Source organism: Silene latifolia, chromosome 7 (genome assembly GCF_048544455.1).
Source record: "Silene latifolia isolate original U9 population chromosome 7, ASM4854445v1, whole genome shotgun sequence".
NCBI lineage: Eukaryota > Viridiplantae > Streptophyta > Magnoliopsida > Caryophyllales > Caryophyllaceae > Silene > Silene latifolia.
In genome coordinates this window covers 64,059,068-64,131,156 of record NC_133532.1, presented here as the reverse complement: position 1 = coordinate 64,131,156, position 72,089 = coordinate 64,059,068, and the positions used below count along the sequence as shown (strand labels likewise).

General features: G+C 38.4%; 2 long non-coding RNA genes and 1 other non-coding gene across 3 annotated transcripts; 1 reads left to right on the top strand and 2 right to left on the bottom strand.

Moving 5' to 3' along the window:
• Positions 1 to 17,432: 17,432 nt before the first annotated feature.
• On the top strand, positions 17,433 to 19,620 carry LOC141591120 (uncharacterized). The gene is made up of 3 exons (XR_012520670.1): positions 17,433 to 17,562; positions 17,661 to 17,769; positions 19,493 to 19,620. It is a non-coding gene; the product is annotated as an uncharacterized LOC141591120 (long non-coding RNA).
• An 11,885-nt stretch (positions 19,621 to 31,505) lies between these two features.
• On the bottom strand, positions 31,506 to 31,612 carry LOC141593722 (small nucleolar RNA R71). Its single transcript, XR_012521791.1, has one exon. It is a non-coding gene; the product is annotated as a small nucleolar RNA R71 (small nucleolar RNA).
• An 11,159-nt stretch (positions 31,613 to 42,771) lies between these two features.
• Positions 42,772 to 45,105, bottom strand: LOC141591119 (uncharacterized). Its single transcript, XR_012520669.1, has 3 exons — positions 44,943 to 45,105; positions 44,738 to 44,845; positions 42,772 to 42,964 (listed from the first exon to the last, which is right to left on the bottom strand). It is a non-coding gene; the product is annotated as an uncharacterized LOC141591119 (long non-coding RNA).
• Positions 45,106 to 72,089: the final 26,984 nt, after the last annotated feature.

Here is a 72,089-nt window from a genome sequence, read left to right as displayed (position 1 = left end):
TGAGTAATGAATTCAAGATTACCAAGCTCTTCACCGTCCTATAGGACAGGTGACCCTCCACAGCCCAAAGCAAGTGCCTGCTGTCCCAGGTCTCAGCCCACGTGGGTGCTCCCCTCAGCTGACAACCTCCTCGTCCAACGTTGGCTCTCCTCGGGGCCTCTTCCTCCTCAACAGCCTCCTCCTCGTGGACCTCGTCCCCAGCAGCCATCACCGCAGCGGTGAAAGCCTCCTCCAAAGCCTCCTCGATGGTACGAGAAGGGTCCACAACAGCGTCTATCTCCATGGGAGCCCTCCCAGAAGTAGAAGCCTCATCACCTGCAATATTAAAGCAAATTTAGGCCGCGTCTGTGACGACGAGCCTTAGTTAAGGGATTTTCGAGCCTTCGGAAGCCCCGAGATCGCTCTTTTTCTCGCCATCTTTGGCTATATTCTCATGAACCCGCTCACTCATGTGGTAGTTAGGGTCAAGTCAAGCCTAAGTTGAAACCTAGTCATGGGTTCGTGTCGAAATTTCGGCAGCATTTCGTTATAACGGCGATTATGCCCTAGAAAAGTGTCCTGAAAAAGCCATCACAAACCAAAATTCCGAGATGATAGGAAGTTTACCCATCATCCAAGGATCCCAAATATCAAATTTCATCGCAAATGGGCAATCCTAAGGCTATTTTCGAAGCAATTTACGGTTTAGTTGTGAAACCGTCTCAATTTCACTCAAATGCTCAAAACTCAACGAAAATTCGAAACAAATACATGGTTATGATCCTTATACTACCAATTATCCATTTCTAATACCAATTTTGCAAGGCAAATGCATTTGGGGGAAAAGCCCCAAATTTTCGAATTAATTGGGTTGAAAACCTTAATTTTTTCGATCCAAATTCACCCAAATATAGAAGATTAATGCAAGAATAATATACATACCTCGATTAGTCATGATTAATGCAAGATCTTGAATCAAATTTTGGCGGAAATGGTTAAGATTTGAGAGAGAAATTGAGGGATTGTGTTTCGAACAAATGAACTTAAGCCCTCTGTTTATCGCGTTTTTTACGCAGAAGAGACACCCTTGGGAACAGACGCAGCAGGTGCTGCGCCTATTCCAAGAGACGCAGCTCTTGCTGCGCCTCTTCCTGGTGTTCCCTCCATACGAGTTTTCAAAAATTCGTTATTAGTTCGTTGTTTGTGGGCCCATCTTTGGTGCGCCTCTTCCTCGATGCCACTTTATCTTTTTTGGTCCGTTTGACGATTATCTTTCGTTCAGACCCGTATTTCTAAGCAAACTGTAGACTGTTATACAATATTTATCGCTTCCAAGACTTTGCTTGTCAAAACGAGCGGGTATTTCTTCACAGGTGTTTCGAAACGCCGTCATTATATTCCCCAGCGAGAGTAAGCGGATAGACTATCCCTCTCGAGACATGGATATAAGTTCCTGGTTATGTTCCCCAACGAGAGTTCACGACCAACAGTCACTTCCTCTCGAGACATGGAGATCAACATCGACCCCGAATTCTTCCGAAGTTTGTTTGAAGCTGAACACGAACAAATTTCTCCCAGCAGTTCCGGACTGTGTCCTGCTGTCTCTTCCTCAAAATCATTGTTTCCCTTCATATCATTCAGATACCCCTTTTTCAGGATAAGCCTTCATACCTTCAGACACCAATTTATCTTCAGACCAAAGAGTTTCGTCGAAGCGTCTTCAGTCCCGTTTCGTCCAGAAGTATCAGGTATGGTCTCTTCTTATGGCTGGCGAGCTTCCTTACGTAGTCTAATGGACTTTAAATAACCCTCCCCGATAGTCGACAGACTCTAAAATGTTCCCGACGACAGGTCCTTGGCACAGACCCCTTGAGCCGCCTCGCGTCGCCATAGTCGTCAGGTTGTAATCTTCGATTAACCTGATGGCTATACTTTGACTTTCGCCTTGTCCAAGCCTCAGTAAAAGTGGGGGCTCTGTAGATACCTCATTTCTGCACTTCCCGCAAACCACCCAGTGATAATTGGGCCGCATGTTTGGTACGCGGAACGATTTGTGACAGTTCATAAGTTCATCGTCAAGTGATTACTCAAACACTAATTTCTACCTCTTAGTTGTCATTTACGCGCCGATACGGTCGTTTTGACATTAATTAGAGTACATTTGGAGTCCGGGCCTAAAACCGTCTTCATTTTCTGGTAACAGTTAAATCCCGAGTCAGAATGTTCTGGAATGTTCCGGATATTTCTATTCCATATTTTATAAATATTTCATAATCTTTATTCTTTGGTAAACAATTTCCCGTAATATTCATACAAAATATTAAGGAAAACCAATTTATTCCGTCATTCCATAACTTAAACACGGAAATCTTTCTTCCGTAGGAGGAAACCACTTGGGAACAGACGCAGCAGGTGTTGCGCCTCTTCCAAGAGACGCAGTGGCTGCTGCGCCTCTTCCCAGGTCCTTTTCTGCATATTTCTCGTATCTTTTTCATATCTCTCCGAGATTCACTTCCAAAGTTTCTCCGAAAACCCTATTTCTTCACGTGATTAGTATAAATAGGGGCCTTCGCTCCTCATATTTCTCACGCGAGTGTCCGCCCTTCTCTTCTCCCTTTGCATTCTAGACCTTTGTTCTTACTTTTTGGCGTCTACGTGCTTGAACATTCGACCACGTAAGCTCGGATCCTTCTGAGTCCCAGCCTCGTTTGCATGACCGACCAATTTGACCAACTCCACAACTAATCAACTTAATTAATCTAATCGTTTTCCTCTTACGAGGGCACTTTCGTCTACATTCGAGTCGAGCATCACTAATCGATAACTTAGTTCTTCTCGTTTCGTCAAACATGTAAGTCTGAGGGTGTAAATCTCTCTTTTATTTATTGTTCTTAGCTTTTTGTATCATCATTAATGTAAGGTTTATGTCGAAAGCACCTTGTTAAAACTGATTTCTAAAACCGTGCTTTAAAACCTTTTTACGGATTTCCAGAAGACAAACCGTCGAGAAAGGACGCAACAACTACTGCGCCTCTTCGAAGGAGCGCAGTTCCTGCTTCCTTTCTTCTTCCTTCGTTCTTTGTTTGTTTTCGTTTGTTTTTGTTAATTCTTCGACACGATGGCATAATAATTTCATCTGTATAATATTGTTCATTCATTAGTATATAATTCATCATTTAAATCCGACTTAAATCCCATATAATCTCATATTTGCGGGTTTTCGTCATTAAACTCAATCCGGGCTGTAGGAATTCGATTTGTTCATATCGGGTTTCTGGAATTCAATCTTTGATATATTTTCATCAGTCTTTTGTCATATTCGTCATTAATTCGTTATGTTTAACCTATTTTGTTCACCCATGTCACTAATCAATCGTTCATCCATGTAATTAATCCGTCTTTAATCCGTCTCATCCATGTTTTATTGCTTTTATGACCCGTAATCACATGTAAATAACGTATTAATCACTTCCACACGAGTAAATATATTAATCAATCCTTAAAATCATCAATTTACATTAACGATTTGCAGTTCCGGCTTCACAGCCAGAACTCACCCTTGAACAGACGCAGCAGCTGCTGCGCCTCTTCCATAGGGCGCAATCCTGCTGCGCCTGGTCCAGGTTGAGTTCTGTCTCTGAACTCCGTTGTTGCTTGACCTAGTTTAGTTAGTTCACGTATAATTGACTATTAACCGTGTTATCACCCACTGATCTGTTCGTTAATTCTTTCTTTTATTCTTTTTCTCAAATCATCCGTTTTAAAGGTATTTTCGACATAGATCAATGAACCCGATGTAATTATTGTATTTTTCATTATTGTAATTTTGTTTATCATATTTCTTGTATCATTTGTGTGCCTTCACATGTAATTGAACTTAAATCCTACTTCGACATTAATTGTATGCTAAATTACGTGTCAACCGACTTAGTCTAATCTTCACATGCTAGGATTAAAAATTGGATGTTGCATTGCATGCATAAAATCGACGATATATCGAGTATAGATGACGTCCCTAATCATTAGTAGAGGCCGCTATCGAGGCGGGCGGGATTAGGTGTTCGATCAAAAGAGCTTTCTAATACGTACCCTCACCCCTTACTCCAGATCTCTGTGAACATCCGTGTTCATTGGCATCCACGAGAGTCATTCTAGACATAGAATGCTAAGGGTAACGATTGCTTAGTGTTCATGTCTCTACTTTGTGTCTTGACATGACACGAGGTATTCGAACGGTTCCAATTTCCCATAAAAATTGGTGGCGACTCCACAAAATGCAAACGCTTGTTCTCTCTCCCAAGCGCCCCCGTGGGCCCATTGTCCACAGTATGGGCTTTTGTAATTTAGTTATGGATTAGGTTAGAGGAGGATTTTCGTATGCTACTAATACAGTAGACTGCGTAACTCCTCTCATTTACTTTTACTCTATCCTTTCCCACTGTTTCTTGGATTTTTCTCTCCTTCTACTCTTTTGCTACTCGAATTCGGATTTGTGATAGGTACTATTATTTTCTTCTTAATTCCTTAATCTTAATTGTTGTTTTATTTCTTCCCTTCCTTTATTGCTTTCATCTTTACCCTTTCCTATCTTTATTAGCTTTGTTAGTATGTCTAGTTTCAATTATCTATATGTTATTGTTGTTGATTCGATGATGATGCATAGCTAATTCCCTCCTGCTAAGACTAAAGGGGATCCATGATTATGAAGGGATAGTAATCGATTTGTTAGGTTAATGCTGGTGTAGTCCTCATTGTTAAATGCTGCATTATTCTGTATCTGTCTAATTGAGTCGACGCAATTAGGCATTTAAACCATAGTAGACCTTGACCTGGACCGAAAGGTTGGAAAGGGTGAGACTAGTAGCGAACAATAGGGCACTATAGTGAGGGCGGGAGCTAAGCTATTTGTGCTTTAGGACGAATTGAGACCGAAAGGAGATATTCACTGCTCCTTAGACCGTACTTGCATTGACCTGAGACCTAGATTACTTGACCGAATGATTATGGTGAACCGTCTGTCTTAGCTATTTCCTTTATTTGATTAATCCCTACTCTCTTGCTCTTTCTTCTATCCTTATCATTAGTTCAGAATAATACAATTAAAACCCCCCAATTTGGTTACCGTAACGGACTTAGACAAAGCTGACATTTTCCCATCTCCCTGTGGAGATCGACCCGACTTCCCTAGCTATATTAGTTAGAGACAGTTGGTTATTTTTGATAGGTATACGACTACCCTGTCAAATTTTGGCGCCGTTGCCGGGGAGGTGGCGCAATTTTGTTGCTTTATTTAAGTTTGTTTCTCGTCTCAAGGAATTTATTCCTTGAGACTGATCTCATCTCTGCAAAGTTTTTGATTAGTTTTGCAGGTCTTCTGTTTTTCTTTGTAAATTCTATTTGCCAGCATGCCGAATATAGCCAGCCATTCAGAGCCGAATGTGGATTCCCTTCCAAAAGGTTTCTTATTACCCATTACTTGATTCGGAACCTTTGGAATCCACCCATCTTACATACAACTGGTCGAGAGAAATCTCTTTAGAGGGGTACCTGAAGAAGATCCATGCAGGCATACAGAGCTGTTTACGGAGTATTACTCTACTATTCCTCTTGCTGCTGGGGTGACACAGGACAAAGTGAAGGGAGCTCTTTTTCCCTTTTCTTTAGCTGATGATGCCCGGGAATGGTTGAGGGATCTAGATAGGGAGGCAGCCGGTGTAACCGACTGGAGTTCCCTTGCCTTGGCCTTTTACAGGCGATATTTCCCACCGCAAACGCACTAATGCCTTGAGAACTCAGATTACTTCTTTTGAGCAACTACCTACTGAAGATTTGGATGGGGCGTAGGCGAGGTTCAAGAAGCTCGTCCGTTCTGTGCCTCACCATGGTCTCAAACGTTGGTTCCTTTGTACCCAGTTCTACAACGGGTTATATCGAAACCAAAGAGCTATTCTAGATAGTGTAGCTAAGGGGAGATTCATGAAGAATGTTGAAGATGACCAAGGGTGGCACCTTATTGAAGAGATGGCCATTCATGTTTTAGAATATGGAAATCCCCAAGGTAGTGAGCAAGTCAACGAGTTGGGTACAGCTGTGGTAGAAAGTCCTAGCAAAAGTCTAGGTAAAATGGAGATTACGAAAACTGCGAGTGAAATCGCACAGGTTTGTTCAATTACTGAGCATGTGGAGCTATGTGGTAGATGTGGCATAGAAGGGCATGACCCTATTGAGTGTCTGGCGAGTATAGAGCGCGTCCTTGCTTATCAGAAATACAAGCAAGGAGTTCCTTTTCCTCAATTGTATGAAGAAATGAAGAATGTTTCTACTCTTTCTACGCCAGCACCGCAACCGGTCTCTCCTTCTGCAAACGAGGAAATTGCTGAACTGAAATCTTTGATGTTGAACTTAACACAACAGTTTGGGGAGAAATGCAATAGGAATGAAAACGTCATAGTGGAGTTGAGAGAACAAGTCGCGCAGTTAACACTCGCGAAAGACCAAGCCAACCCTCTACCGACATGCGATCCGTTTAATGCAACGAATCTCCAAAGTGGCCTTGTTCATGAGAGGCCAAAAGTACCAGATGACGGGGTTATGACAACTTATAATACCCCGGATGATGATTTGGATGAATTTCTAGACGAAATCTTTGCTGCGTGTTCCTCAGATACTCGATCGAGTAAAAACTTTACTCGATCGAGTGAAATAATTCATCCCATCACTCGATCGAGTGATAATGATGATCGATCGAGTAGTGCCCAAATCCAAGATGGTCGATCGAGTAATATTCTTACTCGATCGAGTAAAATAGCTGAAGAAATCACTCGATCGAGTGATAAAAATGCTCGATCGAGTAAGCCCGAAAAAGAGATCACTCGATCGAGTGAAGAAAGTGGTCGATCGAGTAAAAGCCAAAATGAAACCATTCGATCGAATGGTAAAAGTGCTCGATCGAGCACCAGAAGCAGCGGAGACCCTATTTTACTATCTAATTCCGCTATCGTGTCATCTTCCCCTGCTGTGGAGACGTCACGCACTGATAAAGGTAAAGAGAAAGTCGCGGGTCCACTCATTGCTACCAGAGTATCTTTCCCAGGTCGTCTGAAGGATGCGAAGATCGAGCGACAGTACGGTAGGTTTGTGGACGTTGTGAAGAACCTTCGGGTAAATGTCCCTTTTACCGAACTTGTTACCCAGGTACCTACTTACGCTAAGTTTATGAAAGATATTGTGACGCGTAAGAGAGAGCTAAGTGAATTTGACACGGTTTCATTTATGGAAGAGTCTAGTAATTTACTTTTAAATAAGGCTCCCCCTAAAATGAAAGACCCGGGTAGCTTCTCTATTACCTGTATTATAGGCAATGTGGTTATTGATAAGGCTCTTTGTGATTTAGGAGCCAGCGTCAGTGTCATGCCCCTATCTGTCTGCAAGAAATTGAGTATAAGTCATCTTAAAGTGACTAACATTACCCTACAGATGGCTGATAGATCTGTTAGGAGACCCTTAGGTGTCTTAGAGGACGTGCCTGTGAAAATAGGCAAGCTCTTTATACCACTGGATTTCATTGTTTTAGATATAGCTGAGGACACCCGGACCCCAATTATCTTAGGAAGACCATTCCTTTGTACAGCTGAGGCCGTTATTGATGTCAAACAAGGGCGTTTGACTCTTGCGATGGGGATGGCGCGATCACTTTCGGGCCGCCTAGTACTTTGGCTCGGCCAATGATAGAGGATACTTGTTATTCGGTTGATATTATTGACGAGTCTATTTACGACTTCTGGTCGGGTTCTTTCATGAAGGACCCACTAGAAGCTCTTATGCTTTTGGATGAGTGTGCAGATAGCCCAGATGATGATGACTCTGTGTTGGATTTGCTTATAGATGATTTAGATGAGCGTGAACTCACCGACGCTGAGGAAGAGCAAGTGGAACATATGATCAGTACTCTCTGCTCCATTGCGGTAAAGGTACCGGAGCGTAAGCCTCTCCCTTCTCATCTAAAATATGTTTTCTTAGACGATACTGAGCAATATCCAGTCATTGTTAGCGCTAAGCTTGATAATGATCAGCTGACTTCCTTGTTAGTTGTGCTTAAGAAAAACAGGAAAGCATTGGGTTATCCATTGAACGATATCAAGGGGATTAGTCCCGATATTTGTATGCACAGGATAGAGCTGGAGGAAGATCACAAACCTTGCAGACAGGGTCAGCGCCGACTGAACCAGAAGATGCAAGATGTTGTGATGGCTGAGGTAATGAAGCTGCTCGATGCAGGTATTATCTATTCTGTTGGTCATTCTAAATGGGTGAGTCTAGTGCATGTGGTCCCGAAGAAAGGAGGGACTACTGTGGTTAAGAATGATAAGAATAAGTTAATACCCACTCGAGTAGTGACTGGTTGGCGGATGTGTATAGATTACAGACAGCTTAATGCCGCCACCAAGAAAGATCATTTTCCCCTTCCTTTTATTGATCAAATGGTAGAAAGGTTAGCTTCTCATAAATTTTTTTGCTATTTAGATGGGTATTCAGGGTTCTTTCAGATCCCTATTCACCTAGACGATCAAACTAAGACTACATTTACTTGTGCTCAAGGCGTGTTTGCTTATCGCAGGATGCCTTTTGGTTTATGTAATGCCCCTGCCACCTTCCAAAGGTGCATGATGGGGATATTTTCAGAGTTTATTGAGTCTATTATGGAAGTTTTCATGGACGATTTCAGTGTTTATGGAAGTGATTTTTCTAACTGTCTGTCTAACCTTGATAAAGTGATGCAGCGCTGCATCGAGGTTAATCTCGTGCTTAACTGGGAAAAGTGTCATTTTATGGTCAACGAGGGAGTTGTCTTAGGGCACTTAGTTTCTGATAGGGGAATAGAGGTTGATAAAGCAAAGGTGGAAGTAATTCAGCAATTACCACCCCCTGTTAATGTTAAGGGGGTGAGGAGTTTCCTTGGCCACGCCGGCTTTTATCGCCGTTTTATCAAGGATTTCTCAAAAATTGCTAAACCACTTACACAACTTCTACTTAAGGATGCCCCTTTTGTGTTTACTGATGAGTGTCTTTCTGCTTTTCACAGGTTAAAGCAGGCTTTAGTCTCTACGCTGATCATACAGCCTCCCGACTGGGACTTGCCGTTTGAGATAATGTGTGATGCCAGTGACTATGCACTAGGAGCGGTGCTAGGCCAACGGAAAGACAAAGCTTTAAACGCAATCTACTATGCGAACCGAACTCTGGATGAGGCTCAAGTGAAGTACAATACCACTGAAAAAGAGCTGCTAGCTGTAGTTTATGCCTTAGAAAAGTTTCGTTCTTATTTGATTGGGTCAGAAGTTACTGTTTTTACTGACCATGCAGCTTTGAGGCACCTCCTTGCTAAGAAGAAGGCTAAACCACGGCTATTGAGATGGATACTCCTTCTTCAGGAGTTTGATTTGCAGATTAAGGACAAGAAAGGAGCTGAGAACGTTGTAGCTGATCATCTGTCGCGACTGACGCGACAGGAAGAGGAAGATTCTCTACCTATCGATGACTCTTTCCCTAACGATACTTTATTTGCTGTTTTATCGTCTATTGTTAACCAAGAGCCTTGGTATGCAGATATAGCTAACTTCGTTGTCAGTGGCAAGCTGCCGCCTGACCTTTCTCATCAGCAGAGGAAGCGTTTTCTGTATAACGCTAAGTAGTATTTTTGGGACGATCCTTATTTATTTAAGGAATGTGCAGACGGTCTCTACAGACGGTGTATTCCGCAGTGGGAAGCCAAAGTAGTCCTGGAAGGCTGTCACTCCTCTTCCTATGGTGGTCACCACGGTCCATCGCGCACCGTGGCTAAAGTACTTCAGTCTGGTTTTTACTGACCTTCTTTGTTTGCTGATGCTAAGTCTTTTGTTTCAGCTTGTGATGCTTGCCAACGATCAGGGAATATTTCAAAGAGACATGAGATGCCACAAAATGGTATCTTAGAGGTTGAGGTTTTCGATGTCTGGGGCATTGATTTCCAAGGACCGTTCCAGTCTAGTAAAGGTAACAGGTACATTTTAGTGGCTGTAGATTATGTGTCGAAATGGGTTGAGGCAATTTCTTCACCTCATTGTGATGCCAAGACCGTGATAAAAATGTTTAAAATGCCAAGACTCCACAAAATGCAAACGCTTGTTCTCTCTCCCAAGCGCCCCCGTGGGCCCATTGTCCACAGTATGTGTATTTGTAATTTAGTTATGGATTAGGTTAGAGGAGGATTTTCGTATGCTACTAATACAGTAGACTGCGTAACTCCTCTTTACTCTATTATCCTTTCCCACTGTTTCTTGGATTTTTCTCTCCTTCTACTCTTTTGCTACTCGGATTCGGATTTGTGATCGGTACTATTATTTTCTTCTTAATTCCTTAATCTTAATTGTTGTTTTATTTCTTCCCTTCCTTTATTGCTTTCATCTTTACCCTTTCCTATCTTTATTAGCTTTGTTAGTATGTCTAGTTTCAATTATCTATATGTTATTGTTGTTGATTCGATGATGATGTATAGCTAATTCCCTCCTGCTAAGACTAAAGGGGATCCATGATTATGAAGGGATAGTAATCGATTTGTTAGGTTAATGCTGGTGTAGTCCTCATTGTTAAATGCTGCATTATTCTGTATCTGTCTAATTGAGTCGACGCAATTAGGTATTTAAACCATAGTAGACCTTGACCTGGACCGAAAGTTTGGAAGGGGTGAGACTAGTAGCGAACAATAGGGCACTATAGTGAGGGCGAGAGCTAAGCTATTTGTGCTTTAGGGCGAATTGAGACCGAAAGGAGATATTCACTACTCCTTAGACCGTACTTGCATTGACCTGAGACCTAGATTACTTGACCGAATGATTATGGTGAACCGTCTGTCTTAGCTATTTTCTTTATTTGATTAATCCCTACTCTCTTGCTCTTTCTTCTATCCTTATCATTAGTTTAGAATAATACAATTAAAACCCCCCAATTTGGTTACCGTAACGGACTTAGACAAAGCTGACATTTTCCCATCTCCCTGTGGAGATCGACCCGACTTCCCTAGCTATATTAGTTAGAGCCAGTTGGTTATTTTTGATAGGTATACGACTGCCCTGTCATCAATTATCTTTGTATCATTCAAAGCACTTGGAAATGGAGCTTGTGGCTCATATTCCGGAAGAGGTGCATTGATCCTCACTTGTTCGGGTGTAGATGCTTCCCCATGTTCCACTACCACTTCAATTTCATCTTCAATCACAACCTCTACTTCATGAACAATAGAAGGTGGTCTTGATTTCTTAGGAGCCTTGGGTGCTTCTACCAATTCCCTACCATTTCTCAAGGAGACCGCTTTTGCTTGTTCTTTGGTGGGTGAAGGAATTGTGTGACAAGGGAGGCTCCCTCCTTGAGTGGTTTGTGAAGTGAGTGGGTTGAGAATTTGACCAACTTGGGTCTTGAGGTTACCAATCCTAGAGTCGGTGAGACGGTTTTGTTGAAGAACGGCGGTTTGGAATTCCTTGGTATTGTTTAGCAAGGCTTGGCTCTCTTTTTGCAAGATTTGGTTTTCTTTTTGTATTGCCACTTGATTCATGGCAAGTGCCTTCATCATCTCTTCCAAGGAATTTTGTGATTGATTTTGATTTTGATTTGGCTTTTGAAATAAAGAGTTTGAGGATCCCTTTTTATTTTGATTTTGATTTCCACCCCAGCCCATGTTTGGATGAGATTTCCACCCTTCATTGTAAGTGTTGGAGTAAGGGTCAAACTTTCGAAATCCAAGAGCTTTCACCGCTTCAATTGCTTCTTCCGTTTGCAAAGATGGACACCCATCGGTGGGATGGGTTGGATCATTACAAATACCACAAAATCTCACATGAGATGTACTACCTGTAGATACCCAGTATCTGCTGAGACTCCAACAAACACCCGATGATTATCTGACTATAACATGCTTTGGAATCGCGGCGTTTGATCGACAGTTTGTGTACAACTTTACGTCAGAAAACTTAAAATGATTTCGAAAATAAAACATTTTAAAACATTTCAAAAATACCTGGAGTGTTTAATGCACGACGACGGGGTCGCAATGACACTAACTGGAGTCAAAACCGACACCGGACCAAAAACCGACTCAAAAATTCAAATCCCGACTCCAACAACGAGTCAAACCGAATCAACCACCAAAAACAAAACATTCAAAACCTTCTATGCTAAGATTTCCCGAATTCATGAATGGTCAAGTACCAAACATGTGACTACAAATCTTAGGATAGAACAAATCATGATTGCTCTTGTGTGAAAGTGACAGGACAACTCGAAGAACCGCGACATGGCTCGCGCCTCTTTGAGCAGCCCAGGTGGCCACGTCGCTCAAAACTCACACAACCACTCATTTTCCTATAAATACCCCTCAAATGCCCCCATTTGAGAACTTACGCGAGTGTCCGTCCCCTCTTTTCTCCCTTAAAATTCTCGACTCGACTTCTTAAGTCACAATCCGACGCGTATTTACGACCCACAGATCGTAAATACAAGCCTTACACATTGTTTGGTACCGTCATCGTGCATTGAATCACTTGACCGACCACTTCGACCACTACACCATCACTAATCTTAAAACACACTTTTTTTACTTACCAAAACGGTTTTAAACCGAGTTTTTTCCGACCAAACGAGTTGTTACACTTACGTCGGTCACTCGCCATAACCAAACATGTAAGTATGAGGGTGTAAAAATCCTTCTTTTATCATGTTTTCATTTATTTCATGACTATAACATGCTAAAATGTGCATAGCATGAACCAAAACATGGGATAAACGAGCCAAAACTGATTTTTAGCCTGATACAGAAGCCCTTGGCACGCCGGCTTGCCCGCGCCTAAATGGGGTGTCCAGGTCAGAACTCAATCGCGTTTCTTCTCGTATTTCCCCTTTAATTCATTTTCATATTTGTAATCGGTTTTTACTATTTAAAATATTTTCGAACCTTTTTATTTTATTTTATTTGTTTTAACCATAAAACATTTTTCACCCTTGGTTCCTCATACCATGACGGTTAAATCCGTGGTTCGGTGATAATATTTGGTTAATAACATTTAAAAGTTATTTTAAAGCCTTTTATTTCATTTCTTTACATTTTCAAAATAAATATATTAGTCACCAACATAAAATCATCCTTGGTTCTACATACCATGCCGGATTTTAACCCGGGTACGATGATGAGTCTGAACTAATTATATTCAAATAAACTTAAAACAATTAGTTCATAATTATTTTATTATCAAAATAATGATGATTATTCGAGTCTAGTTTTTCAAATCAACAAATGCGGTCTAAACGACCCTTTCAAACCAAATCGGGTTCAAATACCCATTTTTCAACACGTTTTACAACGTTTTCTAAATGGTCAGAATACGGCATATGACCGTAGGTTGACCCGCGCCTGGAACAGGCCATTCATTTCTCATTTTCAAAACCAGGGAGGGTCCCCTTGTACCGCTGGCTGGCTCGCGCCTCATGCAGCCGCCTAGTACAGGGCCTGTTCCCTTTTCCAGCATTAGTCTAGGACGATCCCGACTCCGACTAGCTCGGATATAGGACGGATCAGATGACTACTTACCTATCCAAAATCATGTTTAAAAAATGCTTTACCACGGCAAATGGATCACGTTATGCACCATAAACACTAATACGGTAAATGGATGTTTAATTTCCGTCTTGCATGCAAATCAACCATAAATCCAACTCGACATCTTATACTTGATACTTGGATTAAATCAATCGACTTAGAAAGCTCTCACATGTTAGGTTTAAATTATTGGATGCGCATTCATGCATTTAAACCGTTTTATCAACTTTTGCATTCAACCAACCAAGATCGATCGAGAGGCCGCTACATGCGGCGGGATTGGGTGTCTGATTAAAGGGTTTCCCAATACGTACCTTCACCTCTTACTCAGAAACTTTGGATAGTGGACGACCTTATCCAGGGCGTACGACAGACATTCTAGAGATAGGATGCTAAAGAGGGACGGTTCCTTATCTTTAGTACCTATGTCAAACCCTGCTTTGTGCTTCGTTGGACCGAGGTATAAAGTGGATTTCGAACGGGTTCCAAGCATCCCACAAATGCTTGGTGGCGACTCTGAACATCTCTAATCGTTTCGAGACCTTTACCGAGACGAAACCGACCGATCTAAAGCGATCCGGTCGAAAGCATTTTTACGCCACCGAGCGTGGCTTTCTAGACCGCTGCATGTCCACAGATTGGCTTGACGTGCAGGTGGCCCGTGACCGCAGATCGGTAGGTATTCCAAATCCACAGACCGAGATGTGGCCCATGTCCACAGATTGGCGACTCCACTGGGGAGAACTAGGACAATTACGTCTTTGTGATCCCTAGATGGTGAGACTCGAATGAGGTCTTGGATGGAATGCATTAATTGATATTACGGTCACGGTCGGGTTCCTTGTCCGGGCCCACAACCTAACCCTTTTCGACCAATTGGCTCGTCTCGTCGGCGTGAGTTTTCTCATCCCCGCGTTTCGAATCCCGATTGAGTCAAGCATACCATTGACGTTACACATTTCTGTTTCGTCAAAGAGCTTTCATCACTTTCGAGCACGAGGCTAGGGCACCCTTCTTATACATTTTGTTTGGATTGGTATCCCTCTCGCAAATCGGGATTTGATTGCTTGGTGTGTAACCCACCCTCTTAAGCCAAAACTCGTGTCAGCATAATGCATAATATAATGAACTATGAGTGCTTATGTGCTACTTGATCATAAGTCCTTCCGTGTCATTTTCAAACTTTCAAAATCACCTTTTTGCGCCGTTATAATGGCCGTTTCAAACCTCGGTCTTTCGCCGACCGTTGCACGCCTTTCTAGGCCGTCGTAATGACGATTTTCAACCCGGATTTTATAACCATTTCAAACTCGGTTTTTATAACCATTTCAAACACGCCTTTCTAGGCCTTCGTAATGACGATTTTCAAACCCGGTTTTTATAACCATTTAAACACGCTTTTCTAGGCCGTCGCAATGACGACTTTCAAACTCGGCTTTTTATAACCATTTCAAATCACCTTTTCACGCCGTTATAATCGCCGCGTCTAGACACGGATTTTAACCCGTTTCAGGTCGACAATGGCTCTTTCAAAACCCGAGAAAAGCACACACCCTTTTCTTGAGACACTTTCGAGATCCCGAGGACCATACACCGTCCCTGAGACCTCTTCAAACATTTCAAACTCGATTTTCAAAACATACAATTTTGAATTTCAAAAACCGTCTTGGGAAACAATACACCGTTTTCCGAGCCAATTCAAACTCAAACCGTCTTTTGCAATTAAACTTAAGACAACCCTTTCAACAGATCGACTTGCGGAGATCTCTATCTTCGGAAGACGTCCAAAAAGCAACGAATGAATCTTTTTGAAAATTTCTATTTTCGAAAACTTCAGTCCACCATTCCAATTCCGCCTCGTGTCTATCGAGTGGAAGCAAACGTACTTATGGGTCTTTACTTATGAGTCGTCTCACCACGAGACTCGTCCAATGGCGTCACGCCGCTTCATTGGACCCACGTGTCAAAAGTTCGGTCAACACCGTCACGTCATAAATTGAGTCAGCACCGAGGAAGCACACACGGTCACCCTCGTCTTGTTGAGTCTGATCTTTGTCTCGTCTTTCGTGTTGTCTGCGTTCAGTCTTTGAACCTTGTCGGATTGAGTTGTAATGTGAGCCGTTTTTCTACCTCGGAGCCATGGCCCCGTCTTCAACTTCGTCTATCAACAACAACAACAATGATAAAAACAGAGATGTCACGACTGATCAGCTAGCCAGCCTGCTCACCGCTCTTAAGGTCATCCTGGATCGCGTCGAGACCCGTATCGACACCCTGGAAAACAAGGAAGCTGGAGAACATAATACTCCACCTCTGACAGAAACTGAGAAGAGGCTAAAGCTCTTGGAAGAACAGCTCCTAGCCCGGGGTAACAATATCCATCTTGAGAATAACCGAAGGTTCGAACCTGTTGGGGATCAATTACCTGACAACTTTACCCTAACTGATGTACCGAAGTTCAAAGGAGTGGAGGACCCGCTCAATCATATCCGTGCCTTCAAAGACTACTTGGCCATTAAAGGGGTCAAACAGGAACTTTTCACCCGAATCTTTCCGTCCTCTTTGGAACTGATCCCTCGCCAGTGGTACTACTCCCTTGATCCGAAAAACCTTACTACTTGGGATGAGGTCGCAGTTGAATTCGCCAAACAATACGCCGACAATGTTGAAATCCAAGCCAATACCCGTACTCTCGAGGTTCTAACCCAGAACGATAAGGAGGGGTTCACCGAGTTTTTAACCCGTTGAAGGAGGGTGTGTACTCAATTGGTCAGTAAGGCGAGTGAATCAACTTTGGTAGAAAAGTTCGTCAACAATCTCCGCCCAGTGTATGCCAACTTACTGAGGTATCAGAATATTAAGACCTTCCAGGATCTGAAAATTCTGGGGATACACATTGAAGATGACTTCCGAAAGGGTGTCTTGGCCAAGACTACTGGCAGAGGCTACCAAGGATCCACTTCAACCGGATCCCGCCCCTGCGGCCAAATGAACAAAATTGATGAAGTCAACCTCGTTGAACCATCTGCTAAGAAAGCTGAGCGCCCCCAGAGAGTGTTCACTAGTATAGGGTCGACTTACGCAAGTGTTTTGAAGAGGCTCATGGACCAGGGAAAGTTACAACCAATCGGACCCACCCCGGATCCGACCGATGCTAAGAAATCCCGCGTCTGGAACCCCAATGCCTACTGTCAGTACCATCAAGGGAAAGGGCATGATACAGAAAGCTACTTCAAACTCAAACACATCATCCAAGACATGATTGAGAAAGGGGATTTGCCTTTACCCCCACCGACTAAGCCAAACACCAAAACAAATCCCCTAGGGATCCACGCCATCTCTGTAACGCCCCGTAAATTTCGGACCGTTAATATATTTCGAAAATAATTAATTAATCAAGTAAAATTTGACAATAATGTATTTAAAGTAAAAATAATTCAAAGAAATATAATTTTATTATATTTTGAAGAAAAGTATTTATTTTGATAGTTTTGAAATGTTTAAAAATAGTTTTAACCGTGTAAAATCTTTTATTTCGAAATAAGGGCGTATCGGGGGGAAAATGACAATTCGTTTGAACGTTGGGTAAACGAATTTGGAAATGGGTCGTATGAATACTCAATTTTATTGTAATCTCGTGTTTAAAGACTTTGGACTTGACGGAATTTGTGTTTGACTTACGGATTTAATTATTATTGAAACGAGTCAAAAACCGACTCGTAAAAATCCCAACTAAAAATCCCGCACTCCCTCCTTTCCTCTTCCCTTTCTCGCGGACCAGCCACCTCCCTTTCTTATTTTTCTGATTTTTCTCTATCACATTCTTCCATCTTCTAAAAAGAGACCAAAAACACCATTAACATAATTTCAAGCTCAAAATCGACGTAATTTCTTCGTTACTAGTCCGTTTTTCGCATAATTTACCTTTCCGGAATCCCCTCGACGCGATCTACAATTTGGTACAATTTAATTTCAGTTTTATTAAAGTTGTTTTAAGACCAATTTTCGGTATATTCGGTATTTTTGCTTAATTATTGTGTTTTATTTGTTTAATTAGGTGAAGGATTGGAAGACGAGTTCGGGGACTCGTATATTGTAGAGGATAGCGGCTAGTGTCGTTAGGGTTTGGGTTTTCAAGGTGTTAATTGCTCTTTTTCTAGCTTAAGGTAACATATTTCGAGTTACTCGACGAATTATCGTCACATGTTTTTGATTTTTGTATGTTTGGTGAATTTTTGTTTGAGAATTAGTTTTCACATGTTTAGAATGGTTGCATGCATGTCAATTGTTAGCTTAAATTGTGCCTTTTGTTAGTTTAAATTATCAAAGTTGAATTGGGGACGATTAATTAATTTTCAGACGGTCTTTTACTAAACAAAAATGGAAAAATAAGGTGGTGTAGGGGGACGGGCAGCAGGCCCGTGGCAGGCCCACGGCTAGCCCACGGCTGCCCGGGTTGGTCCGTGCTTGTTTTGCGATTTTTCGTACAATATTGGTCATTTCGGGTTAATTAAGGTTAGAATAGTATAAGTAACAAATGGGTAGTATTTTGATAGTAACAAAAATTATGTTATTGGTAAAATTGTGCTTATATTAATAGTTATCACATGTTAGGGTAGTTTACAAAAGGAAATTGTAATTAATAGGCTCAAAATGAATTTTATAGCTATAATTGTAATGTTTTGTTGATTGTCTGAAAACCGAGCCTTAGTCCCTTTGATCGATGCGATGTCGATTAATTGAGTGATTGGTCACCGCAATTTGACCCGCACTGCAGCAGGTGGGGTTGCGGGTAAAAATTCGGTTGAATGATTTAGATAATCGGCCTTTTTCTTGTTTTAGGCCATTTATCAAGCTTTTGTTCACAGGTATAGCTTATTGAATTTAATAGTGACTTGTATTGTAGAAATGGCCCTAGTTTCCCCTGAAGCCTTTAATATGGTTACTATTGTTAGAATTAGAAATTAGTATTGAATACTTATTGAGGATTCTTTGGGATTGTATCTTTGTAAATAGACATTATAAGCCTTTCACATGATAGAATGCTAGAATTTATATTGATAAGTAGGACTTTTTGCCCTCTTAAGGTTAAGTGGGTGTCTTACTTGACTTGTGTGGTGAGTCATGTGTGGTGTGGGCTAAAATATTCAAGTCCGGGACTAGTGGGACTAGGTCCTAGGTGAGTATTTCGGCCTCCATCATAGATAGGTCTTTATAGTCTTTGACGAGTATATGTTCACTGCTTGATAGCCTTTGTGTTCCTGACTAGTGGATGTTTATCCAAGTTGGGGCATGACCTCAGGTACTTATTTTGATAGTATGGGGTCAGCTTAAGTACTAGCCAACCCTTCGGTGGTGTCCTTAGGGTACTCACTTCACTTTGTTTTAAAAAAAGTTGTGGGTCTTGGGTGCGGTGGTGTGTATCCGCATGTCTAGGTCTGCGCAGATTTTAGGCTAGGGTTGTGTTGTCTCTTGGCCATGTTTTCTTAATAGTAACCGCTGAGCCAAGATACCGGTTCGATTACCTTCCCTACCTCGTGGTATAGACTCGAGTTACAAAGTGACTATTGACGGTACTAAGAACTTATGCCTGTCTTTGATATATTGCCCTTTCTTGTTTGATGATTCTATGAATCATAGAAGGTGAGATGCAAGCTTCTGCTATGGTTGATAGAGTTTGGTTTACAATTTGTTAAATGTTTCACATGTTAGTTTAGTTGGTCGGTTTAGGGCTCATATGTTAGAATAATTGATAATTGAATTCTTTATCATCTTGTTTACATGTTTTATTACATGTTACATAAATTTTGACGATTCGTGGCTGGGAGGACTCGAAGTTACTCCCCACTGAATTGTGGCTTTCGTGTTTGTATAAAATGCGATTGACAGGTTGTTGATGCTTTGTTGGGGGTCACAGACGAGCTAGTGAGCAAGGAACCTTGGACCTAGTTTTGGCTATTCTATTAGTAACCCTTTTATCCTTTGGTTTGTATATTATTTGAAGGGACATATGTCTCCCTTTTTTATTTTTGGGTTTGTATCATTCTACTTTCTATTTAGCTATGGCATGTAAATTAGTTTATCAGTTGTTGCAGGGTTTTTGACACTCTTCTTGAGTTGGAATTGGTTGTGAATGGTTTAGTTAGAAAAATTTTTGAAATTGCAGGTTTTTGGACTAGTTGAACCATTTACAAACATATCCTACCAGTTTTTCTGTAGAATTTAAGTATATAATTAAGGCTAGATTTAAGGGTGTCACAGTTGGTATCAGAGCCTATTGCTCTCGACGCACGTTTGTGCACCCCACTTAGAAATCACTTGACCTTTAAATAATAAACTTGAGAGAAGGGTAGGATGGGTAGAATTAGGATTTTATGTGGTAGTCTGTTTGTGATTGCTAATTGATAGGTACTAATTAAATTTTTCCCTTTTGAAAGATGGCTCCGCCAAGAAGAGACATTGATGATGCTATTTTATTAGTTCTTACTCAAATTCTCCAAAATCAACAAAATCAAAGAAAATCAACAAGCTCCTCTTCCTCCGCTTTCTTGAGGGTACTCCGCACCTATACCGGGTGGCTAATCACCGACCGAATCAACACTCCCACTTATGGTGGAGAGATTGATCCAAATTGCTCTTCTGAGTGGTTTAGGGAGTTGGAGAAAAGCTTTACTCTATATGATGTCAAGGAGGAACATAAAGTGAAGCTAGCCTCTCATTTCCTTGTACGAGAAGCAGACCGGTGGTGGTTTATGACTGGGCCTACCATTTCAGCTGAACCAGGATTTGATTGGGTACGTTTCAAGGAGTTAGTGGAAGCCCGTTTCTATCCTCAAGAGCTGAAGCAGCAAAAGTTGAAGGGATTCATGGAGTTGAAGCAAGGAAGCCTTCCAGTTCAGACCTTCACTGATAAATTCAATGAGTTGGCTCATTATGCCACTAGATTAGTGAAGGATGACAATGAAAAAGCCTTCTTCTATCTTGAAAAGCTCTCCCCTAAGATCAAAAGCATGGTCCGTCGGGATTCCACTAGCTTTGTTTCAATTTATAATGATGCTTTGTGGGCCGAGAATTCATTGAAAGAAATTGAAAATGAAGCTCGTGCAACTAGTTCTAGTCTTGGCAAGAGGCCTTTATATCCCTCTTCTAGGCCCTTTACTCCTTCACCCAGTTCATTTCATCTCCTCTCGACCCAAATAAGAGGAGATTTGTTTCTAATGTGCAAGTTAACTGGGGTGGTCAATCTTCACCGTTAATGATAATAAAGGTACTAGAGACCGATCGTGCTATAATCGCAAGAAACCAAAGACACCCCCGGTAAATGCTTCATTGATCCTATTGTATGCTTTTCTTGTAACAAACCGGGCCACAAAGCCAATGTTTGCCCTGGAAAGGAAGGTGACACTCCTCTGCTCCTATCACCCCAGTGAGGCCTGTGAGGCCGAAGGGTCGGATCTTTGTTATGAGCCGAGTGAAGCCGAGGCACATCCCGATATCATTACCGGTACATTTTCTATTTTTGATGCTCCTTGTTTGGTACTATTTGATACGGGTGCCTCTTTATCTTTTATTTCAATAAAACTTTCCAATAAATTATCACTTGAATCATCACAAGAAGAAAGCACATCTATATCCTTACCCTCTCGTGATATCTTTTCCTGTTCTAAAATCTATCCTAAGTCCCTATTTCTATTATGGGATCAATATTTCCAAAGAAATCTTTTCCAATTTCCGCTTGAAGAATTTGATGTCATTTTGGGCATGGATTGGTTACATACTTATCATGCTCGATTTGAATGTAGAGACCGAAAATAATTCTTACAAGCCCTTTTCAGTCACCGTGTGTCTTATCAAATGGTTAAAAGACAAACCGGTACTAAACTAATTTCTGCTATGAAGTTTATCAATGCAATGAAAAAGGGTCATCAAGCCTTTTTGTGTATGGTGACTTCTTCGATTCTTCTTCTCTCGCCTCCTAAAGAGAACATTCCAAAGAGTATGTGAATTTCCGATGTTTTTCCCGATGAGCTACCGGAATTCCTCCCGAAAGGGAAGTTGAATTTGCTATTGATCTTATTCCTGGTACCGCCCCTATTGCAAAAGCTCCTTATAGGTCGGCACCGTCTGAATGAAAGAGTCAAGACTCACTGGATGATTTGATTGCCAAAGGTTTTATTCAACCTAGCTTTTCACCTTGGGGTGCTCCTGTTCTCTTTGTAAGAAAGAAGGATGGATCTATGCGATTATGCATAGATTATCGTGAACTTAACCGAGTTACTATCAAGAATAAATATCCTCTTCCTAGAATTGATGATCTTTTCGATCAGCTCCGTGGTGCTTCTACTTTTTCCAAAATTGATCTTCGTTCGGGCTATCATCAAATTCCAGTCCGAGAAGCTGACATTCCTAAAACTGCTTTCGGTACGAGATATGGTCATTTCGAGTTTACGGTGATGCCATTCGGTTTGACCAATGCTCCACCGTATTCATGGATCGATGAACCGTACTTTCGTGAGAACACCTCGACAAGTGTGTTGTAGTGTTCATTGATGACATCTTGATCTATTCTAAATCTGAAGAAGAACATGTCCAACACCTTCGTGCTATTTTGGAGATTTTGCGCCGTGAAAAATGGTATGCTAAATTCTCTAAATGTGAATTTTGGTTACCTAAAGTGACCTTCCTTGGGCATGTCATTTCAAAAGAGGGTGTTATGGTAGATCCTTCCAAAATTGAAGCCGTTGTTGATTGGAAAAGTCCAACCAATGTATCCAAATCCGTAGTTTTCTTGGCTTGGCGGGTTACTATCGACGATTTGTGAAGGATTTTTCAAAGATTGCTAGGCCGATGACTCACCAAGTTGAAGAAAGAGTCTAAGTTTGTGTGGTCTGAAGAGTGTGAAAATGCCTTCCAGGAATTGAAAAAGAGGTTGACTACCGCTCCGGTGTTGACCTTACCTGAAGAAGGAGTGGACTTTGATGTTTACTGTGATGCTTCTAAGCATGGTTTAGGTTGTGTCTTGATGCAAAAAGGGAAAGTCATTGCTTATGCCTCTCGACAGCTTAGAGTTCATGAAGTTAACTACCCGACTCATGATCTTGAATTAGCTGCGGTAGTACATGCTTTGAAGATTTGGAGACACTACCTCATTGGAGTCCATTGCAACATCTACACCGACCACAAGAGCCTGAAATATCTCTTTACCCAAAAAGAGCTGAACATGAGACAAAGGAGATGGTTAGAATTGGTGAATGACTATGATGCCAATCTAATTTATCATGAAGGAAAAGCTAATGTGGTGGCTGATGCTCTTAGCAGAAAATCCTGTCATTCTTTGAATTATTTTCGGGACTTACCTCCTGAACTTGCTTTAGAACTTCAAAAATTGGGAGTAAGCCTTGTAAAAAGGGGCTCTCATCATCTTGATGCCATGTCAGCTGAACCTGACTTCCACCGTGAGATCCGTACTTGCCTCCCTAATGATCCTACCTTCATATCCATTCGAGCTAAAATTCAACTTGGGCAAGCTAAGGATTGTAAGATTGATGATGATGGGTATCTCCGTTATCATGGTAGAATCTATGTTCCGAGTGCAAATTGATTTGAGAAAAGAGTTCTTGATGAAGCACACCTTTCTCCTTACTCCATTCATCCGGGAGGTACCAAAATGTACAAAGATTTGAGATTGCAATTCTGGTGGCCTAGGATGAAGATTGAAGTTTTGGAGTATGTCAGTAAATGCCTCACCTGCCAGAAAGTAAAGATAGAACATCAAAAGCCCGGGGGTTTACTTCAACCCTTGGATGTTCCTCTTTGGAAATGGGAGTCTATTTCCATGGATTTCGTGATGGCTTTACCCAGGACTTCAACTGGGAAGAATGCTATTTGGGTGGTTGTGGACCGATTGACTAAATGTGCTCGGTTTATCCCCATCAAAGAAACCTGGAGTTTAGAAGTTCTAGCTGGTGCCTATGTGAATGAAGTAGTGCGCTATCATGGGGTTCCTAAAGATATAGTTTCAGATCGAGATCCTCGATTTTGTTCTCGTTTCGACCGCATTACAGAGGCCTTGGGTAGTAAACTATTAATGAGCACTGCTTTTCATGCCGCCACTGATGGTCAAACTGAGAGGACAATTCAAACTTTAGAGGATCTTCTTCGTGCCTGTGCTTTAGATTTCCAAACTTCTTGGGAGAAATGTTTGCCTCTGGTTGAATTCTCTTACAATAACAGCTATCAAACTTCCATTAAAATGGCACCATATGAAGCTCTGTATGGTAGAAAATGCCGTACTCCTGTCTGTTGGGATCAAACCCAAAATGTTCCAATGTTAGGACCTGATTTGGTGACCGAGTCCATTGAACAAGTTAAGATCATTCGGGAGCGGATGAAAGCCGCTCAGGACCGTCAAAAATCATATGCTGATGTCCGTCGTCGACCACTTTCCTTTGAGGTTGATGATCAAGTATTCCTTAAAGTGTCACCTATGAAAGGGGTGAAACGGTTTGGCGTTAAAGGGAAGCTGAGCCCTAAATATATTGGACCTTTTCAGGTGATTGAAAAGATTGGTCCTGTTGCTTACCGTTTAGAATTGCCCCCAAATCTGAGCAAGGTTCACAATGTCTTCCATGTTTCTCAATTGAGGAAGTATATTAGTGACCCTAGCCATATAATCCAAGAAGAAATTCTTGAATTGGAGCCTAACTTGGTGGTTGAAGAAAGGCCAATTCGGATTCTTGACAAAGCCAACAAGCAACTTAGGAGCAAAGTTGTACCTCTAGTCCGAGTTCTTTGGCGTTGTGGAAATGTCGAAGAAGAGACTTGGGAGACTGAAGCTTCTATGTTAGCTATATATCCTGAATTATTCTCGTAAGGTATTCTTTTTCTTACTCTTTTTCCGAGTTTCTAAGCCTTGTATAATCATATTGGTAAAGATAGTATTCTTACTATAGAATTTTAAACTAAAAGTTTGAAAATGCTTTTATGGTTTTCAATGGTTTTAACATTAGTGAATGTTGAATCTCGTTGTTGGTGACGTCCCAATAATGGGTTTTCTCATTTATTGGTGTAGAAATATTTTTATATCTTGATATGAATATGGATGTTCTTGTTTGATCAACAAGAGTATCACCGTTTCATTGAAAAGATACCTATATTTTCTTATAACTAAAATTTCTCCTTCTAAGTTTCGAGGGCGAAACTTTTTAAAAGGAGGGGTGATTGTAACGCCCCGTAAATTTCGGACCGTTAATATATTTCGAAAATAATTAATTAATCAAGTAAAATTTGACAATAATGTATTTAAAGTAAAAATAATTCAAAGAAATAAAATTTTATTATATTTTGAAGAAAAGTATTTATTTTGATAGTTTTGAAATGTTTAAAAATAGTTTAAACCGTGTAAAATCTTTTATTTCGAAATAAGGGCGTATCGGGGGGAAAATGACAATTCGTTTGAACGTTGGGTAAACGAATTTGGAAATGGGTCGTATGAATACTCAATTTTATTGTAATCTCATGTTTAAAGACTTTGGACTTGACGGAATTTGTGTTTGACTTACGGATTTAATTATTATTGAAACGAGTCAAAAACCGACTCGTAAAAATCCCGACTAAAAATCCCGCACTCCCTCCTTTCCTCTTCCCTTTCCCGCGGACCAGCCACCTCCCTTTCTTATTTTTCTGATTTTTCTCTATCACCTTCTTCCATCTTCTAAAAAAGACCAAAAACACCATTAACATAATTTCAAGCTCAAAATCGACGTAATTTCTTCGTTACTAGTCCGTTTTTCGCATAATTTACCTTTCCGGAATCCCCTCGACGCGATCTACAATTTGGTACAATTTAATTTCAGTTTTATTGAAGTTGTTTTAAGACCAATTTTCGGTATATTCGGTATTTTTGCTTAATTATTGTGTTTTAATTGTTTAATTAGGTGAAGGATTGGAAGACGAGTTCGGGGACTCGTATATTGTAGAGGATAGCGGCTAGTGTCGTTAGGGTTTGGGTTTTCAAGGTGTTAATTGCTCTTTTTCTTGCTTAAGGTAACATATTTCGAGTTACTCGACGAATTATCGTCACATGTTTTTGATTTTTGTATGTTTGGTGAATTTTTGTTTGAGAATTAGTTTTCACATGTTTAGAATGGTTGCATGCATGTCAATTGTTAGCTTAAATTGTGCCTTTTGTTAGTTTAAATTATCAAAGTTGAATTGGGGACGATTAATTAATTTTCAGACGGTCTTTTACTAAACAAAAATGGAAAAATAAGGTGGTGTAGGGGGACGGGCAGCAGGCCCGTGGCAGGCCCATGGCTGCCCGGGTTGGTCCGTGCTTGTTTTGCGATTTTTCGTACAATATTGGTCATTTCGGGTTAATTAAGGTTAGAATAGTATAAGTAACAAATGGGTAGTATTTTGATAGTAACAGAAATTATGTTATTGGTAAAATTGTGCTTATATTAATAGTTATCACATGTTAGGGTAGTTTACAAAAGGAAATTGTAATTAATAGGCTCAAAATGAATTTTATAGCTATAATTGTAATGTTTTGTTGATTGTGCCGAAAATTGAGCCTTAGTCCCTTTGACTGATGCGATGTCAGTTAATTGAGTGATTGGTCAGCCGCAATTTGACCCGTGCACTGTCGCAGGTGGGGTTGCGGGTAAAAATTCGGTTGAATGATTTAGATAATCGGCCTTTTTCTTGTTTTAGGCCATTTATCAAGCTTTTGTTCACGGTATAGCTTATTGAATTTAATAGTGTCTTGTATTGTAGAAATGGCCCTAGTTTCCCTGAAGCCTTTAATATGGTTACTATTGTTAGAATTAGAAATTAGTATTGAATACTTATTGAGGATTCATTTGGGATTGTATCTTTGTAAATAGACATTATAAGCCTTTCACATGATAGAATGCTAGAATTTATAATGATAAGTAGGACTTTTTGCCCTCTTAAGGTTAAGTGGGTGTCTTACTTGACTTGTGTGGTGAGTCATGTGTGGTGTGGGCTAAAATATTCAAGCTGGGACTAGCTGGGACTAGGTCTTAGGTGAGTATTTCGACCTCCATCATAGATAGGTCTTTATAGTCTTTGACGAGTATATGTTCACTGCTTGATAGCCTTTGTGTTCCTGACTAGTGGATGTTTATCCAAGTTGGGGCATGACCTCAGGTACTTATTTTGATAGTATGGGGTCAGCTTAAGTACTAGCCAACCCTTTGGTGGTGTCCTTAGGGTACTCACTTCACTTTGTTTTAAAAAAAGTTGTGGGTCTTGGGTGCGGTGGTGTGTATCCGCATGTCTAGGTCTCAAGCAGATTTTAGGCTAGGGTTGTGTTGTCTCTTGGCCATGTTTTCTTAATAGTAATGTAACCGAGCCAAGATACCGGTTCGATTACCTTCCCTACCTCGTGGTATAGACTCGAGTTACAAAGTGACTATTGACGGTACTAAGAACTTATGCCTGTCTTTGATATATTGCCCTTTCTTGTTTGATGATTCTATGAATCATAGAAGGTGAGATGCAAGCCGGCTATGGTTGATAGAGTTTGGATTACAATTTGTTAAATGTTTCACATGTTAGTTTAGTTTGGTCAGTTTAGGGCTCATATGTTAGAATAATTGATAATTGAATTCTTTATCATCTTGTTTACATGTTTTATTACATGTTACATAAATTTTGACGATTCGTGGCTGGGAGGACTCGAAGTTACTCCCCACTGAATTGTGGCTTTCGTGTTTGTATAAAATGCGATTGACAGGTTGTTGATGCTTTTTTGGGGGTCACAGACGAGCTAGTGAGCAAGGAACCTTGGACCTAGTTTTGGCTATTCTATTAGTAACCCTTTTATCCTTTGGTTTGTATATTATTTGAAGGGACATATGTCTCCCTTTTCTATTTTTGGGTTTGTATCATTCTACTTTCTATTTAGCTATGGCATGTAAATTAGTTTATCAGTTGTTGCAGGGTTTTTGACACTCTTCTTGAGTTGGAATTGGTTGTGAATGGTTTAGTTAGAAATTTTTTTGAAATTGCAGGTTTTTGGACTAGTTGAACCATTTACAAACATATCCTACCAGTTTTTCTGTAGAATTTACGTATATAATTAAGGCTAGATTTAAGGGTGTCACAATCTCCGAGGATGAGCTAACTCTGGACTGCTCACACCTCATCCTGCCAGTTGATAACGAGGTGAACGCCTTGGAAAAAGATCCATGATATGTTCATTTTATATATACTTTTATATCCCCCGAATTCATGCTAGCTTGGGGGGGGGGGGGGGGGGCTAGCAAGTTGAGTAAGTTTTTAATTGCTTTGCATATTAGTTTAGATCTTGCAACCCATTAAACATAACCTCTAGTCCTTCTTATTTTGTGCTTTGAGCCATTTTTTATGGTTTGATTGGGTGATTTGGATAGTTGGCACATTGAGGACAATGTGATTTTTAGCTTGGGGGGGGAGGGGGGGCTTGCTTGTTGCCTACTTTCCTCTTTGCTTATCCTAATAATAGCTTGTTGCTAATGATTTATTCTTTAATGATGGGATATTAGCTACATGGGGATGTCTTGACATAGTAGGTGGGAGATGGAAAATAAACCGAATAGGCTTGATCTTGACTTTTGGCAAGCTACAAAATTGGTAAGGTAGAACCTCCTTTAAGGCCATTTCATCTTTATTTGGTCTCACTTAGGTGAGTGTAGGTATCTCCTTATAATGTGTGTTACATCAAAACGCACAAGTATGGTCTTCATGTCATTTCTTGGTAAGCATGCACTCATTTGTTTTAACATTTTGGAGTCATTCACATGATATTTTAGCCTTTTTGACCCCTTCACAAGATTTATCCTTAGCTACATCATTAAAATTGCCTACCCTTGTTAAGCTAGTTGCTTTATTGGATAGTGTTTGGGTGCTCATTGGGATATTTTTGGTTGTTTGAAATCATGTGAGCTTGGTCTTAAAAAAAAAAAAAAAAATGGGAAAATTGAAAAAATTGGAAAATGAAAGAAAATGAAAAAATGAAGAAAGAAAAAAATGAATGATTGAGAAAAAGCATGGAAATAAAAAAAAAAAAAGAAAAAAAAAAGTATGCATTGAAAAAGAAAGAGAAGAAGAAGAAAAGATATGAGAAATTCTCAAGCATTATTCATCATATTTTTGAGAAATTTCTTACGGTTTGAATTGAAAAAAATTGGGTTAGAATTGAGATTGAGCATCCTTGCATTTTGGTAGTTGTTAGCTTGACTTAGCTCCACATTACCATAACTCTTTTGTTCCCCCTTCTTACCCATGTTTATTTGCCTTCTTCCTACCCATTTGGCTTCTTTATCATGCTTACATGTGATTATGTTTGCTTGCGAGTTTTGACATGTTTACCATATTAGATTGCGGGCACATTGTTATAAGTTGAGGATAGTTGAGTGTTCATTCACAAAAATTGTCCTTTCACATATAAAAGAGTTTGAGTGTCCCGTGAGAGTCCATAAGTCAAAAGATCATGCAAGAGCTTAAAGGTTCATTCAAAGTTTTCTATGTTACGCCGTTTTGTAAATCTCATCCATGTCTTGCTTTATTCCTTACCCATGTTGTTTCGGGTTTTTAAATCATTATGCTTAGCTTGTTTGGATATAGCAATTGATGGGATTTGGTTTCTTGTTTGAGGACAAGCAAGGGTTTAGCTTGGGGGAGTTTGATATGTTCATTTTATATATACTTTTACCCCTCACTTTAGCTCGGTTTCTATTGATTATCATACTTTAATTAGTATATTTTTGAGCTAATTTTGTGTTCTAGGTGTATTGTTGTGTTTGTTATGGTTTTGTAGGAATCTAAGCATTTAGAGGCTTTTTCCTATGATTTTGTACACCAAAGTTCACTAAGCTAAACAAGGCCAAATATTGGACTAAGTGTGTGGAGATTGCTTGGGTTTTGTATGAAGATTAGTGGATTGAAGTGAGGAATTACAAATGAAGCCAAATGCAAAGTCAAAGCCCAAAATAAAGGTCCATATCAAGGTGCAAGCATTGGATGCCAAGAGAGCTTAGGATGCTAGGAATTTAGAGCATTACCGGGTGATTAAGGAACATTAAAAACGAAGCATAGAGATTCCTCACGTAATTAATCAAGAATTAAGGCAATTGACCGAGGAACACACGACCCCGATCGGGGCCGCCTAACCCCGATCGGGGTTGCATGCTCATTGATGGCTTACGTTTTCTCCTCCTCTCCTATAAATAGGAGAGGTACTCCTAGGTTTTAGGCATCTCATTTTTACGTCCAAGTTTACTTTACAATAGCCTTAAGCACTATATTTCTCTCATTTGTTTTCTCATTAGTTTTCAATATTGTTAAGCTTGTAGTTGTTAAACATTTGGTTATTTATATATTCAAGCATTTGGTTTCCGAGTTAGTTCTATCAAGCTCCTACTTTGGTAATCTTTCTCTTATTTACATTTTGTATTTTGTTTATGAGTTTAGTATTAGTCTTTTACATTTCATCATTAGTATACAATTTCCACTTTAGTTATAATTCCTACAATATGCCTTATAATCTAAATATCATTTGCATTTCTTTTACAAATATGAGTAGCTAAATTCTCTAGTCTAAAGGCTAGGGGAGCCATGCAAAATCAAACATATAATATGATTAAATAAAGTTCATAATAATTTTGATCAATTGCTTCCATCACATGTTTGCTTTGTTACGCTTAATCTTTGATTATCGGCCGTAGTCGTAGATTAAAACTTGTTTATTCATTCTAAAGTCGAGAGGCACGGAATTGAATTAGACTAAGCATGTGTGGTAGGACGACCTAGTCATGGACGAGAGTTTTTCTAGGACCCGGTATATGGTTTATACTAACACCGTAAGGTGGGTATCTTTAAGCCTAAGTAATTGACAAGATTATTAGTATCAAGTTTATCATGTTCATATGTTTATCCTTGCTTGAGTGACCCGAACCCTTTAGACTATCTTTTATCATATTATTTACATTGCAATTTTCATTAATCATCAAACCAAACAAACCAAACCCAAATCGTAATCGACCTTGATAAAAATCCACCCATAGCAATTCACGACGTAATTCCCGTTTCCTTGTGTTCGACCCCTATTACTACATTAACTTGTGTCTAGGGAAATTATTTTTGCATAGGTACGCGATAAACCTATCAAATTTTGGCGCCGTTGCCGGGGAAACGGTTTTATTGCTTTTTGAATTGTCGATTTTTATCTTGTTTTCCTTTGTCTAGGAAACACTTGTTCCTTAAGACCGTTACTCATCACTTCTCTAGAAATTGTTGTCTTATGCCCAGGTCCTCTCGTAGTGGAGAATTGCTTTCACCGGATTCCGATCCCGAGAGAACATTTAGGAGAAGACGACGTTTTTGGAGGGAAGTGAAAGAAGCCACTTCTCCCATACAAGTTGAAAGTGCTAGAAAGTCTTACTTAGACGATCTAGAGGTTCTTGAAGAGGAGGAGGTTTCTTGTTCATCAACTCCACCACCACCACCATCTACTACCAAAAACATGGTGATACTTTCCGATCACTCAAAGCCCACCGCGGCCATGCTTCCGGCCGGAATCACAATCACTCAAATCACCGCGCCGGACTTCGAGATCAAACCGGCTTTCATTAGCCTTGTGGAGAGGAAGCAATTTGGAGGAAGTCCTTTGGAGGATCCCAATTTGCATGTGCAAAACTTTTGTGACTATTGCTCCATGATCCGTCAAACGGGCGTCACCCAAGCCCAAATAAGGGAAATACTTTTCCCTTTTTCTTTGAAGGACAAGGCCAAGCTTTGGATCAATAGCCTTGACCGCACCACCTTGGGAATCACCAATTGGGAGACATTGGCTCTTGCTTTTTACCAAAAGTTTTTTCCACCGGAGAAAACTCAAACTTTGAGGAGCCAAATCACCGGATTCCGTCAACAAGCTCTTGAGAGCTTATATGAAGCTTGGGAGAGGTACAAAGAGCTTCAAAGGCAATGCCCACATCATGGGTTAGATGATTGGTTTCTAGCAATAACATTCTACAATGGATGTTGTGCCGAGTCCTAAAGGAATCTTGATTCCGCCAACAATGGGCGGTTTGATCAAATTGACACCGATCTTGCTCATTCCATGATCGAATCTATGGCGATCCATGATGCCCAATATGTCAATTCCCGAGTTGTGCCATCTAAAGGTAAAGAAGAATCCTTTAACAACTCCGTTTTGCTAGCTCAAATTGCTTTGCTCCAACAACAATTGGCGGAGAGGGATGCTAGAGATTCCATTCAACAATTCAATGCCATGTCTTCAACGAGCCAAATCGTTGTGTGTGAAGGTTGCGGAGGTGCGGGCCACTATGCCGCTCATTGACAAGCTCCCATTGAAGAGGTAAATGCTTTTCTAGCTTTAAGACAAAATGCTTATCCACCGGGTACATTCTCAAACACGTATAATCCAAACTCAAAATTTCACCCGAATATGTCTTATAGAAGCAACAATGTGCTAAATCCTCAACCACAACCCTGTTGGGGCTGGTGTCCTCTACAGTTAGTGCAATAACATTTAAATCTCTAAAAGGATCAAAGGGTATACTTTTGTATTATTATCAGTTGGTCCACGTTTATCAATAACGGTTGGCTTGCTAGATAAGTTTGATGTTATTGTCATACAGATGGCGGTGATAAACTGGTCCCTAAAAGTCACACTTATAGGATACGTTTGAGAGATGTGACAGTATGAAAATACAGTCATGTTGATGCCTAATATGACTAAGCAGTTAGTCAGAGTTATTATTGACTAATAATTAGTCAAACGCGATGTTGAGATATTTATTTAATACGAATTAAATAATAATGGCTAAAGCGAATTAAGCAGTTAATTCGTAAATTGAATATAAACGATTATATTTAATTAATGTATATTGAATTAATTAATTATACAATATTGTCATTGTCGGACAAGTATTAATATATCGACTGAGTCATGTTACTAGTTGATATTTTAATAACCGATAACCGATGACGATTTATAATAAAATCCCGTCATATACATTTTAGCGATACGAGTCGGACCAAGAGTTAAAAAAATAAGGAGGGAGTGAAAGCCCACTCCCTCCCCTTGCTCACGGTTTGGACCGAGTGAACAAAAGGAGAGGCTCTCTCTCCTTTTGACCTAATCTTTGTCATTTGCACAAAATTAGGGTTTCGGAAAAATTTCCTCTGAAATTCTAGATCTGACACAAAACCTCACAACAACTCTCTCAATATTGCAAGTCAATTAGAGAGTAATTTCTAGCACAAGGGGCATAGTCTCAGACGGTCTTGGGTGCAACGATTAGGAGGAAATCTACATTGATTTCTGTTCATTAGGCCGAATTGTACAGGACCCGAGGTTGATTCTTATTCCTTATCGTTTCTCTTGTATTTTTCGTTTATGACATTTTATCACATGTTAAAATTTGCGTTATAGTCCTAAATTTTAAGGGTTTTATACGGATATTACCCCTCAAGTGGTATCAGAGCGAGGCCACGTAAATTTTTCATGTTGATTTTCATAAAACGATTTGAAACGATCTTGTTTTGCATAGAAAACCGTGCGGGCGAACTGTTTTGTATACACGGCTGTTTTTGTTTTTTTTTTTCTCATTGAAAACCGTGACAAAACGCTTCCCGTCGATCGAGGCGATGTTTTGTTTTTCGATTTGTTCTTTGCATATTGTTATTTTAAACGATAATTATAGCAATATGTTAAAGTATTATCAATTGTAGATTTAATTGTATTTGAATTAGATCAAAATTGCAATTGGTCTTGTTTTGTTCAATCGTTTTTACGAGGGTTTTGATGCTTGGAATTTTTTTTCCTTTCTTGCTCTCGGTCCAGCCGAATTAAAAAAAAAAAAAAAAAAATTGTTTATTTTTTTTGCTCTCGGCAGCAGCAACAATAAAAAAAAATGGTTTTATTTTTTTCGGCCATAACATATGCACAATACGGATTTTGTGCATTCGCTTGATAGTGAAATGGTTCACTCACGTACCATTTAGTTATTTTAAAGCAATTTAAAGTAACAGATTATCATGAATTAAAATTAAGTTGATAGAAGCGGTTTTGTCACATAATTTTAATCGTTAAAAGGTGGTTTGGATAAATTTAACATAATTACGGAATTATGTCACGAATAAATTTTATTTTAGTTGATGCATTTTTATTTATCGTTATATTTGAATGCCTTGAATGTTTTATTACGTATTTAATTTTACAAACGGTTGTAACTTAGTGTGGCCTTAGTAGAACGTGTTACCGTAATGATGGAACACGGTCTTGGTTGTATTTTGAGATCTTGTATCTCCGTTTTGGTTTTTCCTTGTAATTACAGTTTTTATTTAGAATGTAAATAGGTTTATATTTTGTAATTTTTAAATTGTAATTTTGAGAAGACCAAAGATGGAGATCGGATGCTCACTCCCGCTGCATGGACAAAGATGGAACATCAAGACAAGCTTCTCGGGTCCAACGGTGGATTCCAAAGTTGTATTATGTTCTTTTTACTAGGATAGGCCACACTAGGACTTTTATTTACGTTTTGCATTCTTTTACATTTTTTATTGTAACGATAGTTTGCATCATTTTCCGCCTAAAACCAAACCACCTAATATCTGCATGAAAACTGACTCATATAGAGGTTACGCGTTAGTTTTCTATGATATACAGATATCACACGTTTTTATAAGCCATCACCTAAATTAATTCATTCACGCAATGCTAGTTTTTCGTTCACTTAAAATGAATTAAAACTAAGTTGATGGGATCTTCCTCGTATAACCAAAAATTGAGAATAGTCTTTATAGGTCAAACTCCATTGAATCCCTTCTTCGTCGGTAGGCATAATATGACCCCTTCTACGTCGGGTAAGTTGGAACTGATTGACCTATTTTATCTCAACACTATGGTCACTCGTACGATCCTGTGATTATGGTGGAGTATAGATAGGATTTACGGAAATCTATCGACCAAGAGTTCTAACGATAGAACTAGCTAAACAGTTGGCTTATCAATTTACGGAAATTGAGTCTTGGGATCATTTGTATAATTCTTGAGGTAGATCGATTATACAAGTGCAATGAGTCTACACGTTAAAATGAATTTTAAATAGACTTAAATCACCTCGATGAGTTGCTTATTTCGTTTTGTTTATCCTTTCTTTTTCAGTGTAGATCACGATCACTTAAACTGCTAATAACAAAATGGCTGGCCGTGCTGACGACCCAATGCCAAGTGCCACATTGGACCGTGAGTCCTGGCTTCGGATCTTCATGAATCGGATGAATCGCTACTCGATCAAGAATGATGGATCAAACTTCGTGGACTGGGAGGCGGCATTACGGAATGCTGCCGCTGCTGACGGAAGCTCAAATATCCGACGAGCCCATCCCGTCAAACCCAGGCCCCACGGCCGGAGCTAACGAGATCGCCAAGTATAACAATTTCGTCATGGAAGCGGGTGCGATTAAAAACGTACTCATTTTTGCAATGGAATCCAATTTGCAGAAACGCTTCATAGCCCAAGGTGCAAACAAGATTTTCACCACTCTCACTAAGGAATTCTCGAAAGCACCGAGAATCGTGACCTATGAGCATACCACTCGCTTCTTTGATGCGAAACTCCGAGAAGGCCAACCGGTTAGCCCAAACATTCTCAGCATGATTGAGAATGTCGAGAAATTTGAGGCGCTTGATTGTAAAATCAGCGAGAACATCGTGATTGACCGCATGCTTCATTCACTCCACGATGGTTTTGCGCTCTTTAGAGCGAATTACTATATGAATGATTTGAAGAAAAGTCCTCATGAACTACACTCCCTACTCGTACAGACCGAGAAGGATATGAAGTTTAGTGGGAGCTTGAAACAGGATGTTCTCGTTGTGTCAAACAAGGGCAAGGGTAAGGGCAAAGCTCAGGCAGACCTAGCGGTAGGCAAACCGAAGTTTAAGAAGTCGGGATCAGGTAAGAGTGGGCCTGGTGAGTGGAGCACCTCATCAGGCGCGACAAAGAGCAAGACTGGTAACATGGAATGCCACCATTGCCACAAGACTGGGCATTGGAGGCGTACATGTCCTGTATACCATGAGGACATAAAAGCAGGTCGCGTTACTCCTGTTGGTATGTCTTCTACTACTTCTACTTTTATTCATATGATTGAGATTAACCACGCAAGTTACGGAACTTGGGTACTAGATACTGGTTGTGGTTCTCATCTGTGTAATCATGTGCAGGGGCTCCGAAACATCGAACCCCTCGTAAAGGGTGAGGTGGACCTGCGTGTTGGGAATGGAGCACGAGTGGCTGCGCGTCTCAAGGGGAACATATGTGATCCAGACTTCCTAGCGGATTTGAGTTATTTTTATATAAGCTGCTATTATGTACCCGAGTCTATCCAAAAACATTATTTCGTTTCGCACTTGACAAACTTGGTTTTTCATTTGTAATAGAGAATAATAGTTGCATTTTCTCATTACACGATATGATTTATGGCAAGGCGAGTCTCCATGAACGGAATTTATGTTTTAGATCGACCAAAATATTGCACGTAATGAATAAAAGGTTAAAGGTTGGTGACAAAGATCAAACTTATCTATGGCACTACCGTATGGGACACATTAATGAGAAACGCGTTAAACAGCTCATAAAGAATGGAGCTATATCGGCCTTTGATTTTCAATCATTTGGCACGTGTGAATCATGTCTCATTGGTAAGATGACTCTAATTTCCTTCAAAGGTGTTGGAATGCGCACTGCTGACCTATTAGGACTCATACATACGGATGTGTGTGGACCTATGTCAATCACCGCACGAGAAGGCTATAGGTACTTCATCACTTTCACGGACGATTTAAGCAGATATGGCTATGTCTACTTAATGAAGCACAAAAGTGAATCCTTTGAGAAATTCAAAGAATACCGAGAATCGGTCATGAGAACCAACTGGGTAGAAAGATTTAAACACTACGATCGGACCGTGGTGGCGAGTATCTTTCTCACGAGTTTGATCAACACCTTAAGGACTGTGGGATTGCCTTACAGTTAACTCCACCTGGAACACCTCAGTTGAATGGTGTATCCGAACGGAGAAATCGAACACTACTTGATATGGTTCGATCCATGATGAGTCACACCGTGTTGCACGACTCATTGTGGGGTTATGCTCTTCTCACACCTGCTCTAATACTTAACCGAAGTCCGTCTAAAGCTGTTGACAAGACTCCATATGAACTATGGAAGGGAACGGTCCCTAACTTGTCCTTTATACGGGTTTGGGGCTGCGAGGCTTATGTCAAGTGGAGACACGAGGATAAGCTCGGCCCGCGATCGGTCAAGACATACTTTATAGGTTATCCTAAAGGAACACTTGGTCATTACTTCTATTCGCCAACCGAACAACGTGTATTTGTTGCGGCTAGTGCGACATTCTTAGAGAAGGAATTTCTCGAGAATGCGAAGAGTAATAGAACCTTCGAACTGTCGGAGATTCCGGAACCAAATACCGAGCAACCATTGGAGGAACCAGTTCCTTCAATCCCTGGCGGTAAGTATTCTGAGGAACCTAGAAGGTCGGGAAGAGTCTCTATTCCTCCGGACGATACATTGGTATGGTCGAGGAACATGACATAGATGACATTCTGCTCTTAACGAGTAGTGAACCCGCAACCTATAAAGGTGCCATGACTAGTTCCGACTTAAAGCTATGGCTTGAAGACATGCAATCCGAGATGGACTCCATGTATGAGAACAACGTATGGGATCTTGTTGACTTGCCTGCTAAGGTTCGTCCCCTTCAATGCAAATGGCTTTACAAGATAAAGCATTCTGTGGAAGGTCAACAAGATATCTATAAAGCACGACTAGTTGCTAAAGGTTTCACCCAAGTGCCAGGTTTGCACTACGATGAAATTTTTGCACCCGTAGTCATCTTTGCGTTCCATTCGGATTATCTTAGCGATTGCCGCTTTTCATGACTATGAAATTTGGCAGATGGATGTGAAAACCGCCTTCTTAAACGGTTATTTGGAGGAAGAGTTGTACATGGTACAACCCGAAGGTTTCATCGATCCTGAACATCCTAAGAAAGTGTGCAAGCTTAAGCGTTCCATTTATGGACTTAAGCAAGCTTCTAGGAGTTGGAATCATCGTTTCGACCAAGTGATAAAAGAAAATGGATTTAATCGATCGGTCGAGGAACCATGTCTATATATCAAGTCGAGTGGGAGCAAGATTGTCTTCCTAATATTGTATGTCGATGACATACTCCTGATTGGGAATGACATACCTCTCTTAACTTCGGTAAAAGTATGGTTGAAGAACCATTTCCAGATGAAAGATCTGAGTGAGGCACAAAGAATTTTGGGCATCTGTATCTATCGAGATAGATCACGTCGGATGTTATCTCTCAGTCAGAGTCTTATATAGACAAGATACTAGAGAGATTCAAATGACTAACTCCAAAGGGGTTTCTTCCTATGGCTCCAGTGGGTGCATTTGAGCAAGTCTCGGGCACCAGAGACACCTAAGAGAAAGAGCGCATGACACGGATTCCTTATGCCTCGGCTATAGGATCAATCATGTATGCCATGATATGCACACGTCCGGACGTAGCATATGCATTGAGTATGACAAGTCGATTCCAACAAAGATCCGGGTGAATCACATTGGATGGCTGTCAAGAACATTCTTAAGTACCTACGGAGGACTAAAGAATGGGCATTGACTTATGGAGGCGATCAAAAGCTATGCACAACCGGTTACGCAGATGCTAGCTTCCAAACGGATCGAGATGACTCGAAATCTCGATCTGGATTCGTTTTTACTCTTAATGGCGCTGATCACCGGAAGAGTTCCAAACAAAGTGTTACAGCAGATTCTACGACTGAGTCCGAGTACTATGCCGCGTCTGAAGCTGCAAAGGAAGCGATATGGATGCGTCAATTCTTACAAGGACTATCTGTAGTGCCTAGTTCGAATGACCCGATCACCATCTATTGCGACAATAGAGGTGCCATCTTCCAAGCTAAGGAGCCTAAGTCTAGCAACAAGTCTAGACATGTACAACGGAAAGCTCATCTAATCCGAGATTACGTGGAGCAAAAGGAGGTAGTGATAGAAAAGATTGCTACAGATGATAATATAGCAGATCCTCTCACTAAACCACTACGACAAGATAACCATGAAGGGCATGTTAATTCTATGGGAATTAAACGTGTTCCTGAGTTGTAGTACTCTTTTATGGATTAGATTCATTCACTTTTGTACTCTATATGACATCATCGTTTTGATATTTATATATTTTGTTTTTCATGTGGATTTGTACGACAATTTTGAACACCACAAAGTGAACTGAACAAACATTATATTTTTTTGGTCCTTAATTGCCCACGTGAGCTGATAACTCTGGCAATTATTTTATGACGTTGGTTGATGGTGGGTTCAACAAGCCATAAGTCAAAAGGTTGACTGACCAATCACAGAGGCGAGTTATACGGATATCTCGTAGGACACAATTGCGACATCGACATGGAGTCCTAAATGTTTTATAACATTCGGTGCCAGGTCATGGATAGGACCTCCATGGTGATCCTAAGAGTCGATTCTTTTGACTATCGACTGTCTCTTGAGACTAAGGCAGATTTTGGGTGACTTTGGTTTCTTTCTCACGGTCATCCGTAACAGGGGGCCAAGTAGATTTTTTCTGGGTCATTTCATGCTGTGCTTAGATCGTCAGGAGTCGAGTTGAAGGAAATATTCAGCCTTTATCAGGTACTCGATATTTCTCAGGACCACTCGAGAAGCTGTAACAGAAATGCATCGCCATGCTCGAATACGAATTCGTTTTATCAGTTGAGTTACTCTCTAGTCGGGGAAACCACTCTTGATACAGATCGATTGTAAAATACGACCTTTGCGGATCCGGATCTGCAAATTGTTTTACATTGAGTGGGAGAAATTTTAAATGAATATGAGAATCGGTTATCGCACATACACTTGTACGGACAAGTGGGAGTTTGTTGGAGCCGTGTCCTCCATTTAGTGCGGATAACGTTATTGCACATACACTTGTACGGACAAGTGGGAGCTTGTTGGGGCTGGTGTCCTCTACAGTTAGTGCAATAACATTTAAATCTCTAAAAGGATCAAAGGGTATACTTTTGTATTATTATCAGTTGGTCCATGTTTATCAATAACGGTTGGCTTGCTAGATAAGTTTGACGTTATTGTCATACAGATGGCGGTGATCAACTGGTCCCTAAAAGTCACAACTATAGGATACGTTTGAGAGATGTGACAAAGATGAAAATACAATCATGTTGATGCCTAATATGACTAAGCGATTAGTCGGAGTTATTATTGACTAATAATTAGTCAAACGCGATGTTGAGATATTTATTTAATACGGATTAAATAATAATGGCTAAGGCGAATTAAGCAGTTAATTCGTAAATTGAATATAAACGATTATATTTAATTAATGTATATTGAATTAATTAATTATACAATATTGTCATTGTCGGACAAGTATTAATATATCGACTGAGTCATGTTACTAGTTGATATTTTAATAACCGATAACCGATGACGATTTATAATAAAATCCCGTCATATACATTTTAGCGATACGAGTCGGACCAAGAGTTAAAAAAATAAGGAGGAAGTAAAAGCCCACTCCCTCCCCTTGCTCACGGTTTGGACCGAGTGAACAAAAGGAGAGGCTCTCTCTCCTTTTGACCTAATCTTTGTCATTTGCACAAAATTAGGGTTTCGGAAAAAATTTCCTCTGAAATTCTAGATCTCACACAAAACCTCACAACAACTCTCTCAATATTGCAAGTCAATTAGAGAGTAATTTCTAGCACAAGGGGCATAGTCTCAGACGGTCTTGGGTGCAACGATTAGGAGGAAATCTACATTGATTTCTGTTCATTAGGCCGAATTGCACAGGACCCGAGGTTGATTCTTATTCCATATCGTTTCTCTTGTATTTTTCGTTTATGACATTTTATCACATGTTAAAATTTGCGTTATAGTCCTAAATTTTAAGGGTTTTATACGGATATTACCCCTCCAACCCCCACCGCAACAAAATGCCTATGTCCCTCAACAACAAAAATATATCCCTCCACCGGGGTATCAAAATCAACAAAGGCCCCCACAAAACAATTTCCAACAAACTCAACCTCCACAACAAAATGCCCAACAAAATAACCAAGAGGGAGGTAAGCTTTATTGGGAAATGTGTCCTCAACAATAGTGCGATCACATGATTTAAATATCATTATTAAATCTCATTTTAAGAATACATGTGGGATGTAATTTTTTACAGTCAACTGGTCCACACATATCGGTAATGATTGGCTGACTAGAGTTTGACATTACTATCGTGCGACGGTGGTGATCAATTGATCCCCTTAGGTCATACCTATAGGGAAATACTCTTAATTGATTATTTAATTAATCGTATACCGATACGAGTTAATTAAATTGCTTAAAATTGACGGATGATTTTGTGAGTATAATTTACGTATCTTATTGTAAATATGATTAAATGAGACACGGTCTAAGTAATCGAATTGTTTTATTACTTAGATGAAATCATTGTTTACAGAAACAATTGAAACGAAATGAATAAATTATTATAAATACAGAATGTTGTAATTTATAATTTGGAAACATTTTTGGTACGAGTAATTACGAATTACTAGTCGATTTTGTAAATGACATATTTTATGAGTATGTTGATTTTTAATAAGTTAATAATACATTACATTGTGACATGTCATGTAACATGTTACATGTGACAAATTGACAAATGACAAAATAAAATGGACCATCCATTTTATATTGAATGTACCGAAATAATGGAGGGAGTGTAAGATATATATTGTGTTTTTATCTTGAGTGGAAAACACAATTATCATATCTAAGTAGTAGCCATGCACACCTAGCTTTTGAGAAGAGCAAAAATTAAAGGCATTGGGCATGCTACCCAAGGCCAATTTTTCGGCCACTTTAAGGGAAAAGAAAAGAGTTTTTCTTTTTCAATTCATTCATTCATCATTTTACACATAACATTTTCTAGTGTAAGAAATGTATCTTTCTCTACATCTTATGATATTTATAGAGAAATAATAACCTCACAAAAGCTCTCCCTTGACCGAAATATTCAAGAGTAAAAATACAATTTATATTGTGTCAATTTTATAGTAAAACTAATATTATTACTAGATCTAAATAATATTGGTTATTAAGAGATTCCTTGGGTATATGCTTTTGGGAGGGATTCTATATTTGAATCCTTGTTCTTCCATTTGGAGAGCTCAAGAACTAGTAAGGTAGGTGACCTTACTAGTGCCCAAATATCCGAAACATGCAATGTAAGGAACCGATTTCTTCTCTTAAATATTGATGTTTGCATGCATAAGATCCACCATTTAATTTTATGACAAATTAAAATAAAACATATATGAATATGTTGAGTATATAGATCTACTTTTCCTTCAATCGGTATCAAGAGCCATGGTTGTTTGCATGCAAATCGGTTAAAAGTTTTTCCGAGTTATAAAGATTAACATATAAAACTTGTATAATTTGTGTTATTATGATATATCACAAAATTAATTTTTGCATGTTAAAGTTTCTGATCCTAAAATGTATTTAGGATATTTTGGTTAATTTATGGATTTTATTGTTCATTTTATATAATATTGGCATTAAAATGTGATTTTTATGATAAAAAAATGTCATTTTTGGACGAAAATTAGCTAAACTTCGAATTTTCCAGTGGTTTTTGGATATGTTTTCACATATATTATTTTTAGATGATCTGGAAATTTCATAATTTTATGAGTTCTTATGCTCGAAAAATGGATTTTTCATGATAAAAATCGGATTTAGATGAAAAATAGGTTAATATGAGAAATATTTCGAATCTGGTCATAGAAATTTAGTATGTGACACCCTCATTTAACGCGGAAAAGTAAACACGTAATTCTACAGAAAAACTGGTAGGATATGTTTGTAAATGGTTCAACTAGTCCAAAAAACCTGCAATTTCAAAACATTTTTCTAACTAAACCATTCACAACCAATTCCAACTCAAGAAGAGTGTCATAACCCTGCAACAGCTGATAAACTAACTTACATATATAACTAAAGACGCGAAAATATATGGATACAAACCAAAAATAGAAAAGGAGACATATGTCCCTTCAAATTATATACAAACCAAAAGTATAAAAGGTTTACTAATAGAATAACCAAAACTAGGTCCAAGGTTCCTTGCTCACTAGCCGTCTGTGACCCCCAACTAAGCATCAACAACCTGTCAATCGCATTTTATACAAACACGAAAGCCACAATTCAGTGGGGAGTAACTTCGAGTCCTCCCAGCCACGAATCGTCAAAGTTAATGTAACATGTAAACAATTTGATAAACCATTTACTTATCATGTATTCTAACAAATGACCCCTAAACTGACCAAACTAAACTATCATGTGAATCAGATAACAAATAGTAATCCAAACTTTATCAATCAGAACGGCTTACATCTCACCTATTACAGTTCATAAAATCACCATACAAGAAAGGGCAATATATCAAAGACAGGCATAAGTTCTTAGTACGGTCAATAATCACTTTGTAACTCAAGTCTATACCACGAGGTAGGGAAGGTAATCGAACCGGTATCTTGGCTCAGCGGTTACTATTAAGAAAACATGGCCAAGAGACAACACAACCCTAGCCTAAAATCTGCGCAGACCTAGACATGCGGATACACACCACCGCACCCAAGACTCACAACTTTTTTTTAAAACAAAGTGAAGTGAGTACCCTAAGGACACCACCGAAGGGTCGGCTAGTACTTAAGCTGACCCCATACTATCAAAATTAGTACCTGAGGTCATGCCCCAACTTGGATAAACATCCACTAGTCAGGAACACAAAGGCTATCAAGCAGTGAACATATACTCGTCAGAGACTATAAAGACCTATCTATGATGAAGGCCGAAATACTCACCTAGGACCTAGTCACAAATAGTCCCACTTGAATATTTTAGCCCACACCACCCAAAACTCACCACATAAGTCAAGTAAGACACCCACTTAACCTTAAGAGGGCAAAAAGTCCTACTTACCAACATAAATTCTAACATTCTATCATGTGAAAGCTATATAAATGTCTATTTACAGCATACAATCCCAGCAGTTCCTCAATAAGAATTCAATACTAATTTCCAATCCTAGCAATTATAACAATATAAAAGGCTTTAGGGGAAACTAGGGCCATTACTACAAAATAAGAAGCTATTTAAATTCAATTAACTAAATAAGAAACTATTTAAATTCAACTAATTACACATGTGAAATAGAAATATAATAAATGGCCTAAAACAAGAAAAAGGCCTAAGTATCTAATTCATTCAACCGAATTTTTACCCGCAACCCCAGCCCCGCGACAGTGCACGGGTCAAATTGCGGTGACCAATCACTCAATTAATCGACATCGCATCGATCAAAGGGACTAAGGCTCGGTTTTGACAATCAACAAAGCATTACAATTATAGCTATAAAATTCATTTTGAGCCTATTAATTACAATTTCATTTTGTAAACTATCCTAACATGTGATAACTATTAATATAAGCACAATTTTTCCGTTAACATAATATTTGTTACTAGTATGCTTCAATTCAAATTACTACCCTTTTGTTACTTATACTATTCTAATATTAATTAACCCTAAAGACCAAGATTGCACGAAAACCCGCGAAACAAGCACGGACCGACCCGGGCCAACCATGGGCTAGCCGTGGGCCTACCACGGGCCTGCCACGGCCTGCCGGCTGCTGCCGGGCCCGCTGCCGGACCATTTCTCCTCTTTTTTTTTCATTTTTATACATTATAAGACCGTCTGAAAATTAATTAATCGTCCCCAATTCAACTTTGATAATTTAAACTACCAAAAGGCACAAATTAAGCTTGCATGCAATTAAGTTTAACATGTGAAAAATTACTACCCAAACAAAAATTCACCAAACATACAAAAATCAAAAACATGTGACGATAATTCGTCGAGTAGCTCGAAATATGTTACCTTAAGCTAGAAAATGAGCAATTAGTCCTCAAAACCGAAACCCTAACCACAACTAACCGCTATCCTCTACAATATACGAGTCCCCGAACTCGTCTTCCAATCCTTCACCTAATTAAACAATAAAAACACAAAAATTAAGCACAAAACCGAAATCACCGAAATTTGGTCTTAAAATAACTTAATGAAAATTGAAATTAGAACATACTAAGTTGTAGATCGTGGCGAGGGGATTCCGGAAAGGTAAATTTCGCGAAAAACGGACAAGAAACGAAGATTTTATGGCCAAAATAGCTCGATTTGTGAGAATGGTGTTTTGTTTTTGGTTGATACGTTGATGATGATGAACCAAGAACAAGAAAATCAGAAAAGTGAATAAAGAAGGGGAGGGGAGCCGTGTAAGAGGAAAAGAAAGGAGGAAAAATTACGTGCGGGATTTTTAGTCGGGATTTTTAACGAGTCGGTTTTGACTCGTTTCAAAAATAATTAAATCCGTAAGTCAAACGCAAATTCCGTCAAGTCCAAAGTTTTTAAACACGAGATTACAATAAAATTGAGTATTCACATGACCCATTTCCAAATTCGTTTACCCAACGTTCAAACGAATTGTCATTTTCCCCCGATATACGCCCTTATTTCGAAATAAAAGATTTTACACGGTTTAAACTATTTTTAAACATTTCAAAACTATCAAAATAAATACTTTTCTTCAAAATATAATAAAATTATATTTCTTTAAATTATTTTTTTTTTTTACTTTAAATACTTAATTATCACTTTTATTTTGATTAATAAATTATTTCAAATATATTAACGGTCCAAAATTTACGGGCGTTACAAATCACCCCTCCTTTTAAAAAGTTTCGTCCTCGAAACTTAGAAGGAGAAATTATAGTTATAAGAAAATATAGGTATCTTTTTAATGAAACGGTGATACTCTTGTTGATCAGACAAGAACATCCATATTCATATCAAGATATAAAAATATTTCTACACCAATAAATGAGAAAATCCATTATTGGGGACGTCACCAACAACAAGATTTAACATTCACTAATGTTAAAACCATTGCAAATCATAAAAGCATTTTCAAACTTTTAGTTTAAAGTTCTATAATAAAAATACTATCTTTACTAATTATGATTTAAACACGGCTTAGTAACTTGGAACAAAAGTAAGAAAAAGGAATACCTTACGGAAATAAATCAAAATTTCATTTTCAAATCCTTAAAAATAGGTTAGGTTTGCAGAAGTGACATAAACTTTCAAGAATGAATCGAAACTGGTTGCTTGAAATATTTAGAAATTCCCCGAAGTGAAAAGTAACTTAGACATCATAGGAGCAGGTATGCTAAAAGGATTCAAGCTTAACTAATCAAAAAGAGCTATGATGAATTTTATGGGGTAAGAATTGAAGTCATAATTACAAGGATGTCAAAGATAAAGTTTCATAGGTTACCAACATCAAACTTACGAGAGGAGTATGATGATGTAAGGAAGAGAGATATGAGCGGTAACGCTCATGATCAAGGAAGAAGGGAGATTAGACACTAAGGAAACGCCAGACACTCATATCTCCAATAACAACATCACTCCCAAGAGTCTCCTCAATCGCTTATGTTACTTCTTCCTAACATATTCCCTGGAACAAGATATTTCACTATAAGTGTGATCTCAACGCTCCAAATTCTCAAACATCCCGAAACGACTTTCACAAGCCTAAGGTCAAGACTTCCAACAAAGCTGTATTTGTATCCCACTAGTGTCAACTATGGGTTCCTCAAAAAGTAAACCTTCAATCAAGAGTCCCAATACCATGCTCTAAACTCCAAGAGAAGGTTCCTCAAAAATTCCACAAGGTACTCATTTCAAAACAGGTAGTAACATACCAACCTCAAATTATGAAAAATCAATAGGATCTCAAGTTTCTCTATCCTTTTACTTATTAAGGATTCTCAAAAGCAGAACTACACCCAGCTCCAGCATCGTCTCATCATCTCAAGCACTCAATGCGACCTCAAGGTCTATAAAACTATAGGATTAACAAATTCTTCTCAACACCAAGTCTCTCTAAACTCAAGAACTCTCAAGAGTCAACTAGAATGCCAAATCCCATCACCAAACCATTCTGGTCATCAACATCCCCAAGGAGTATTTTTTCAAATTTGATATCCTAAACTTACTTACCATCAAATTCTCAAGGTACAAGGTCATAATTGTAACAACACTTTATCACCTCAGAGTTTCTAAAACCATAAATTGAAATTAGGTTCCTTAGCCTAACAATTGGTGTCATCCATACCATCACCCTTTCTAGTTACCAAAACAAGTGCTAAGACTTCCCAACAATGTAGCTTACTCTCACTCTCATAACATACTTCAAGTAGTAATCAATATCACCCTCTAACACCAACAAATAATCCCACATTTAACATTTCCCATATGATAACATATACACTATCAAACCCTCATATCCAAAATGATTATGGAAGCCCAACCCAAACTCGGCTACTTAGTCAAACCTATATCCTCAAATCACATCTTACAAACTCTGTAAACATGGTCAACAGGGTACCAACTATACTAAGGAGGTAAGGAGTGATAACGGAATAGAGAAACAGTAAAACATCTCTGAAGGGTGCATGCATCTGACAAGTTAGGAAACTAAGGAGTCAGACCGTAAAGATAACGGTTGACAAAAATAAGAGGTATTCGAGTTAAGAAGATATCTCGGAAAAGAAGAAGATACGTAAAATTTAGCATAAAGACAAGGTTCAACGATCGTTAAAGAAAAGGAAAGGAGAATAGAAGCGGCACAATGAAAGGGTTACCGCTTACTAAACACTCATCAAAGCTTATGATCGATATGATAAGGTTACTTCACTAAGGTGCTCAACAAAGCCCTAAATGTCTACTACATCGTAGGACTAACAAGGATTCCACAATGGTAAGTATTCCTCAACTCAATTGATTCTAAAAGCCAAAATCAATTCACCACACAAATTCATTTGTTACCATCCATGTCCCAAAGTATCTCCTTTACAATTCTCGTCATTGAACTTCACTTACTATGTCATCTCCAAGTACCCTGGCTTGTTTACTCCATCATCTCACCACTTAATACTTCTAGTTTCCGATACCATAAATTGGAATCACATCCTTGAACTCACGAACTATATCGAACAACATTCCACCAAAATTCCCAAATTCAGATATGTTTCATAAGGTCAACAAGGGATACTCTATACTAGATTTGGTCAACTTAAAAGGTTTAACAAACTAACTAATTCCAAAGTACAATACCAATCCATTAATCAACATCAATGTCCTATTGTATTCCTTTCAAGGCCCACAAGGATTAGGGCTAACTATCATACCTTTAATTCTCCACAAGAAATATCGAGACTCTCAAATGAAGTGGCTTAGGTTCATTCCATCCTATGTGCTAAGGTAGTACCCATGCTTAATCATCTATAACAAACAAGCTCTCTATAGACATAAATCCCAAGGTATTTCTCAATTCACTAAATTCTCATATCAAGCACAACTAACAAGACTAACCAAAGGATCCCAAATTATATTCTCCTATACAACTCAAACCTTAAACAATCAATTTCTCCACTCGTTCACGCCCTCCAATGATACATTCTCTCAAAACTGGGTTCTCTTGAACAAGGGAACTATCCTGCGGTATAAAAGGAAGGTGTCCACATGGACTTTATTATAAAAAGAAAACGAACCTAAGATGAAACGGGAGAAAGAATTGAAAGGTAGTTACCTAGGCGAGATAAGAGGAATTTGAAAGACGAATGACCAACGCAAATGGAAGATTAAGGTAAGATACACTGAATACGAAAAGAAATATCAAGAAAGTGGAAGCATTCTACATTTGGCATAACCAACCTTTAGTGGCACCAAAACTAATAACTAACAATCAACAAACCTAACAATTAGCAATCACAAACAGACTACCACATAAAATCCTAATTCTACCCATCCTACCCTTCTCTCAAGTTTATTATTTTAAGGTCAAGTGATTTCTAAGTGGGGTGCACAAACGTGCGTCGAGAGCAATAGGCTCTGATACCAACTGTGACACCCTCATTTAACGCGGAAAAGTAAACACGTAATTCTACAGAAAAACTGGTAGGATATGTTTGTAAATGGTTCAACTAGTCCAAAAACCTGCAATTTCAAAACATTTTTCTAACTAAACCATTCACAACCAATTCCAACTCAAGAAGAGTGTCATAACCCTGCAACAGCTGATAAACTAACTTACATATATAACTAAAGACGCGAAAATATATATATGGATACAAACCAAAAATAAAAAGGGAGACATATGTCCCTTCAAATTATATACAAACCAAAAGTATAAAAGGTTTACTAATAGAATAACCAAAACTAGGTCCAAGGTTCCTTGCTCACTAGCCGTCTGTGACCCCAACTAAGCATCATCAACCCGTCAATCGCATTTTATACAAACACGAAAGCCACAATTCAGGTGGGGAGTAACTTGAGTCCTCCCGACCACGAATCGTCAAAGTTAATGTAACATGTAAACAATTTGATAAACCATTTACTTATCATGTATGCTAACAAATGACCCCTAAACGACCAAACTAAACTATCATGTGAATCGGATAACAAATAGTAATCCAAACTTTATCAATCAGAACCGGCTTACATCTCACCTATTACGATTCATAAAATCACCATACAAGAAAGGGCAATATATCAAAGACAGGCATAAGTTCTTAGTACGGTCAATAATCACTTTGTAACTCAAGTCTATACCACGAGGTAGGGAAGGTAATCGAACCGGTATCTTGGCTCAGCGGTTACTATTAAGAAAACATGGCCAAGAGACAACACAACCCTAGCCTAAAATCTGCGCAGACCTAGACATGCGGATACACACCACCGCACCCAAGACTCACAACTTTTTTAAAACAAAGTGAAGTGAGTACCCTAAGGACACCACCGAAGGGTCGGCTAGTACTTAAGGCGACCCCATACTATCAAAATTAGTACCCGAGGTCATGCCCCAACTTGGATAAACATCCACTAGTCAGGAACACAAAGGCTATCAAGCGGTGAACATATACTCGTCAGAGACTATAAAGACCTATCTATGATGAAGGCCGAAATACTCACCTAGGACCTAGTCACATAGTCCCGGCTGAATATTTTAGCCCACACCACCCAAAACTCACCACATAAGTCAAGTAAGACACCCACTTAACCTTAAGAGGGCAAAAAGTCCTACTTACCAACATAAATTCTAACATTCTATCATGTGAAAGCTATATAAATGTCTATTTACGATACAATCCCAGTTCCTCAATAAGAATTCAATACTAATTTCCAATCCTAGCAATTATAACAATATAAAAGGCTTTAGGGGAAACTAGGGCCATTACTACAAAATAAGAAGCTATTTAAATTCAATTAACTAAATAAGAAACTATTTAAATTCAACTAATTACACATGTGAAATAGAAATATAATAAATGGCCTAAAACAAGAAAAAGGCCGGTTATCTAATTCATTCAACCGAATTTTTACCCGCAACCCCAGCCCTGCGACAGTGCACGGTCAAATTGCGGTGACCAATCACTCAATTAATCGACATCGCATCGATCAAAGGGACTAAGGCTCGGTTTTTCGGACAATCAACAAAGCATTACAATTATAGCTATAAAATTCATTTTGAGCCTATTAATTACAATTTCATTTTGTAAACTATCCTAACATGTGATAACTATTAATATAAGCACAATTTTTCCGTTAACATAATATTTGTTACTAGTATGCTTCAATTCAAATTACTACCCTTTTGTTACTTATACTATTCTAATATTAATTAACCCTTAAAGACCAAGATTGCACGAAAACCCGCGAAACAAGCACGGACCGACCCGGGCCAACCATGGGCTAGCCGTGGGCCTACCACGGGCCTGCCACGGCCTGCCGGCTGCTGCCGGGCCCGCTGCCGGACCATTTCTCCTCTTTTTTTTTCATTTTTATACATTATAAGACCGTCTGAAAATTAATTAATCGTCCCCAATTCAACTTTGATAATTTAAACTACCAAAAGGCACAAATTAAGCTTGCATGCAATTAAGTTTAACATGTGAAAAATTACTACCCAAACAAAAATTCACCAAACATACAAAAATCAAAAACATGTGACGATAATTCGTCGAGTAGCTCGAAATATGTTACCTTAAGCTAGAAAATGAGCAATTAGTCCTCAAAACCGAAACCCTAACCACAACTAACCGCTATCCTCTACAATATACGAGTCCCCGAACTCGTCTTCCAATCCTTCACCTAATTAAACAATAAAAAAACACAAAAATTAAGCACAAAACCGAAATCACCGAAATTTGGTCTTAAAATAACTTAATGAAAATTGAAATTAGAACATACTAAGTTGTAGATCGTGGCGAGGGGATTCCGGAAAGGTAAATTTCGCGAAAAACGGACAAGAAACGAAGATTTTATGGCCAAAATAGCTCGATTTGTGAGAATGGTGTTTTGTTTTTGGTTGATACGTTGATGATGATGAACCAAGAACAAGAAAATCAGAAAAGTGAATAAAGAAGGGGAGGGGAGCCGTGTAAGAGGAAAAGAAAGGAGGAAAAATTACGTGCGGGATTTTTAGTCGGGATTTTTAACGAGTCGGTTTTGACTCGTTTCAAAAATAATTAAATCCGTAAGTCAAACGCAAATTCCGTCAAGTCCAAAGTTTTTAAACACGAGATTACAATAAAATTGAGTATTCACATGACCCATTTCCAAATTCGTTTACCCAACGTTCAAACGAATTGTCATTTTCCCCCCCGATACGCCCTTATTTCGAAATAAAAGATTTTACACGGTTTAAACTATTTTTAAACATTTCAAAACTATCAAAATAAATACTTTTCTTCAAAATATAATAAAATTATATTTCTTTAAATTATTTTTTTTTTTTACTTTAAATACTTAATTATCACTTTTATTTTGATTAATAAATTATTTCTGAAATATATTAACGGTCCGAAATTTACGGGGCGTTACATAGTATGTTGTCACATGAAATTTTACAAGATGTGTGTAAAATAATAGGCTATAATGAAGTCTTCATGCATGATTTATGGATTTTTGATGAAAAATAGCATAAATAGTGACTTAATTAGTGAATAATTGCTAAAACATATTTCATGACTAAGGAAAAACGTCACATGTTGCATTTTATTATCTTTTTCAGATCTAAAATTGAAAAGTTGATGAATATAATTTTTCTCATGTTTTTATGATTTTTATTGATAAATCCGATAAACCGCAACATTGTTTTTCCCGATAACTTTCGAAATTTTTAACCTAAGTTTTTTAACATTATGAGTGTCATGGTAATTTTTCAGAATGTTCATGAGTTTAAATTTCAAATTTTGAATTTATTTGAAATTTTTGTGATTTATTTGAAGTTTATAGCATTTTATTGTAATTTTGAGTCCTTTTATGAACAATATTAAGAAATATGAGTTAATTATGGTCAAATAGTTAGTGGAGACTAATTTTGAGTCCTAAGAAGTTAGGGTAATTAACTTGTGCATAAATATAAATTTATGTAATTTTTGTGATTATAAAATGTTGAATCACGCAAATCCGTAAAAACCGAGTAATATACGATATTGGCTAATTAAAGGCGATTTAGCATAAAATTGGGCATGTTCATACATATTTTAATGCTGCATTTTATTTATGATTGTCATAATTTTATTTTATGTAATTTTTGAATTATGTAATTTTTACATAGTATGGCCTTAGTTTTTAATTGGTATTGCCCGAAATGTATGGGAATATCGATTCGGTTGTAATTTTATTGTGATCTCGTATCACCGTCTTGTAATTTAATAGATTTATTTTATTATAGTTACAAATGTATAATAGGAAATTGTGTAATTTATTATGTAATTTTTTTCATTTCGGAGTTCCCAAAGACGGATTTCTTCAAGATGGCGATACATAAAGACGGTGTTACCTCGAGATGCGTGCCACAACCGAAGTTCCAGGGACCAATGGAGTTGGTTTCCCAATATGTAATAGTTAAATAGTTTTCTATTTTAGGAAGGCCATACTAGGATTTATTTAATTTATGCTTTGCATTTTATTTATATGTCGCATGCATCGCTAAATCGCCATAACTAAAATATGCATTATCATTTTAATCGAGTTTATTGACCGTGTCAATTACAATTATCGTAGTTCACCGCTTTAGTTCACTTAAAACGTGATAGATAATAAATTGACATGACCTCTCGCTAAAATAATCAATTGAGACATAGCCTTACCAAATAGTAGAAACCATGAAAACCTATTTCGCGAGGGAGTGCACCCGGCCCTACCGGGGTACAAACCTTGTTACGTAGGAGAAGTGGGTGATAAATGTCTATCCACCGAATTCATGTTGATGAGGGATGAATCGGCCCAACCGTGCCCAAATTGATGTGGATTTGGATCATGGACACATTTATTCGAAATTTGGATTGAGCTCAACGGAAGTATTCGTGACCGTAGTCGCATGTGTTCCGGGCTAAAGATAAATGTTAATGTAATTTTATCGACCAAGAGTTCTAAAAGTAGAATCGATTAAAGTGTTAATCCACCGAGTTATATTGATAAGGGATGAATCGGCCCTACCGTGCCCAAGTTAATATGAATTTGGATCTTGGAATCATTTATCATAGTTGGGTAGAGGTCACTATGTAAATGCTTTACTTGTTATCTACAAGTATTATTATAACGATGAATGTTTTTGTTTTCACTATTCCGTTATCATATTGTTCTATTTCTTTACCACAATTCATATACGATATCATTTCGATTTTTGATTCAAATCTCCATTAAAACATCGTAACTAAAGACAAATATGAATTTTCTTCTAAAACCTCATATTATCCATTGGAAGGATCTCTTGTAAAGAGTATAGATTAAAGTTATTCATTATCAAACAGGTTTTTGATTCTAGACTAACACATCTACTTACAATGGATTGTTTTTCATGTACTTAAATGAATTAAGTACCTTGAAGCGATAAATTGTTTTGGTAATTAGTTTTGTCAAGAATTCGTAATTGACCAAAATAACGCAACCACTTCAATGAAAGTTTTAAGACTAAAACGAACAAATGAAGAGTGATCTTCATGAATTCAATTTTGCTTCTCAAAGCAAAGACTCATTGAAATAAGTGGGAGCATTCTCTTAAACCGTTAAGATGAGGACGAGGTTCAAGAAGTAAAGATTATAATGGAATTGATACAAGGTAATGTTAAAGGTAAAGTTGTTGAGAATGACGATACTAAACCTATCAATCCCGACCGATAAAGTTTCCATTGTCTTAAATGTTGGACACGAGAAAGGAAACTACCCCAAATTATTGAAGAATCAACAAGTTAGTTGTGGGACATCTAATTGGACCTTCTTCTTTAAATGTTTATTTGATTAACATAAAATTTTGCTAGTACTACTTCGTCAATATTAGAAACCGGTGGTGGTTTTCATCATTATGTTTGATACATAGGATGATTAGAATATGACGACTAGTAACAATGAAGTCGAGAGATAGAGTCATTGTGTACTAAATCTAGTTTTCGGGTTTGGAGTTGTACTTAATTGTGACTATTAAGTACATAAACTCTAAATAAGAATACAAACTTGTTAAGATACAAAAGAGGTTTCACTTTTGTGACCCTATACACCACAATTTGATGTATGGCTAGCCCATTATCAAGGTGATAATATTCTAAACCAAACTAGAATGATATATCATAAAGATGATGCAAGACTCAAATTGGTAACCCAAGATCAAACCTTAGATTCTGGAATGATTAACGCAAAGAGTTATCGAGTACTCTTGAAACCATTAGATTATTAATGGTATATGCGTATCTTGTATTCAAAGCAAGATATCTCGTGCCTTTTGGTTGAAAAGGAGATCGAGGTTGTAAATCATTGATCCAAAATAGGTTGATCATTTTCTTTTACCAACGATTTAGGTTGACACTAATGTGTTCACTTTATAAGGTAAATAGATAAATCTTTGAAGAAGTTCAAAAGTTCAAAGAAGCACGATTTAATCGCGATGGGATTATCAAAGTGAAGACTTTGATATAAGCCAAAAGAAATGTGATATAGTATCACAAGTTAATCTCTCTTAACAGATAAGAATTCAAATGCTATTCGATATGGTTTGAACTTCAATCAAGTTACTTTGAGTTACTTGATCCTTTTGGGGATTTTATCATATGAGATATGGTTTGTCTAAATTATTTTTCCACTAAATCGAATCATATAAGATATGAAATGGTAAGGGTACCATGTTTGTAAGTTTTCACAAGAAACAAATGCTCATTTTTCCCTTTCAATTGTCACGAGTACACCGTGTTTGTGGCTCGTGAAACTGTCTTTCTAAAATACAAGTTTATTTCTAGAAGGCAGAGTGGGAGAAATTATTCAAGAGCCACAAAGAATGTTATGTCGCAAGAAACTGGTCTTTCTTGGCTACATGAGACGTTTAAAAAACATTGTTTCTTCAAAACCTAGGAGGTTAAAATTCATCACTTGTTGAAAATGATGAATTCATGCTACTTTTAAGAAAGTAAAGAGCTTATAACTTACAAAAGAAATCGTTTGATTCAAAGTTGATTACTTCTAGAAAGTAATGAACATATGACTGACATAAGAGTGTTTAAGTCACAACTCAATACAAGGCTTAGAGCCATGAAAATCCGAAATAAAAGGCTTGATTAGTGACAAAGGGTTTTGCACTAATAAAGAGAGATTTCAAAGCAAGATTGGTTGCAAAGGGTTTTGCACTGGTTGAAATGCTTAAGTCTATTTGGATCTTCTTAGGGATTGTGTTTCATTATTATGAAATACATAGCGAGTGAATCTAAAACCCACTTCTTCAATTGGAAGGAATGTATTCAATACATGTCATGAGTTTTATAGATTTTTACAATCCTAAGATAATGTGAAACTTAAGAGAGGGTCTTAAGTAGGACATCAATGAGTTGGAATCAACATTTTGATCATGTGATAAAACATTTCTCGATAAGTCGAGAAGTTGTTTTTATACATGAAGTTTAGTGGGAGTTACGGAAATTTTAATTAGTCTTATATGTGGATGACATATTGATCATTGAGAATGATTTAAGACTTTTGGAGTATTATAATACAACTTTAATATCCGGATTTATGAAGATAAATCCACATGATATTAGCGTCAATAAGAAGTCTTACGTTGATAAGATTCATGACTAATTCAATTAAATTGAACATATTTGATTGATTACATTTGCTTCCGCTGCCGGATCAATTAAATAAGTAATGATGTGTAACACTTTATATACTTTGAGTATGATGAATTGTTTTCAAAATCGAATTTAAGTAATCTTTACCAAGTAAGCCATAAAGATTACCCTTAAGTGCTTGCAGAAGCATTAAGGCTATGATGCAAAGTGTTTATGATGCAATTTTGTGTAAGGGTGTTACACAAGTGACAATTGACAATTGAGATTGCGCATGGTTTCCGACAAAACCATAATCAAAACACATTAGGATGGTTAAGATACCATTGTGGCAATGTTAATTAAGAAGTAGATTTTCTAGAATCGTTCTAGGCAATAAAGAACAATGAAAGATATTTATAACGGAAATTGAGTACACTTGCAATCATGAGATGTGCAAGAAGGATGAGTCCCAGCACACTTTGTGAAAACAAAGTGGGAGCTTTTCTTAGGCTAGAGGGCCTATGTCTTGATTGGATCTCGACACGTACTCAGAAAGTTTTGTAATGCAAATGTATACATTACAAAGGAAAACGAGTATGTAGTAAGGTTGAGTAAGGTACAAGAAATTGATAAAACCTACTAACCAAAGCCTTATCAAAGGCTAAACATGATGAGTCATGTCATTTCAATTGAATTGAAATGAACAACTACGTACAAGATCAAATTAGATTATAGAACATGAAATAGTAATCGGGCATTGACTATTCATATGTGATAATCGCATTTGTCGTTCGAGTTTTACTTTAAAACTCTTTTATTATACTTTGTTACATCCAAACGGGTTGTAGAGACAACGTTGAACCCCGTTAAAGTGAACCCAGATTAACATAGTATTAGCCCATAGTCGCTTGTATGAGGTGACGTCTCGAAGTGACTAGAGTGTGATGCGATTGATGGCAAGTTCAAGTGCCATAGAGTCATGTGAGATGACTAGTCGATCACATAGGCGGATCATTAGGAACACTTTGTCGGGCGTTAAGACCGCTTATAGAGTTACGCAATTTATATAGCCTGGTCGTGGCGAGAGCTGCTATAGTATTCTAATGAGTCGATTTTTTTGACTAAAGACTATTCACCTAAGATGGCACAGTTTGATTAACTTTGATTTGTGTTACTACGACCTTCGTAAATGGGGTCAAATGGGCATATTTTGGGTTATGATGGTGTGGCTAGTCGAAGGGAATAAGTGCGGCAGAATTGTCCACCCCTTGTCTGGTTTAAAACAATATCTCAGGGCCACTCGAGGAGTAATGAACTGGAAATGCGTGGCCACGCTCGGAAGGTATCTATGATAGATAAATCCGGTCAATCAGTTATTCTCCAGATCGAGGAAACCACTCTCGATATGATCACTTGCAAGTACGACCCGAAAGACACCTTGCATTGAGTGGGAGATAGTAATAGGACAAGAGAATTGGTGACGCACACTTATCGAGGACAAGTGGGAGATTGTTGGGAAATGTGTCCTCAACAATAGTGCGATCACATGATTTAAATATCATTATTAAATCTCATTTTAAGAATACATGTGGGATGTAATTTTTTACAGTCAACTGGTCCACACATATCGGTAATGATTGGCTGACTAGAGTTTGACATTACTGTCGTGCGACGGTGGTGATCAATTGATCCCCTTAGGTCATACCTATAGGGAAATACTCTTAATTGATTATTTAATTAATCGTATACCGATACGAGTTAATTAAATTGCTTAAAATTGACGGATGATTTTGTGAGTATAATTTACGTATCTTATTGTAAATATGAGTAAATGAGACACGGTCTAAGTAATCGAATTGTTTTATTACTTAGATGAAATCATTGTTTACAGAAACAATTGAAACGGAATGAATAAATTATTATAAATACAGAATGTTCTAATTTATAATTTGGAAACATTTTTGGTACGAGTAATTACGAATTACTAGTCGATTTTGTAAATGACATATTTTATGAGTATGTTGATTTTTAATAAGTTAAAAATACATTACATTGTGACATGTCATGTAACATGTTACATGTGACAAATTGACAAATGACAAAATAAAATGGACCATCCATTTTATATTGAATGTACCGAAATAATGGAGGGAGTGTAAGATATATATTGTGTTTTTATCTTGAGTGGAAAACACAATTATCATATCTAAGTAGTAGCCATGCACACCTAGCTTTTGAGAAGAGCAAAAATTAAAGGCATTGGGCATGCTACCCAAGGCCAATTTTTCGGCCACTTTAAGGGAAAAGAAAAGAGTTTTTCTTTTTCAATTCATTCATTCATCATTTTACACATAACATTTTCTAGTGTAAGAAATGTATCTTTCTCTACATCTTATGATATTTATAGAGAAATAATAACCTCACAAAAGCTCTCTCTTGACCGAAATATTTAAGAGTAAAAATACAATTTATATTGTGTCAATTTTATAGTAAAACTAATATTATTACTAGATCTAAATAATATTGGTTATTAAGAGATTCCTTGGGTATATGCTTTTGGGAGGGATTCTATATTTGAATCCTTGTTCTTCCATTTGGAGAGCTCAAGAACTAGTAAGGTAGGTGACCTTACTAGTGCCCAAATATCCGAAACATGCAATGTAAGGAACCGATTTCTTCTCTTAAATATTGATGTTTGCATGCATAAGATCCACCATTTAATTTTATGACAAATTAAAATAAAACATATATGAATATGTTGAGTATATAGATCTACTTTTCCTTCAAGCTTGAGGGCTTGATAATCCGTATGCAAAATTGTTGGCTCAATCCAAAAGAATGAGCAAGCTCAAAATGCCGCAATCAAAATGTTGGAGCAACAAATGGCTCAATTGGCCTCATCTAGCTCTTCAAGGAAATCGGGTCAGCTACCCCCTCAAGGTGAGCAACCACATGCTACCCTTAATGCTATCTCTTTAAGAAGTGGTACGAAATATGATGGGCCATCCATGCCCAAAGAAGATGAGGAGGTACTTGTTGAGTTGGAGGTCTCTCCAAATGATAAGGAAATTGAAGAAATTCCCAAGAAAGTGGATGACCCACTTGTTATTGTTGAGAAAGTCAAGGAAGTGGAGGATGCTCCTCCAAAGAAAGATGTTGAAGCAAAGATTCCGGAAAAAGTCAAAGTGCCATTTCCTCATAGGTTGGCAAAGCATCAAAAGAATTCTCAATTCGGTAAGTTCATGGAAGTTGTGAAGAATCTACAGGTAACCGTTTCTTTTACCGAATTAATCACTCAAATTCCATCTTACACTAAGTTCATGAAAGACATTTTAACTAAGAAGAGGACTTTTGATGAGGTTGAAACAATAGCTCTCACCGCCGAGGTGAGCGCTCTTTTGCAAAACAAGTCCCCTCCTAAGTTAAAAGATCCCGGTAGCTTTTCTATTCCATGCACAATTGGCACCTACCAAATTGATAAAGCTTTATGCGATTTAGGTGCTAGTGTGAGTGTCATACCTTACTCTATTTGTGCTAAGCTTAATATGGGAGTCTTAAAATGCACTAGTGTCATATTGCAAATGGCGGACCGTTCTATAAAACGCCCTTTGGGAGTTTTGGAGGATGTTCCCGTTAAGGTTGGTAAGTTTTTCATTCCGGTTGATTTTATTATTCTTGACATGGCCGAAGATGCCCAAATCCCAATCATTTTGGGAAGACCATTTTTACACACCGCGGGTGCGTTGATTGATGTCAAGAACGGTAAAATTACATTGGAAGTGGGTGACGATAAGGTCACATATAACTTAAATAGTGCTATGAAGAGTCCTATGGTAGAAGAGTCTTGTTATTCTATTGACATTTTGGATGTTGTTGACATTGTTATAGAAGACTCTACACCTTGATCTTTGTCTAAAGATCCCTTGGAGGCACTCTTGCTTTTAGAATCATTTGCAGGTGACGATGAGATTGGAAATGAGGAGATTGATGCTTTGGAGCAAGAATTGGATGGAGAGGAGCTATCATTGGAGGAGATATCACACTTTATAGGCTTGGTTGCTACACCCCAAGATGTTGAGGTACAAAAACCCGAGCTTAAGCCCCTTCCTTCCAATTTGAGGTATGCTTTTCTTGATAATGAGGGGATGTGTCCGGTAATCGTTAGTGCTAAATTAGATGAGAGTCAATTGGGTAAATTGCTTCATGTCTTGAGGTCCCACAAGAAAGCCATTGGTTACAAACTTGACGATTTAAAAGGCATAAGTCCCGAATTTTGCATGCACCGAATCAATCTTGAGGAGGATCATAAACCATGTGTCCAAGGTCAAAGACGACTAAATCCTAACATGCAAGAAGTGGTCAAAAAGGAAGTGCTTAAATTGTTAGATGCGGGAATTATCTATGCGATTTCCGATTCTAAATGGGTGAGTCCGGTCCAAGTGGTTCCTAAGAAAGGAGGAACCACCGTAGTCAAAAATGATAAAAATGAGTTAATTCCAACTAGGATTGTGACGGGTTGGAGAATGTGCATTGACTATAGGAGGCTAAATCTAGCCACCAAGAAAGACCACTACCCATTACCTTTTATTGACCAAATGTTGGAAAGGTTGGCATGTCACAAATACTTTTGCTGTAACACCCGCGAATTTCCCCTTTTGACATTTAAAATTTATTAAGCCATTTGAATTACTTTATTAAATATTTTTGGAATTGTTCAATTTAATTAATTTTATGTCAAACAAGATTTTTATAAACGTATTATACAAAAGCTCATTTTTATAAAAATACGTACGATTAAATTATATTTTTAAGGCACAATTTATATAATAATATATGTATACGTATTTTTGGTCGGATAATAATGATGACTGTAATAATCATAATCTCCGTCTTAATTTCCGTCTAAACTTTAGACCGTCACATTTCATGTTGTACCCACTTTAATCTGGACCAATCAAAAACCAACAACACATTCACCCACCTTCAAAATATCTACTATTATCATTATTATATATTATTATTATTATTATTATTATTATATATAGTGTAGTTGGTAGTAGTACCATGGGTATGACCCACCCCCCATTTCCCCTTCTTCTTCTTTTCTGCGTAAAACAGCAACAATAACAAAACGCAGCAGCAGCAACAATCCATCGCCAACCACCATTTCCGCCTCCTTCAACCTCCGTTATCTCCCTCATTTCTCAACCAAATTTAATGATTCTTGCACCATTGGCTTCCTCTCTTCTCCCTCTTCATTTCTAGGTAAGAAAGTCTTAACTTTGTTGAATTTTCGAAATGGGCGATTTGTTACAAACTCGGTTCGTGACTCTTGTTACTCGTTTTTCTTCACTTTTAGTTGAAGACTGAGGATAGGCTCGTGTTTTGGACCTTCTTACTCTGGAATTCGCGAGGATAAGGTAACGGTGATAGGTTACTCGACAATGAGTCGATATTTTCGTCCTTTTACTCGTTTTTCATTCTTGTGGTCGTAAAGATGGAGCCTTTATGTTCTTCTGTTTGTATATGGTGGATTGCACAAGTTTTAATAAGTGCTTTACATGTTATTCGACTGTTTTCACATGTTGGTTCCGTTTGGTCGCTTGAATTATAGGCTGCTGGGTCACGGATTCATGGGTGTTATACCTGTTGTTCCTCTTATTTTATTTGAGTATTCTTGTGGTGATTGGGGGTTGTCTATTCATGTTTTAGCCGGGTTGGTTTCCGTCTCATTGCACTTCGATTTCTGGCATGGGTTCATGTGTATAGCCTGTTAAGAGTTTTAATGTGGCTCGTTGCTCGTTGTCCCTTCGAATAATTACGTATCTTCTTGCTGGATTTTTCTGGGCTGTTTATGCATAATTTTGATGGTGTTTATCCATGTCTCAAGCCTGCTCATCCCGTCCCAAACCCCGATTTAGTCCCGTCTTAAAATGGAGGCGAATAGAGCTTCTCAATGCAGTTTTAAACCGTCACTATGTTGTCCCTGAGCCCTGTTTTGGGACGGAGTAAACGGTTCCTCGGGTCTGTCCTCTTGCTTGTGTCTTCATGCTCATGTCATCACCTGTATACTCGACCTTTTGCCGCTGGGATAAACTCGAGTTTTGGACTGTGGACACCCTGTTTTCATGCCGTGACCAGCTCTTCTCTGCCCCTGTTTTGGGGATTGTTTATGGGCGGGAAAAGGGGGGAAGGTGAAGTCGGTGTGGCTGCAGCTAGGGAGCGGACCATGAGTGGCAAAGGCTGGTGGTTGCACGGCCATAACCATGGTTAGTGACCCGGCTGTTGGTCACGGTGAAGGAGCCGTATATCCTCCTTGCTTTCTTCCTTTTCTTGCCTTAGTGATTCATTTTGGTGTATTCATGTTGGGCTCACTTCCTTATAAATTTTGGGCTTAAATCATTATCTAATTTGGATTCAAATTCTTACAACATTTGGGCTCGAATGCTTTTAAATATTTTGACCCGAATTCTCACCTTATTTGGACTCGAATTCTTATATCATTTGAACCCCTATTTTTGTACTATTTGGGCTCACTACCCTTGTATGCTTGGGCTCAAATTGTCACTTGTATTGAATTGTTTGTATTCCGTATATTTCACATAACGTAAATTATTCATTATCACTTGTTATATTTTATTTAACCTAGCGTATTAAATTATAAAATGGAATATTCCTTAATATAATACAAGTATGAGATATTTATTATAGTTATTTGTGAAGGGTCATAATTTTGATAATGCCTTGTATTGTTCTATTGTGAGAGTCTTGGTCCTATCGGATACTAGGGGTGAGCTATAAGCCCTCTAGTTGCGATATGATCGTTGGGATTAATGTTCCGTCAGACTCATGGTGAGATGCAAGCCATGAGTATGAATGTGACATTAAGGGTCCCGTATCATATGATGTTTGCATGATCACTCTTACTCCTATTGTGACTCAAGTGTGACATTTTACATTGTGTGACTACTTGACATTCCTCATTTATTTGCCCTCGGACATTGGGTCACGGTTAGGTGCCATTGTTTCCGAGTTGGGCTATTTTCCTTCCGCCTCTTCGGACCGGGGGTCACGGTTAGGTGACAAGGTTCCGTTTGAGGTTACTCGACTGTCGGGCACGGTTAGGTGTACCATGTTTCGAGTCTTGGATACGATTTGGTATCGTTTGTCGAATCGGGTGTCGTCCATCCCGAGAGTCCGCCGGGTTTAGACTAGGACCGTATTATGATCGTCGTCCTACCAAGAGGTTGGAGTCTAGAGGGTTGTCTTGTTTGAGTTCATACTAAGTATTTGTCTTACACTTGTTGAGTCGTGTCAACATGAGTGGGTTGACTTGGTGATTCTATTTCCTTGATTGCACATTCATCCTCATATACCATGCCTATTCTATTAAGAAAGTATTATGCCTGTTTCACCATGATTGTTCATTATATCTCCTTATTCTTTATTGTTCGTATATGTTGCATGACTAATATGTTTGATTAAATGTTGCTTGTTACCTTTTTTCGACATATCGTGGTGGGAGAACCTTGAGTTACTCCCCATCGATTGTGGCTTTCATGTTTACATGAATGACAGGTTTGAAGATGCTTACGTGGGGAAGACGTGTGGGCTAGCGAGAACTAAACCCTTGGACCTTAGTTTCTAATTTAGAAACCCTTAATTTGTTTATTCGTGGGATATCTTTTCCCCGCTTTCTAGACTTGGGTTGTAATAACCTAAAATCGTCTATTGTAGTTTTGTTTCATTTCGTTAGTGGCACCCGCGTGCTAATCCTTAGTTAGTAATTTAAAAGTTTTTAAAATCTCACTAAATTCCGCATTAATTTATTAGTTATATTTTCCGCTTTATCGCGGGGTGTCACATTAGTATCGAGCATATGTTGCTCCCGACGCACACACGTGTACCCCAAATTTAAATCGAACTTGACCTTGAATAATGAATGAGAGATGGGTAGACTTAAGGACCTAAGGTGGTAGTCCGTGGTGTGTTTGCTCTTTGTTAGGTTCTAACTTTGTTTGTGGATTGTCATTTAATAATTGTTGTGTCCCTGGACCAATGACCGTGAGCTTACCTACATGAGGATCAAGATTTGGTGCCTATTGACGAGCATTGAAGATTTGTTCAACTTTTGAAGAACGCTTCTTCTCCCTCGGAGTTTTTCCTCCATCTTTATGTACCTTGCCTTGCTCTTTACTTCTTAATGTCTGCTTCTTCTAAACTCTCTTTTCTTATTCCTTGGGAATTCCCCTTGTACCCTCTTAACTTGTGCTTTGTTCCTTGCTTATCCTCCCTTAACACCTTTTGATAGTTCTCTTTCTTTTGTAGGATATTAGCCTTGGCTGAATAATTTGGCTTTTATGGAGTTTGTTTGTATTTGACCAATAACCCTAGTTTTGAGATGTTGTGATGTTAGAAGGCCTTAGGTAATGTGATGAGACATACTTAGTGATTCTTATACCTAGCTCCTTGACCAAGTGAGTATAATTGATTGGTGGAATCCTTGTGTTAGGAATGAGTTGCCTATGTGATTAAGGTTATAGAACTTGGCTTTGTTGTTTATGTTTGGGATTTGAAAGCTTAGTAGGTTGAGCGTCGTTACCTTAGGAGTAAACATGAGATAAGTTTAGGATATGAATTTGGAAGGAAACCCATTTTTAGATGTTAACAATCCCGTATAGATTGGTGAGGTGATTTGATGTTAGTTGTTCATTGAGAACTTTGTTGAGAAGTCTTTGTCAATTCCTTCTTTGGTTTTTAAACCATTGAGGTTGTGTCGAGTGCTTGAGATAAAGAGATGCTTTTATACTTGAGTGGTAGATTTGCTTTAGGGAAATCCTAACATGTGATGGGATAGGTGAACGAAGAGTCTAACCAATTTATCAACCCTTAAGTGAGCGTTTGTTTTTACCTTGACCCTTGTTTTGGGGATTTAGCCGTTTTGTTATGAAGGTACAATACCCTAATAGACGTGACCTTGTTAGAAAGAACTTTAAGTCTTAGGAAGCGTGTGGTTTAAACCTTGAAATCCCCCTTCGTGTCATTAATCGTTTTCCTTTCCTTTGTTCATACCTTGGTTGAATTTAATTCTTAAGTATAAAAGTTTACCCGTATTCCCTTGTCTTTTCCTTGTCTTGAATACCCCCTAATTCTAATATCTCTTACTGGTTGTTAACTAGTTATCTTTATGATTCGACTCTTTTAGTCTCACATTTGACATGTTCATATATCCCTTTTGAAATTTCCTATCATTTCCTGACCTGGTTATTACTCTTGTTTCCTTAGTGGAGTGATGGCATTGTTGGCTACGTTGTAGAGCGAGTGAGACGCTCTTTGAGGATCCTTTGTGAGTCTTTATTTCACAAATTTGGAATAGTGGAGCTTAAGTTAGGTTGAGTAGGAAAATTCGTATGAGATACCTATTTATCTTTTGGTTGGTGATCTTTATAATTTGGGGAATGTGATCATCTATGCTTGTAAATTCGGGTGTGAATGAGATTTTATCTGGAATGTTAGAAGATATAAAGAACTTGGGATTATGATCCTCGATTAGGGATTTTACCATAGTGAGAACTCATAGTGGTCGATAGTTGATTATGAGTGTAACTCTTTTAGTAGTTTTGATCCTGATCCTATGGAAGTTGTTTGTAGATGTTTGAGGGTTTGGAGTGATGAGATTACACTTATAGTAGAGTACTTGGTCTCAAGGAATAGCTTAAGATGAAGTAACATGAGTGATTTGAGGAGATTCTTGGGAGTGTTGTGATTATAAGTTTTATTACTAGGAGGTTTTCAGAATCGTTTGGATGATGTTGTTATTTGAGGTTTGAATATCTGGTATTTCCTCGTTGTCTAATTTCCCCTTCTCCTTGATCATAAGCGTTACCACCCATACCTCCTTTCCTCGCTTCATCTTGCTCCTCCCTTAAGTGTGATGCTAGTGGCCTATAAAAACTCTGTCTTTGACATCCTTGTTAAATTGACTTCAATTAGGCTCTATGAAATTCGTCGTAGCTCTTTTGATTAGTTAAGTTTGAGTCCCGTAGCATACTTGTATCTATGATATCTAAGTTACTTTTCTTTTGTCCAATTTCTAAACCTTCAAGTTACTGTTTCGATTCGTTGTTAAAAGTTGATATTACTTTTGAAAAACCTTACCTATTTTAAGGATTTGAAAATGAAAATTTGATTTAAATCCATAATCGTCCCTTGAGCGTGGACTTCTTTAACATGATTTTAATTCTTTGAACCCGAGATTTCTCTAAATTTTATCCAATTTCTGTTAACTTTGACCTATTTATGATTTCTTTGTCAAAGTATAATGTTATATTTCAGGAACTTGATTCCTTTTTGAGTTTATAAGTGAAATCTTCATTTCTATTTGGACTTTTGCAAAGGAAAATTTGAGTGGATTGCCATTCTCTTTTGATTTTGACGTTGATCGGATGATAGAACTTGTTATTGGAGACGTTTGATAACTTGTTCTACGCTTGTCGTCGAGTGGTTTTTGGTTTAAAACTGTCTTTTTGACTTGGAAAGTTAGCGTTCTTGTGTGTACGACAAGAGAAATTTCGTTCCATGAATGAGACTTGTACTTTTGAAAACTCTTCATTAATGTTTTGAAAGTATTTTGATTTTCAATTTATACAATGATTTGCCTTTTTACCTTATCTTTGATTCGGAATGTGATGTTCTTGAATACGTAACGAGAACACTTTCGTTCCTTTGATGAGAATATGGTTACATTTAAAATTTTATTTGAAACTTTTGGAAGAATTATAATTCTTACGATAAGTAACCTTTTAATGTTTTGGTTACTAACTTTAAAAGTCCCATTTTATTTTATATAACCTTTCATTTCTACTTTCAAGTTTCGAGAACGAAACTTTTTAAAAGGTGGGGTGATTGTAACACCCGCTTAATTTCCCCTTTTGACATTTAAAATTTATTAAGCCATTTGAATTACTTTATTAAATATTTTTGGAATTGTTCAATTTAATTAATTTTATGTCAAACAAGATTTTTATAAACGTATTATACAAAAGCTCATTTTTATAAAAATACGTACGATTAAATTATATTTTTAAGGCACAATTTATATAATAATATATGTATACGTATTTTTGGTGGGATAATAATGATGATATTGTAATAATCATAATCTCCGTCTTAATTTCCGTCTAAACTTTAGGCATCATTACATTTCACGCTTGTCAGACCCACTTTAATCTGGACCAATCAAAAACCAACAACACATTCACCCACCTTCAAAATATCTACTATTATCATTATTATATATTATTATTATTATTATTATTATTATATATAGTGTAGTTGGTAGTAGTACCATGGGTATGACCCACCCCCCATTTCCCCTTCTTCTTCTTTTCTGCGTAAAACAGCAACAATAACAAAACGCAGCAGCAGCAACAATCCATCGCCAACCACCATTTCCGCCTCCTTCAACCTCCGTTATCTCCCTCATTTCTCAACCAAATTTAATGATTCTTGCACCATTGGCTTCCTCTCTTCTCCCTCTTCATTTCTAGGTAAGAAAGTCTTAACTTTGTTGAATTTTCGAAATGGGCGATTTGTTACAAACTCGGTTCGTGACTCTTGTTACTCGTTTTTCTTCACTTTTAGTTGAAGACTGAGGATAGGCTCGTGTTTTGGACCTTCTTACTCTGGAATTCGCGAGGATAAGGTAACGGTGATAGGTTACTCGACAATGAGTCGATATTTTCGTCCTTTTACTCGTTTTTCATTCTTGTGGTCGTAAAGATGGAGCCTTTATGTTCTTCTGTTTGTATATGGTGGATTGCACAAGTTTTAATAAGTGCTTTACATGTTATTCGACTGTTTTCACATGTTGGTTCCGTTTGGTCGCTTGAATTATAGGCTGCTGGGTCACGGATTCATGGGTGTTATACCTGTTGTTCCTCTTATTTTATTTGAGTATTCTTGTGGTGATTGGGGGTTGTCTATTCATGTTTTAGCCGGGTTGGTTTCCGTCTCATTGCACTTCGATTTCTGGCATGGGTTCATGTGTATAGCCTGTTAAGAGTTTTAATGTGGCTCGTTGCTCGTTGTCCCTTCGAATAATTACGTATCTTCTTGCTGGATTTTTCTGGGCTGTTTATGCATAATTTTGATGGTGTTTATCCATGTCTCAAGCCTGCTCATCCCGTCCCAAACCCCGATTTAGTCCCGTCTTAAAATGGAGGCGAATAGAGCTTCTCAATGCAGTTTTAAACCGTCACTATGTTGTCCCTGAGCCCTGTTTTGGGACGGAGTAAACGGTTCCTCGGGTCTGTCCTCTTGCTTGTGTCTTCATGCTCATGTCATCACCTGTATACTCGACCTTTTGCCGCTGGGATAAACTCGAGTTTTGGACTGTGGACACCCTGTTTTCATGCCGTGACCAGCTCTTCTCTGCCCCTGTTTTGGGGATTGTTTATGGGCGGAAAAGGGGGAAGGTGAAGTCGGTGTGGCTGCAGCTAGGGAGCGGACCATGAGTGGCAAAGGCTGGTGGTTGCACGGCCATAACCATGGTTAGTGACCCGGCTGTTGGTCACGGTGAAGGAGCCGTATATCCTCCTTGCTTTCTTCCTTTTCTTGCCTTAGTGATTCATTTTGGTGTATTCATGTTGGGCTCACTTCCTTATAAATTTTGGGCTTAAATCATTATCTAATTTGGATTCAAATTCTTACAACATTTGGGCTCGAATGCTTTTAAATATTTTGACCCGAATTCTCACCTTATTTGGACTCGAATTCTTATATCATTTGAACCCCTATTTTTGTACTATTTGGGCTCACTACCCTTGTATGCTTGGGCTCAAATTGTCACTTGTATTGAATTGTTTGTATTAAAGTATATTTCACATAACGTAAATTATTCATTATCACTTTTATATTTTATTTAACCTAAGCGTTTAAATTATAAAATGGAATATTCCTTAATATAATACAAGTATGAGATATTTATTATAGTTATTTGTGAAGGGTCATAATTTTGATAATGCCTTGTATTGTTCTATTGTGAGAGTCTTGGTCCTATCGGATACTAGGGGTGAGCTATAAGCCCTCTAGTTGCGATATGATCGTTGGGATTAATGTTCCCGTCTGTACTCATGGTGAGATGCAAGCCATGAGTATGAATGTGACATTAAGGGTCCCGTATCATATGATGTTTGCATGATCACTCTTACTCCTATTGTGACTCAAGTGTGACATTTTACATTGTGTGACTACTTGACATTCCTCATTTATTTGCCCTCGGACATTGGGTCACGGTTAGGTGCCATTGTTTCCGAGTTGGGCTATTTTTCCTTCCGCCTCTTCGGACCGGGGGTCACGGTTAGGTGACAAGGTTCCGTTTGAGGTTACTCGACTGTCGGGCACGGTTAGGTGTACCATGTTTCGAGTCTTGGATACGATTTGGTATCGTTTGTCGAATCGGGTGTCGTCCATCCCGAGAGTCTGGCCAGGTTTAGACTAGGACCGTATTATGATCGTCGTCCTACCAAGAGGTTGGAGTCTAGAGGGTTGTCTTGTTTGAGTTCATACTAAGTATTTGTCTTACACTTGTTGAGTCGTGTCAACATGAGTGGGTTGACTTGGTGATTCTATTTCCTTGATTGCACATTCATCCTCATATACCATGCCTATTCTATTAAGAAAGTATTATGCCTGTTTCACCATGATTGTTCATTATATCTCCTTATTCTTTATTGTTCGTATATGTTGCATGACTAATATGTTTGATTAAATGTTGCTTGTTACCTGCTTTTCGACATATCGTGGCTGGGAGAACCTTGAGTTACTCCCCACTGACTGTGGCTTTCATGTTTACATGAATGACAGGTTTGAAGATGCTTACGTGGGGAAGACGTGTGGGCTAGCGAGAACTAAACCCTTGGACCTTAGTTTCTAATTTAGAAACCCTTAATTTGTTTATTCGTGGGATATCTTTTCCCCGCTTTCTAGACTTGGGTTGTAATAACCTAAAATCGTCTATTGTAGTTTTGTTTCATTTCGTTAGTGGCACCCGCGTGCTAATCCTTAGTTAGTAATTTAAAAGTTTTTAAAATCTCACTAAATTCCGCATTAATTTATTAGTTATATTTTCCGCTTTATCGCGGGGTGTCACATTTGCTACCTAGATGGCTATTCCGGGTTCTTTCAAATACCCATTCACCCGGATGACCAAGAGAAGACCACGTTTACATGTCCCTATGGTACATTTGCCTACCGTAGAATGCCTTTTGGTCTTTGTAATGCCCCCGCCACTTTCCAACGTTGCATGATAAGCATCTTTTCCGACTACAATGATTCTATCATGGAGGTGTTTATGGATGATTTTAGTGTATATGGTTCTTCTTTTGATGCTTGTTTGACTAACTTGTCCAAAGTTTTGAAGCGTTGTGAAGAAGTTGATTTGGTGTTAAATTGGGAAAAGTGCCACTTCATGGTAAATGAAGGAGTGGTACTTGGTCATATTGTTTCGGAAAGAGGAATTGAAGTGGACCGTGCTAAGGTCTAAGTTATTGAGCAACTACCCCCACCGGTAAATGTGAAGAGTGTAAGGAGTTTCTTGGGCCATGCGGGTTTCTACCGCCGTTTTATTAAAGATTTTTCTAAAACTGCCAAACCCCTTACGGAGCTTCTTTTAAAAGATGCTCCCTTTGTGTTTACTAATGATTATCTTGAGTCTTTCAATAGGATCAAGAAGGCTTTGATTTCCGCACCTATCATCCAATCACCGGATTGGAACTTGCCATTCGAGATCATGTGTGATGCAAGTGACTATGCGGTAGGTGCCGTGCTAGGACAAAGAAAGGACAAGGTTCTCCATGCTATCTACTATGCTAGCAAAACCTTAGATGCGGCTCAAATCAATTATGCCACGACGGAGAAAGAGCTACTTTCCATTGTCTATGCCTTAGACAAATTCCGCTCTTACTTGATTGGTTCCAAAGTCATTGTTCATACCGATCATGCTGCATTGAAGCATCTCCTAGACAAACAAGAAGCTAAGCCAAGGTTGACAAGATGGATCTTGCTCTTGCAAGAATTTGATCTTGAGATTAAAGACAAGAAGGGGGCCGAAAATGTTGTTGCCGATCACTTATCCCGTTTGAAGTTCAAGGATAGAGGTATTGAGTTACCTATTGATGATTCCTTCGCCGACGATGTTCTAATGATGTTGGAAGCCAATACTCCTTGGTATGCCGACATAGCCAACTACCTAGTTGGAAGAGAATTGCCACCCAACCTTTCATATCAACAAAGGAAGAAGTTCTTACATGATGCCAAGTTCTTCCTATGGGATGATCCACATTTGTTCAAACATTTCTCCGATGGGTTATTCCGGAGATGTATCCCACAATGGGATGTGAAAGGGGTGTTGGAAGGATGCCATTCTTCTCCTTATGGTGGTCATCATGGACCATCCAAGACTGTTGCAAAGGTGTTGCAATCTGGCTTCTATTGGCCAACTATGTTCCAAGATGCCAAAAAATTCGTGATGACTTGTAAAGCTTGCCAAAGGACGGGTTCCATATCACGAAGACACGAGATGCCTCTAAATGGAATCTTGGAAGTAGAGGTGTTCGATGTTTGGGGCATAGATTATCAAGGACCGTTTCCTTCCTCAAAAGGGAATCGGTATATTTTGGTTGCCGTTGATTATGTCTCTAAATGGGTAGAGGCAATTGCTACTCCCACCAATGATGCTCGCAACGTGATCAACTTGTTCAAGAAGATCATATTCCCAAGGTTTGGTGTTCCAAGAGCAATCATTAGTGATCGTGGTACTCACTTCGGTGAGAAACAACTTGATACTTTGTTGGAAAAATATGGAGTCTATCATAGAAAAGGCTTGGCTTATCATCCACAAACTAGTGGCCAAGTAGAGGTTTCCAACCGTGAGATCAAGTACATACTTGAGAAAGTTGTTGCCAAATCACGAAAGGATTGGAGTATGAAGCTCGATGATACCTTATAGGCCTACCGTACCGCGTTTAAGACACCTATTGGTACCTCACCATATAGGTTGGCTATGGAAA